At 37.4% G+C, this 60,389-nt stretch overlaps 2 protein-coding genes and 2 non-coding genes across 5 annotated transcripts; 1 reads left to right on the top strand and 3 right to left on the bottom strand.

Annotated features, from left to right (window-relative positions):
• Positions 1 to 2,043: 2,043 nt before the first annotated feature.
• On the top strand, positions 2,044 to 4,201 carry LOC141657447 (uncharacterized). The gene has a single exon (XM_074464696.1). It carries the CDS (start codon positions 2,358 to 2,360, stop codon positions 3,846 to 3,848), a length of 1,491 nt encoding a protein of 496 aa, XP_074320797.1. The 5' UTR covers positions 2,044 to 2,357; the 3' UTR covers positions 3,849 to 4,201.
• Positions 4,202 to 4,844: 643 nt separating this feature from the next.
• Positions 4,845 to 12,109, bottom strand: LOC141657446 (3-isopropylmalate dehydratase large subunit, chloroplastic-like). 2 transcript variants are annotated; one of them, XM_074464694.1, is made up of 14 exons: positions 11,821 to 12,109; positions 11,496 to 11,648; positions 10,179 to 10,349; positions 9,473 to 9,694; positions 9,276 to 9,392; positions 8,904 to 8,978; positions 8,731 to 8,808; positions 8,549 to 8,644; positions 8,025 to 8,074; positions 7,766 to 7,820; positions 7,546 to 7,677; positions 6,417 to 6,464; positions 6,184 to 6,342; positions 4,845 to 5,222 (listed from the first exon to the last, which is right to left on the bottom strand). In XM_074464694.1, the coding sequence occupies exons 1-14, from the start codon at positions 11,875 to 11,877 to the stop codon at positions 5,082 to 5,084; spliced, it is 1,554 nt and encodes a 517-aa protein (XP_074320795.1). In that variant the 5' UTR covers positions 11,878 to 12,109; the 3' UTR covers positions 4,845 to 5,081. The 2 variants fall into 2 exon arrangements, with proteins under 2 accessions (XP_074320795.1, XP_074320796.1); XM_074464695.1 differs by having other exon boundaries at positions 11,496 to 11,645; positions 11,821 to 12,048.
• A 20,931-nt stretch (positions 12,110 to 33,040) lies between these two features.
• On the bottom strand, positions 33,041 to 33,147 carry LOC141658318 (small nucleolar RNA R71). The gene has a single exon (XR_012549210.1). It is a non-coding gene; the product is annotated as a small nucleolar RNA R71 (small nucleolar RNA).
• Positions 33,148 to 59,632: 26,485 nt separating this feature from the next.
• Positions 59,633 to 59,739, bottom strand: LOC141658128 (small nucleolar RNA R71). Its single transcript, XR_012549032.1, has one exon. It is a non-coding gene; the product is annotated as a small nucleolar RNA R71 (small nucleolar RNA).
• Positions 59,740 to 60,389: the final 650 nt, after the last annotated feature.

The raw sequence follows: 60,389 nt of genomic DNA, 5'->3' as shown, positions 1-60,389 counted from the left end.
AGAAGCTCGACAAATGTCCAACATGGTCATGTTTGCTAAAAAAAAGATTTGAAAGATAAAGTTATTGATGACATGAAAACAAAGATGAAGATTTTGTCCAAGCTCTTGTATTTTAACGTAAAAGTAGCACTGATTATGTACATGTTGATGTTGAGTAAGAGTAAATCAAGATGACGCATAGAATGATAGCAAAATGATCTCCTTTTCAAGCTATTGCAATGCTCAAATCAAGAGTGCAGTGGGAAAAGTGTATCAATTCAAGGGTACCATAAGAAAATTATTCCATTTTAGGGATATCTAGGGATGAATGTATAAATCATAAGGGTACCGTGAAAATTGTGAAAAAATTTATTTTTTTCGTCAAATGATGAATATTAAATTAATTTTCTCTACGATGTTAATCAATGATTAATATTGTCACATAATCAAAACTTAACGTCCATTTAACGACCATTATATAGGGGGTACCATGGGCACAAAAATGAAAACTTAAGGGTATCATAGGCAGATTCTTAAAAGCAGGGTACCATAGAAAATTTGACAAAATTAAAGGGTACCATGGGAAATTTCTGTAATTAGTATAAAGATGTCAATTACTCCGTATTTAACATACACAAATATAATATACGGAAAATTCACGTGGTACCCCTAAACTTTGCCACTTAGCATTTGGTATCCAATAGTTTAAGTTTGTTTACATGTTACCTTCACGTTTGATTTTTATGCACAAAATGTCCTTTTTTGTCGCTCTAACAAACTTCAATTCAGCATAACTCATGCACCGAAATTCGGAATTGATCAAATTTTTGTTCTGCACATATTTTGTTGTCATAGGCTACGATTTGAGAAAAAAAAATTGCCGCCTGACATTTTGTAGGATTTTTTCTCATGAAAACCTAAAATCGAACATAACTTCGATCTTAAATTTTCAAATGACCATTTTTTGTTTTATAAAATTATAGATCTCGAAGAGGTAATCAATTTTAAAAAAAAAAATTGGCCAATTTCGATTTCCGGTCTACATTTTATGCTCAATTGAAGATTCGAAGAACGATGAAAAGAGCATGTCGTACTTGAAAATAAAAACTCAAGGTTATCAAGTGCACATACTTAAAAAGTTGGATACCATGTGCAAACTGACATAGCTTAGGGGTACCATGGGAAATTTCTGTAATTAGTATAACTCTTATATTTTGGAAACTATTAAAAAGATAATCAAATTAAGCTAGATTTCCAAAAAATATAATATTCCATAATTATTTCGATTTGATTCTAAAAGTAATTATGTTGGTAGTGAAAAGAGTTGTAGTAACATTGGATATAGTAATATGATAGTAATCGCTCATTTGAACAGTCAAAGTAACAATATTAGCAGCGAGCGGGAGTAGTGAAAGTAATAGAAGTAACAACGGCAGTAGTGAAATTATCAATATTAATGCGGTAATGGTGAAAGTAATAATAATTATGGCAGGAGTAGTAAAAGTTACAGTAGCAATAACGAATATAATTAAAGTAACAATACTAACAACAAACGAAAATTTATATCAACAATTAGCTGACCAATCGATTTAAGTAAAAAACATTTATAGCATGAGTAGTGAATTTGTCTCATAATTTATTTCAGCATAATTTTAAGATATGTTGTCATAGAAAAATATATTAATTATAAATTTATAAATTATGCAACTTTAAAATAGTTTTATTTAATTGAAAATAAGAACTATGTACTAATACTAGTGTTTATCTTATAATAGTAGCCTAACAAACGTATTAAGCTTCCCAAAACATCATTTCTTTAAAATAGGTGCACATTGTAGAGATTTGTTTCAATTTTATAAAATAAATCAATAGTTTTTATCCCCAAATATAGTGTTCCATTGTGAGACATGTTATATCTATATTTAGACAAGACAAATAAAATTGAGTGGAAAGAAAACACATATACCTGTTAAAAAAAAAAACATTCATGGCCAATGGAAAAAAGAAAAAACAATAATTAGCATTTACATTGGCCATCACACAATTGATTTTCTTGTAGAAGTCACCCTTCATTTTCTCTACCTCTCTCTCTATTTTCATTTTTGTGTTCTCTCTTTCATCTTCTTTTTCTCCCTTTTCATTTCCTTCTATGTCACCCCTCGCTCGTCGTTCTTTGACAGGACGACGAAGAGTGGGTTAAAATCATTAGGACGATCTCACGACATTCGTTGCCTAAAAAAACCGAGGAATAAGAAAGTACTTTACTACCTTCTTCTTTCTTTGTATATATTGCGAATTTAATTTGTGATCGTACATACAATTAATTACCTTCAATAAACAAGACATTAAAGAAGAAGAAGAAGAATATCAACGTCAAAATGTCGGGTTTGTCGCCTTTTCAACTCTTGGAAATAAATCTAATATCAGCGCAAGACATAGCAAAGGTGTCACGAAACATGCGCACGTATGCGATTGCATGGGTGCACCCAGATCGTAAGCTCACAACTCGGGTGGATACTAGTGGCGGAACCAATCCGACATGGAACGACAAGTTTGTTTTTCGTGTGGACGGTCAATTTCTGAAATCGGATACATCAGCCATAATGATTGAAATATACGCTCTTCATTGGTTTAAGGATGTACACGTGGGAACGGTACGTGTTCTTGTAGGTAATCTAATACCGCCACAAACACGTTCCCTTAATCAAAACCACATTGGTATGCGATTCGTTGCACTTCAAGTAAGACGTCCATCAGGGCGACCTCAAGGAATACTCAACGTTGGTGTGACGGTCCTTGATAGTACAATGCGTAGTATGCCATTGTACACCCAGCTTAGCGCCTCAGCCGTTGGGTATCAACAATTGATGGGTCAGTATAATCAAAAGCCAGGCGGAACTAGCACCAATAAAGAATCAACCATGGTGCAATTGCGTCGTACTAAAAGTGAGAAAAGCACCATTCTTGACCTTGGTGATGACAATGATAACGATTTTAACCTTCCAAAGCCAAGTAATTCAATCATCAATGGTGCCGATATGGGGTCTATAATCGGCAAAAAGGGTAATAAATTGATTTACTATGATAAACCATTATCCATAGTAGACGGTGGAGATGTAGCGTCCAATCTAAGCCTAGCCGTGAAATTAAAGGCACAAGAAGGAAAAGCAGTCTCAATGCTTAGCTATTCATCGTCAACAAAGCGTGGGGCAGCCAGAAAGGCTGCCAATACTCGGTCTGACATAGGTGTTCCGCCATTGTTAAGGAAAGATTACAACTCAACAAGGGCAAATGGTAAAAACAATGACAAAAATGGTACAAAACCAAAGCACAATTGGTTACCACCAATCGATAACAACAATAATAATAACAAGAAGAAACAGGCGGATTACAGAGGTTACCCGATAACAAAGGACTTTGCAGCAGGGTCAGTATGGTCTGAATCAGAAGTGGGGCCGTCCCCATCAGAAGTTGCTGCTGCCATTGCTGAGGACAACAGGTACAGACAGTATGACGAGGGTCGAAGCTCTATAATGATGGATGAAAAAAGGAGTAATAATGAAAGCGAAGGAGTAAGAACGAAACTGGAAAGATGGAGAACAGAGATGCCACCATTGTATGATTATGGGTATACAACAGATAGTAGTAGTACCATATTTCCTGCAAAAAAACACAGTCGAAGACATACTGATGGTGGAGGTAAATTCTCATGTTTTAGCAATATTTGTGGCTTGGAATGCACTATAGTTTGTGGTAAAGGGGACACTAGTAACACCAACAAAAACAAGAAGGGTAATAGTAATAATAATAATAATGGTAAATACGTCGCTCGAGCTCCATCATTGGATTCGGTTTCGACATACTTTTGATTCTCTTGTTACGGAGTTGAATGAACGGGCCGAGCCTCAGCATGTATTGCAACTTCATTCTCACGATCATGCAAAAATGATGAAACCAATATATATTTGTTGTAAATTTTGAATAAATATGAACTTACAGAAACCAAGATTAGATGCATAAAATATTAAAGGTGATAGGTGCTCCATGCAAGCTCGTGTTTCTCTCCTTTACCTATTTTCTCAATTTTCAACATTTTATCTGAGACAGATACATTTTCTATTTCCTTTTTTTTTTATTTTTAAATTTAAAAACTCTGTAATATATTGTCTTCTCGTTTATACAGTTTCATAAATTGTATTTAATGAGAATGTTAGATTTTTTTTTTTTTTTGTGTTGTAAAATATTCGAGTTATTTTCTATTGGTTGACTAAAACAGAATATTTAGTGTCGATATTCTGCAGCGTAAGCTTATGGGTTCCTCTGTTTCTGAGTGACTTACAAACTCAGAATTCAGTAATTTAGCATATGCAAATGCGAACAAAAAATGGCTTCCTTTTTTTTTGTGGGGGTATATATCATGTGGTTTAACAAGGAACAAACTGGGACACCAAAGGATAGATTTACAAGGTTATGTATAGATTAGGTGCATATAACTCCATAGTTACAGCAACAAAAGTAAAATTGCCAGGATTGTGCATCAAGTTCTTCAACTGTTCTCCATGGCTTGTTTTGGAGCTATTTTCCTTAATCTTCTTACCTTTGGCCTTGAATGAGCTTTCGGCAAAATATGATAAATCTTACCTTGGCTCAAAATTTCAGAAGTGAAAGATCCCTACACCAAGTTCTTACTGCAGTTACCTTAAAAGACTTCTAAAGGCGTAAAATCTACCTGTTTCTAACTCTGAGCTACAATTGTAAGGAGACTGCTTTCAGAGACAAAAACACACCTATATACACCAAGTCAAAAGAAGCAAAAGAACGATGGCAAATCTAAGGATAGACAATCCAAAGAAATAAAGAATCACTTGACACGAAGATAGAGTACTTTATTTAAATTTTGGTACAACACACTGGTCTTACAACCCTTAATTTCTAGAGTAGTCAATTTCAAGGTAGTATATAGTAATAAGGCGCGCCATACAACGATACAAATGGTCTTCAAACTAGGATAACAAACGGTTGTTCTACATGCGTGGAGCAACAGTACTATAGGTAGAGAAGGACTGATTTAGATGCACAAATACCAATGAATGCCGCCTACCTTAATGCAAGAACTCTCTTGGATCAGTAACAAAACCAGTCAAGGCTGAAGCGGCTGCTGTGTATGGAGAAGCTAGATATATCTGCCCTTCTTTATGTCCCATCCTCCCAGGGAAGTTCCTATTCGTAGTCGAGACACACACCTACATGGCGGTTTCACAGTATAACCAGCTTCAGACAATTAAACCAGTGTAATGCTTATTACTTGACTAGAGAACGATCGAGTACATAATATGATAAGAACAAGGATCCTCGGACAGTTAAGTGACGGAACTAGAAGCCATGATGGCAAACTGAACTACTCCCTCCCAATTCTCCCATTATTAGAAACCTTCTAAAATTCTACAAAGGCCAAGAAATCTTGGGTAGAATAACCCACATTTTCCTTTTCTCTGCCTCTAATCCTATCTGAGAGTGGCGTTAATCAGTATCTTGGTCATATAATTCATATTCATTGACAAAAGAACCTTAAAAAATAGTACAAAAATCAGGCTTGGAAGGTTTAAAAAAATAAGGGGTTATGCTTACGAAATACTTCCAAGAGATTTGGGAACCATAGTACTAATGACAATCTGTGTGGCGACATCACTTGCGACTGTTGTATAAAAATTTTGAAGGTTACAGTGAGACTATTTCAAAGCAATATAGGCCATATTTATGGCACAAAGACCATAAACAATACCCTAATGATCTACTCTGTGATTCATAACTAGAATTAAACTGTACTCTACTGTGATGGGATTGTTTGCATTTCCAATGGAACCAAAATACCAAATAGTCTTTCTTTGACACTGGATTATGATGGAATATAGTAAAATGAGTCGCTAAAATGTGCCACTAAACTGGTTGAGCTTTTCATTTGTGAAGTAGCAATCATTTGATGCAATTCTAGAAGTAATTTATAGTATGGGTCATCCGGAAACAGTCACCGTCTCCCTGTGTTCACAGAGGTAAAACACGTGCGTCAGTAGTAAGAACCCCCGCCATTTGCAGGAACCCTTCAGTGATTACAGTAGTTGCTGATGCAAGCATGTTATGATACAGAACACACAGCAATCATCTCAAAGCACAAAATACAAATACCAATTGCTGAACAATACTTACCTGTGCTTCATTCATTCGTGCATATGTATCTCTAGGGCCACCAAGGCAAGCTCCACAGCCTGGACTGCCAGGCGTATCACAACCAGCCTCTTCAAATATCTGAGCACAGGTCTTGCCACCAGATCCAGGCACCGGAAGGGTGTATAAGTCCACCCAGACCTAATAAGTTTGTCAATAAAAAATTCATTACTCCGTTCAAGTTTGGATTTAAAGTTCTTAGGAACATTACAAACCTTCTGTGTAGCTGGAACAAGGAATGTGGGAACTTTGACCTTTTTTCCCTGAACAACAGACGAATTACTTAGAATACAAGTAATGCAACAAATTCAGAAACTGAAAGGGAATCTTAGGAAGTATGTTGAGTAGTTATCATATCATAATAGGTAAAGCAAATCTGCCAAGTCATTAAGGTAATTCTCACAGTTAAGATTACGTAATGTTCATAATTGCAATTATTGCATTCCGAAAATGAAATACAATATACTACACAATACAATGAATTCCCTCAGAAAAGGACGGAAGTCTAGTCATAAGAAAAGTTGGAAAGGGGGAGTAGACAAATAAGTATTGCTAGAAGTACATGTACTACAGAACCTCGGCATCTTCATGAAGGGAAAGACCCGAAGCGGAGAACAGACAAAGAATGAAAGGATATTAAAATTGCAATAAGAGATTCGGATAATTCCCTTGGTATACCCCTGAGCTTTGCACTTTTCACCAAATACCCAACTTTTGTCAAAAAAAAGTTTGACTGGTCATATCTCTTAGTTACGAGATTGAAAAGCAGTGAATTGTTTTCCTAAGTTGATTGACTTTAGGAGCTCTTCACTTTGAAAAACAAAATCGCGTTTTTCAGACAGGAGTTGCGACCTGTCAAAGTTTATTCATTCCAGAAACTTTGATCAACTATAATTTTCGACCACACATGCAGAAAATGAAGTTTTTTTTTTTCAAAATGATTGTGTTTTCTAGATCTACAATTTTAGAAAATAAATCACGGCTTTATGAACTCCTAACTAAGAGATATGAGCAGTTAAAGTTATTTTTTGGAAAAATAGGGGTATTTGAAAAAGTACAAACTTAAGGGGTACCATGGGAATTATCCCTAAAAGATTAAACCACGCCAAAACGTGTCAGTGCAAAAAAAAAAAAAAAATATTGAAAAACGTAGTCACGGTCAACAGCAAGTGAGGCTCTCAAACTGATTCTGGAAGTACCAGATCTTTGACCCTCATATCATTCATAGGAGCAGCTCAGACTCACATAAATCAACCTCAGGTAAATGGGAACGAAGCACTATTGTACAACATTGTAAAATAATTAAATAATAGCAGTACAAGCAATAGAAAAAAAAATTCTTACAGAAGCTAAAAACACTTCGGCTACAGCCAGGAAATCTTCTGTTTTCCCTCCAGTACAAGATCCAATATATACTCTATCAATTTTGACATCTTTGCATTCTCTTGCTAACGCACGATTGTCCGGAGAGTGTGGCTGCAAAAAGTTCAGGAGACAAGTAGTCAGCATGATATTTGTCAATGTTTCAATTTCTGATTCATTTGATTTGATGTTAATTAATTACCTTTGCCACTAAAGGTTCCAGCTTTGAGACATCAAAACGATATTCGGAGAGAAATCTGAAAATCTTCAAACTTAGTAAAAATGACATTCTGAACGGAATGGAGGAACTAACGTCTGTGAAGCACTGACAGAATTTGTTTATTTTTACCAATTATTTTGTGCAAAATATATATTAAAAAAAATCCAATCACATTGCTTTGCTTATCAGGTAAATGATTAAAAAGAGCCAGATTCCAAGCAAGCACTTGTCAAATGAATACCTAGCATCTCCATCGCTATAAACAGGCTCATAAGGAACAGTTGTCTTGCCCTGCACAAAGCAAGAAGGTCCCAAACTGTAAACATCAATGTCAAGAAGATAATTAACTACTATATTTAATATGTTAATGATAGGTCAGCCAAAAACAATTTGTGGTCACTGAATTGACCAAATAATTGAATAAACTACTGCTGAAGATGCCTTAAAAGAGTAAATCAACATTTGAAGCTAGTCAGACCTTTAACAGCGTCAAGTACATCTAACAGTGGAAAGGAGAAAATGTGCTGAGAAAATCAATGGAAAAACCCAAAATAAAAAAGATAAAAAAATAAACTGAAACACCATGATCCAAGTAAATAGTTTCCGTCACCGATTGTCTACCCAAATGTATGCATCACTAACAAGTAGACAAGGTGAGTCCTGAAAAGATTATACTAGAAAAAAGAGTTACACAAATACAAGTATTTTGCAAATAAACCTTGGTAACTACAAAAATATAGAATAGTATGGGCACATTGCATAAACCTCGAGGTATTTGTATGTGGTAGAATCAGCAGGGACGACACCGTTCTTTCCACCAGCTTCAACAACCATATTGCAAAGTGTCATTCTTTCTTCCATCTAGAAACACATGTGGCAATCCTTTAAGCAAGTGATATTAAAAAGTAAATTATTTTGTAGACAGGGCATGGAATTAGTGAGCATACTGTCAAACTTTCCACAGTGGATCCAACAAATTCCATTGATTTATAGGTTGCACCAGCTACTGATATTTCACCAATAATCTGCAAGCCATTTAAGTTGGATAAGAAAATAATCAAATTATTATCACCAATGTAACATCATCATGATTCAGGCATGTACAACATGGCAGACTAACTTGTAGAATCAGATCCTTTGCAAGCAAATAATCAGGCATTTCACCGTCCATTACAAATCTTAAAGTTGGTGGAACCTGCGACAGCAAAAAAGATGCATTAGTGGAAATGGTAAAAAAAATTGGTTGTGTTTGTTTTTGTGAAAGGATTTGAATGCCAGTAGCATACAATACCAAGGATAAGCACCTTCATGATAAAATATGAATTAACATGACATAATCTATTTTACTAATTAGATAGAGGGCTATTATTTGAAGATTATTTACACAATAAGGGAATGGGACCTACACAAATGCAACGGGGATCATATAAATATATCGCTTGTTCTTCATAATAAACAAATGAACAAAAAATTCTTTAGCGAGACTACTAACCTTCAACAATATTTTTCCAGTGCCCAAGACGAAACCAGCATCTGTATTACCTATTCCAGTGGCAAATTGCCCAAACGCTCCAGCATTACAAGTATGAGAATCAGTTCCCAGCAATACCTAGGCCAAGCACCCTCATGAGATTCATGTCAAGGCAACTCTTCTATCTAACAGAATACATAGTTACAACGACCAAGCACCTCTCCAGGTCTACAGTGACCCTCTTGGGCAAGAGCAACATGGCAAACTCCCTTGTAGTCAGGATTAACCTTGAAATCAGAGAGATCTGTTATATCATAAAAGTATTTGATATCTTGCTCCTTTGCATAATCCCTAAGGATATCAACATTTTGGTTTGCGCGTTCATCACTCGTAAAAATATAGTGATCAGGTATAATAACAATCTTTTCACGGTCCCACACCTACAATCATAAACAAGGAAATGCTTAGATTTTAAGACATGTGAAAGTACAAGTGCAACACAATCTACAATCTAGTACATGTGAAAAATTAAGAAAAGATTGAATGTCAAGACAATGCAAAGCTTCAATCAGACAAAGAGCCGTGCTTTTAAGGTGGTGGTAGTAGTAGTAGTAGGATATATTTTGAGCATCACAACCTTTCTCGAACAAAATATATTCAATAAGCTTGTGCCCTTGTGTTCTTGAGATCAAAGATTACTTAAATTCCATAAGAATCAAAGAACGGGATATTAGAAAGATATAAAGACAAACAACATTCCAAATATAAAAAGAGAATTCAGTGGACATTATAAGGGACATCTCCATATTCAAGAGAAGTACTCCGTAGCATACAATACAGAAATCTACTTTGTTCATGTAAATCAACCTTGAAAGACTCAATCCTTAGAATAATTAAGCAAGCACCCCTTCCACTGAAGATTACCTTAGCATTCTGCCCAAATTCCTTTTTGAAGATGCCGAAAGCACCAGGTCCACAAACATCATGGGTCATCAAGACATCAACATTTACCCACACATTATCGCCCGGGTTTAACTGCGTTTTTTCGGATGCCCGAGCCAATATCTTCTCTGTCATTGTCATTGCATTTTTCACCTATTACAAATATTTTGCCGAACCCACATCACAAAGTTAGTCAATCGGCAAATGAGGATGTCTTAAAAGCTCATGAAAAATAAAAATAATACTCTGTAATAATGTACAAGTATAATAAAACATGGCGAAAGCGAGAACACATATAAGTAAATGAGAAGAAGATTGTGAAATAATGGGAATAATAAATTGGGATTGCCGCATGTTATGTTTTATGACTAACTGCCTAAAGCTTGTTTGGATGAGGGGATTTGGAGAGAAAGGAAGGGAAGGGGGAGGGAGGGATACAAAATTCCTTGTTTGGATAGCAAATGGGGTAGGAGGGAAATAGAGGGGGAAGGATATGGAGGAATCCATTTTCCCTCCTTCAAGCCTAATCAAAATCCTTCCACCATAGGAAATATTTGGAGGGAAAACTCCACCTCTCCATTCCCCCCTTCCATTCCCTTCCCTTCACGTTTGCTCTCCAGACACACCCGCCCTGAGGTGTCTCAATTCATAAATGTGGATTAAACCCTATCTGACTATGACATCAAGATTATCAATGATTGGTATTTCACCATAAAAACAAGGCGCAGCCAATTTAGGGTGTGTTTGGAGGGAAAAGAAAGGAAGGGAGAGCAGGGGATTTAAAATCCCTTGTTTTGATAGCAAATGAGGGTTGAGGGAAATGGAGGGGAAGAGATTTGGAGGGATCCAATTTCCCTCCTCCAAGCCTAATCAAAATCTCTCCACAATAGGCAAGATTTGGAGGGAAATTGTATCCAAACAACCACACTCCATTCCCCCTCCCCTTCCCTTCTCTCCCTTTCCCTTCCCTCCTTCCCCCTCTCCTCCCTTTCCCTCCACTTTTGCTATCCAAACACACCCTTAGTGAATCATTAAGCTCTATTACAGTGTAATCCAAAACCAAATAGTAATTAGTGTTTGCCATAAGAAACACGTTCGGAAACCAAAAAGATGGAGGTGTAGGAGCACAAGTAATCATAAAACAGGTAGAAGAAGAAAGAAAATGGAGTGATTTGATCTAGTAAATCCCAAATTCTCTAATCAAATAGGGAGTACAAAATAGCTTGTAAAGCCACAAAAAATTCGAAAAAGAAAGAATGAAATAATAGATAGTGTAAATAAAAAGGAGGAAAGACAAACGGAGCCAGTAGCAGAAGGCGAGCGCTGAGATTGTTGTGGGGCCATCACAGAAACAATCCTCGTATATTTAGTAGTACTAATTTCCTTGGTACAATTTGATGAAGCTAGGAATTGGGGCAAATTGGATGAAAATGCAGAGATACCCACATCCTTCTGTTCATTAAAAATACAGATATACTACAAGTTATAGACATAATGTTTCGAGCTAAATGTACGTACTCCCTTCGTCCCAATCAACTAGTCCTCGTAGTAGTTAATAATTGGGATGGAGGGAGTATGAGATAATGTAAATTTCAGGATGATGAGTTAGAAGGAGAAAACAGACCTTTTGAAAGAAAGATGAAGATGGTAGATTAATAGCAGAAGATGTTGCCATTGTCATAGTTGTGCAGATGAAAAAACTTGAAAGTCGTCAAATTTTGAAGCGATTTTGGTTTGATCAAAACCACTGCAAACCTGGGTTTATGTATGAGACGAACACTTGAATGAATGAAGAGTAGGGCACTCTGCTACATAAGCTGGCGGCGAACAACGAGGGGTTAACTACTAGTCTAATGGTACAAAGGAAAAATGTCTTTTGTTTTCCAGAACCTACTCTATACACTATTACGGATGCGGACACGCACAACATTCCATAAGATTTATAGTGAAAATTGTTACTTACCACCTAGTATTTACCGTATTTTACAAATTATCACCTTATATTTCGTTTATTACAAATAACCATTTATATTACACTGTATATATCCAAACTCCAAACATATTTCATTCCCCGATTTATTCAAGTCCCAACTCGTTAAGTTAATATACTACAGAAAGACCAAGTTACCCTTATTTTAATTCACTAAAAGCCAAAACACACATTAACATCTAAAACTAAAAGACTAAACAACATCATTCATCACCAACACTCGAATAATTCATCCTCCTCCTCATCCTCCTCCTCATCAAATTGTCAATCAACAAAAAAAATGTCCATAATGAATTTGCCAGATTGTTTTTCCCCACCACCACCACCAACAACAACAAACTCAAAGCATCCCATGCCACCGCCACTGCACCACATCTACTCACCACCGCCACCCTTTGCACTGTCAACTCAGACCCACCATTTCATCGCGCCCCTAGATCTGCCATCCTCACTAGGGCTGAGAAAAATTATACGATACGGTTTTATATACGTATCTGATACGCTAAACGAATTAAATTATACGGATTTTCGGGTATCCGATACGGTTCTTTAAAAACCGTATCGGATAAGGATCGTCAAAATATGAAACCGGATATACGGTATCCATACGGTTGCCTTTTTTGTAGAATAAAATATTAAAATAGATACACAAATCACAAAATATCCAATACGTTGGTGATTAAACCTTACTAGTTTTAAACCCGTGAATTTCACGGGCTGTTTTATTGTCAAATGAACAAATACAGCAAATATATGTTATGAATCAAAGGAAAATTGAGTACAATTCGTATGCCAAGTGACTTTAACAAAATGATAAAGAGTAAACAACCATTTGATACTTTCATCGTATACCCTCACAAAGAATTAAAACGGCAAATAAATGATTGGACAAATGGAGTATAAAGTAAGAAGGTCACTCGTCTATCCTTATATTAGTCTTATAGTGTAAAAATTCATCGAAAAACAAACAACATGTGAAGCAGGGAAAATAGATCTTCACAAATCATAGAGTAAGATGGTTTGAACCGGGAGAAGGTCTATTTTTATAAAAACAACATTCATATTTTGATAATTAAAACTTTTGTATTTATTTAAGACCATCTGATATTACCATTTCATTAATTAGTCAGTCTAGTAATTATTATCATTATCATTATAATTCAAATAAAAAGACCATCTCACAGTATAACATTGTGTCATATCACCCTATAATTAGGTCAGTTTTAGTATTAGCTTATCTATTTGGAATAACAAATCGAGCAACAAAAAAGGCCTTATCCGGATAGTATTAGGACATCCTAATCATATTTCATCTTTGTCCTTCTCATCATCTCTCTTCCCTCTACCTAATCAACACAATCATCGATTCATCTCTATCTGAAATTTGATTTCCATCTTTCGATACAGAGTAGCCAATTTCTGTAATCATATTTCCTTTCTAGCAATAGCATTTCAATGCTTCCATGTTGGTTAGGGGCACGATAGTCACGGCGATACCATTTTCGGATAACCCTAGCATGTAGAGATTGGTTCTTAGTTTTGTCTTTCAATTGGGTTATTATGGATGCCACAAATGTGTTTTATCGGTTCATGCAAGTCACTTGTGAGTTCTTTTGAGCCATTTTTGCGAGTAGAGAAGTTGAACTTTTTTGCGCGAAAGTGGTAATTAAACCCCTTAACTTTGTTCAATTATGAAATTAGACTCCATAAGTTTCATTTGGAATAATCAAACCCCTTAAGTTTCACCAAAAGTGAAATTCAATCCCATTTTTAAAATTTTAAAAAGAATTTAAATAAAAATATTTTATATTGTTATTAAACAATTTATTAAATACTCAAAATTACTAATTTTAACTTTGCGAATTTCAACATAATTTATTAATCATTGACGAATACTTTTACATACATATTAAGTAAATTGTTTGTAATTTAAATAGTATTCATACATATATAATAAATTGTCTATATACTTTAAAATTCAAATAAAAAATAATTCTCAATATTTAATATAAATATAAAAGTTCTAAAATTATAAAAAAAATATTTTATATTTGATATTTTGTATTATAAGTGATTTTAATATAAGAATTTGGTGAAAATTAAGAAAATGGAGTTGAATTTCACTTTTGGTGAAACTTAAGGTGCTTGATTGCTCCAAATGAAACTTATGGAACCTAATTTCACAATTGAACAAAGTTAAGGGCTTAATTACCATTTTTGCGATTTTTTTTCTATGTTATTTTTGTATGATTTACTTAGTATTGTGGTGCTGACATGAAGTTTCTGATACGTTGTATTTACATGGTCTTTCAAAAACATGCATCACAATAAAATGATACGTATTGGTTAAAAATGTAAAATTATTATTAGTATTTAGTATATTTAGCATATGGTTTTATTTTTTATCATTGTAGAGAAGTAATTGTAAGAACAGTAAAGTTATAAAATAATATTGTAGAGATATTTGTATGAGTATTATTTGATTATTCTTACCGTGAATAGAAGTATTATACGGAGTACATATTATTTGATTATTGATTATTCTTAACGTGAATAGGAGTATTATACAAATATAACCACATTATACAAATATTTGTATGAGTTTTATCTTTACATTATTTGATTGACCAAACACTGAATGTTTGTAATTTGAAACAAACATTGGATACCATAATCGTACACTGGATCTTTATTATTTTAGTATTCTTACCGTAAATAGCAGTGAGGCAGTAAATATTTAGATAATTTGATATTGATATTTCATATTTTGATATTGATATTTTTATGAGTATTATTTACCGTGACTTTTTATTCCATATTTCATACTCCGTATTTCATAATTTGTTTCCTTGTTTATGTTGCAGCACAAAATGAATGGTCAATGGTCAATATGAAAAATAATGAAAAAGGAAGGAATATTTATGATTTAGGAATTTACAAAATTCAGAGCTACTGATTTGTGAGCACATTAGGAAAGAATATTTTGTGAGATATTCATAGACATTATAAACTGAACTTTTTTTTTTTTCAAAAACTAAAGGTTGTTCTCTAAGGAGTTGCCAAGTCATCTTTAGTGTGATATTATGATGTCATGTCAACATTGATGTTAGAGGATTAATATATAGATTGATTAGTATTAAACTTTATAAGTTATTTACTCTTATAAATTTTTAAAACGTTTTTAAGTTATATAGAAATATATTCCGAGTTATGTGAGATATACTCGGAATATATTATCACAAAATATATTGTAAATAGTTTGTTTCTCTTTTGTATTTATCTTTTCCTAATTCATAGGATTTAACCTAGGACTAGTTGACTAGTATAGTTGTATAAGTAGCTTGCTTTGTATCACCTTCCTATCATCAATTAATCACGGCTCTTAAGCCAATTCTTCCATCTTGTTCTTCAAAGTTTATCATGGTATCATCGGAGCAGGTTTAATTCCTAGCATCCGTCAATATTTTTCAATACACAAAATAATCAATTACAATGACAAAGATCGGAAGCAAATCCGATTACGAGTTTTCCGAAAACAAAACGATTTCATCTTCTTCCCCGATATTTTTACATCCTTCGTAGAGTCCGAGTCTCAAGTTAACCTCAATCATTTTCAATGGCGAGAAATATGATCTCTGGGCTGATGCAGTTAAGAGCGGGCTCGAAGCAAAAAACAAATTAGGGCTTGTTAATGGGACTGTACCGAAACCTGAAGGACGGAGGAAGAGAATTGTGAAGTCGTGGCTTGGCGTCAATGCAACGCCATGATAAAAGCTTGGTTTCGAAGTGTAATAGATGAGAAATTGCATCCAAGCATCGCTTTTTCTGGGACCGTTGTCAAAATTTGGAAAGAACTCAATGAGAGATATGCCGCAGGGAATGCAGCACGCATTCATCAACTCAAGAGCGATATCACAGCGTGCAGGCAAGGTAAGCGATATCTTTTGTTTCTCGTGATGTGCAATTTTATGAAAATATTTTCCCTTATGAGCTTGAAACCAGCAGCGAGTCACCAATCAATTCCACATCCGACCTCATCGATTACCTTCCATTTATTGATGAAATACCACATAACCCTTCAGTTTTCAAAAACCCCATTGATCCGATCACTATTGTTACCCAAACAAACACCGAACAGGACAGGGGCCATGCTACTGATGACAGAGATGCCTCGGGACCCGCGAGTAACAATGGGGAACCCGAGAGTGTTGGTGTTGAGGGGGAGCATTCAGAGAGTGTTGGTGTTGAGGGTGAGCATTCAGGAGTCGAGGGAGAGGAGCGTCTAGGGCGTGGTGAACGACAGAGATTTGAACCCGCATGGAATAAGGACTATATTTGTCAATCCACTCGTGTCATCTCACCGAAAGCAGCTCACTCGTCTCAAACTCCGTCATCTGTGAAAGGTACTCATTATCCAATAATTGATTATTCCACTAGTAGTTGTTTTTTCTTGTGTCACATAAATTTTCTTGGAGTTGTGGATGCTATTCGGGAACCTAGAAATTATTTTGAGGCGGTAAAACAACCCAAATAGAGAGAAGCTATGGGGAAAGAAATTGAAGCCCTCAAGAAAAATGGCACATGGAAAATTGTTGATCTTCCTGATGGAAAGAAGCTGATCGGTTGCAAATGGGTATACAAAATCAAGCTCAAAGCAAATGGAACGATCGAAAGGTACAAAGCTCGGTTAGTGGCTTAAGGATTTACCCAAATAGAGGGTGTTGATTATCATGAGACGTTTGCACCAGTGGCTAAGATGACCAGTGTTCGCCTATTATTAGCAGTTGCATTGGCCAGGAAATGGAATATTGCTCAATTAGACATCAACAACGCTTTCCTTCATGGCGATTTAGACGAAGAAGTTTACATGAGATTGCCACAAGGTTTTGAAGTCACCAAGAAAGGTAAAGTATGTCGACTATTAAAATCCTTATATGGTTTAAAACAAGCTTCGAGAAATTGGTTTGCAAAGTTGACTGATGCATTGAAAGGGTATGGGTTCACTCAATCTCTCACGGATTACTCGTTGTTTACGATGAACAAAGCTGGCATTTTCCTTGGTTTATTGGTTTACGTGGATGACATGATCATTGTGAGTAACAACACCAAAGCGAGTGATGATTTGAAGTTTTTTCTCGATGCAAAATTTGGCATAAAAGACCTAGGTCGATTGAAGTTTTTCTTCGGGATAGAAATGGCTCATGGAGCATCGGGTTTATTTCTTTACCAACGAAAATATGCAATGGAGATTGTCAAAGAAGCAAAGTTGGAAGGTGCGAAACCCGTGCAAACTCCTATCGTTCAAAATCACGAACTGGCACTATCTACTAGTGCTTTGTTAAAATATCCTCTCATGTATAGGCGACTGATAGGAAGGCTTATTTATTTTACCATTACGAGGCCAGATTTGTTGTATGTTGTCCACACTTTATCCCAATTTGTGCAAGCACCGAGGAGAGAGCACCTGGATGCGGCCCTTCGAGTAGTTCGTTATCTTAAAGTAGATCCAGGGAAGGGGATAGTGATGAGTAAGGACACGACAATGCAGCTCAATGGGTATTCAGACTCGGATTATGCGTGATGTCCCTTGACCCGGAGGTCAGTAACTGGCTATTTCGTGGCTCTTGGTCCAACTTCTATTTCTTGGAAAGTTCGAAAACAACCAACGGTTGCTAAGTCCACTGCAGAAGCGGAATACCGAGCTATGGCGGCGGTCACAAGTGAGTTAATTTGGCCGAAATCTTTCCTTTCCTCACTTGGTATTAATCATATGCATCCTATGCGTGTTTTATGTGATAACAAGTCGGCATTACACATTGCAAAAAACCCGGTCTTTCACGATCGTACGAAACACATTGAAGTCGACTGTCATTTCATTAGACAACATTTGGTAAGCAAAAACATTGAAGCAAGCCATGTTCAAAGCAAAGAGCAAATAGCGGATATTTTCACCAAAGACCTTGTATGAGAAGCATTCGAGTATTTGAGTCGTAAGTTGGGCATTCGAGCTCCTACTGCTCCAACGTAAGGGGGAGTATGGAAATATATTTCGAGTTATGTGGGATATACTCGGAATATATTATCACAAAATAGTTTGTAAATAATTTGTTGCTCTTTTGTATTTATCTTTTCCTAATTCATAGGATTTAACCTAGTACGAGTTGACTAGTATAGTTGTATAAGTAGCTTGCTTTGTATCACCTTCCTATCATCAATTAATCACGACTCTTAAGCTAATTCTTCCATCTTGTTCTTCAAAGTTTATCACGAAAACACCAACAATCACACATAGAAAAGAAAAAAAATATATTAAATTACATAAGTGATGCTGAAAACCGAATACCGGATATACGGAAAAAACGGATATACGGTTTCCGTATATACGGAAAACCGTATCGGATAAGGATACTAAAAAAGAGATTTAAAAAACCGGATATCCAATACGATTTCCAAAATCGTATCGGATATCCGATTTTGCTCACCCCTCACCGCTGCGTCAATCCTTTCGCCATTATCGACCACCACCAACACAAACTCTAATATCTTGTTAGTCAACCACCTAACTCCATCAGTCGATACTCGGCCGCCGCATCAAAACCCTACCCTTATCTTCAAAACTTCAACTAAACCTCACGAAAACCACAACCCCGACCTATAAAACCATCTTCACCACCCACAAAAATTCTAAATCATGAAATTTCGTGGGTGGGAGAGGGGATTTCGTGGGTTCGAGGTGATGATGGTGACAAGTTGGAAATCGACTAGTGGTGAGGAAGTTGGCAAATATGGATGTGTAAATATCGTTGTGCAATAAGACAGTAGGCATAGTTGTAAATGTGGAAAGATGATAACATTTTAGGGTAAATTACTCAATTTAAGATTGTGTAAAATTTATGATGAATTGATTGTCGGTTCTCTTGGTAGATGAATGTCATAATTTTGATTGTTGGATTTTGATTTTTCAAATATAATTTTGATTGAGATTGTATTTTTGGGTTTGTGAGGTTTGATTTTGTTTGTCTTTTAATTAGATGGTAATGAGTGTTTGGAGTGAATAAAATTAAGGGCATTATGGTCACTTCATAGTTTATTCACTTAATAAGTCAGAAATTATGCTAAATGACGATCATGAATGAAATACGGTGGTAGTTCGGAATATACAGTGTAATGTATGTGGTTATTTGTAATAAACGAAATACAAGGCGGTAGTTTGTAAAATACAGTAAATACTACTCCCTCCATACCAGACTAATGGTAACACTTACCTAATACGATCGTACCACACCAATGGTAACATTCCTTATTTGGCCCACAACATTACCAAGTTATCCTTATACCTTTTTTATATTTACACAAAATGTCATTACATACCCCACCTATCAAACCACAATTAAACCCACAATTACATATCCCACCTATTTTTTCCCCTCTTTACCCCTGCCTTTACCCTCTTTTCTTAAAAACCCAATTTTTTACCACGTTACCATTTGTCTGGTATGGAGGGAGTAGGTGGTAAATAACAATTTTCACTAAAATTTAAATAAACGAAGGTAAAACTTCATATTATTATAACTCATTTTCATTTCTCACACAAATCTATATAACATTATTAAAAAGCTAGTCTAAAAAAAGACACGTAGACAATGCCACATGGGATGAAAAAAAGCCACGTATGCAATAACAATGTGACTTGGCAAATTAATATGACATGGATTATCAATTTATTATTATATTGCATTAATTTAATTCACTTATTTCCTTTACAAATCCATCCATATTCCATTAGCTTTAAACTTAATTAACTAAAAAAAACTACAATAAAAAAATACGCATTTATTATAAGTTAATAATTTCAAGATATTTCATATGGAGTAGTATTATATGTATTTGAAATAAAAACGAATACATGAAATTAAGAACGAAGAAAAATAAATGAAGTTGAAAACAAAAAAAAAATTGTACCTATACAATATAGTTAAAAGGCTACTAAAAACATTTAATTTTAATTCACATGCCGATTTTTTATTGGTAAATACTAATTCATCTATATTGATTACTTGATTATTTATTTATACAATATTATAAAAGTCTGGATTATGTATTAAAAAGTTATCTTTAAAACTGTCACATGCTTATAAGTAAAAAAAATTAAAAAAAATATTAATTGCAAACACAAAAAATATATTAATACAAACTCTTTATTTTCCTCTCATAAATTTGGTTATTAATCTACTTATTTATTTAAACTTTAATTTCTTTTATTTAATAGGATGGTTTTCTGGTTTTCTCTCACCATCATTTTAATTTGTAGTTATCATAATTTTTTTTATCTCCCTTTTAATTCACAAAATCGTTCCTCTTCCTTCGAATAAATTGAATAAATTGTTGAATTTAATCAATAATTAATAACAAAAAGTTTCCTATATAACAATCCTAATTTTCATTTTTATTCAAAAAGTTGGAAGGTAAAGTATACATACATAGATAATTAAATGAATTCTTTTGCTTTTTATCCTTATTATGTTTTAAATTTATTAATAGTAAGAATGTTATTTAGTTATTGTTTTTGTGTTTGTATTGAAATTTCAGGAAGATGACATACTCAATTATCAATAACATTGCATGAAATTTATACTATCTAATTAAAAGGGTAGTTTAGAACATTCAATTTCATTTCTGATAAGAGTGTCGTCGGGGCTCTTAATCAAACACAATTTGTAATACTCAACATACAACTAGTTAGTGATAAGTCGAGGTCGATCCATGGGACGGTGTGCTTTGGGTTCTAAGTCTATCTATCTCAATTTATGCTAGTGTCACGATTTGTTTGGGTTTGTAGTTGTGTCTATACTAATGCAAACAATAAGGTAAAACAAGCAATAAAAGGAAAGATGTAAACAATAGATTAAAAGTGCTAGGATATCATGGGGTCATGGGGGATTCATGGTGTCGATCATACAAACATGTTTACAAGGTAGCAAGCAATTAGTGTTGTGGAGGAACCGAGTTGGGTTATGTCTTACGGTTCTTAGGAAGAGTTGGGTCCCGGAGCCGAATCGATTAGATTGTACAACACCTACAAGTCGACTTACTTTCCTCCTAATCAACTTCTATGCATGGTCTAACAAGACTCGAGTTGGGTTATATCTTACAAGTCAAGTTGAGTAGATAAGAGATGGTTGTAAATGCAAGGATTCATAGGCTTAGCATTTCATCAAACACAACATGTGCATAAAGTTGACATCACAACAAGCAAGCAATTTAATCATGTGAACATATTAGATTAAGCATGAATCAATCCCATGTTGGTTTCCCCCAATTACCCACTAATCCTAGCTAAAAAGACTACTCACTCATCATCATGGAGAACATGTCATTAATGGTGTCAAACACAACAACAAGTGTAAACATGATAATAGAATGAGGAAATAAACAATAAAGATTAAAGAGTAAAGGAATTATACCAAACTTGAGGTGATCCAAATAATAATGCAAAGAATAATAGAAGAAACTTGATGATTGATGGAAGGTTGTCAATCTCCCAATAATAACCCAATAATCTTCAATTACCCAATAATAAACTTGAATAATAAACTTGAACAATAATTAAGGAGAGATTAATGTGTAATTTGTGGAAAGATTAAAGAGTAATCTATTCTAATCTACTCCTAATCTAATCTAAGGAAGGATTTTCTACCCTAAAAACCACCTAAAAGAGCCCCCTTCAAACTTCATGGTTTGATTATTACAAATGAGGTATTTATAGTGGAAATTAGGTGGGATGCATTAGGTTAACTAAGGGCTAAACTAGTAATTACACTTTTGAGATTTGAGCAGGGAGACTCCGGGATTGTCCGAGAGAAGGGCTTCTCTTATCGTTGCTAGAAGAATGAAAACGTGCTGTGCTACAATCCGTGCGGATGGGAGTCGGGACGGCCGGATTCTGGTAAGGGAATCCGAGCGGATTCAGGGGAATCCGGACGGATTCTAGTGGGGCAGTCCGAGCGGATTAGAGAGCAGGACGCTCGGATTGTGGTGATGGGACGGGCGGATTCTTGACAATCCGCTCGGATTGTTCTTCAGCAATGGTTCTTCTTCGTTTCTTCCCTTTTTGCTCATTTCCATTTTATTCTTTCGAGATTGGTCTTTAGTCCTTGCTTCCTCTTCATACTAGTCCATCTATTATCGTCAAGTAGCTTCCAAATATGCATGAAAGACGGGGATTTCCGCCTTATTCTCTCCTTTTCTAGAAAACATATGAAATGCGACAGAAAAGCAAATAGGAAGGTTTTGACGGATAAAATGGCCATAAAATGTTATAATAGTATGCAAAATAGGCTCAATTAGGGGACTAAATGTGTGCTAATTATGGTCACATCAAATATCCCCAAACCGAACCTTTACTCGTCCCGAGTAAAGAGGTGACTAAAACTAGACCTTTATTTAAACTAACCTAATAACATAGCCGATATGAGACAATTAGCGGGTCTCACTCCGCCCCTTCAACTCACAACAAGACAACCATGAGGTAGGATGCCTTCTCGCAAGGCAAGGTGGGTCTTGCCAAAATGGCGATACATCCAAACATTAAAGCACACAAAACAAGTAATGGATGCATCTACAAAAGAATAGCCACTTTCCTCATCTAAGTGGCGGAAATTATCTACAAGGGAAGCAATTCAAGAGTACACACTCCTTCATAGATGCAATTTCTTCAAACTACTAAGCCTAGAAGGATACCAATAAATCACCTCCAAGTTGTGTCAAGCTAGGGTACCTTTGTCCTCAATCGTTAAACGCTTTTGTCAAGAATAGACTCCTATGGTGTTAGAAACACTGGAGGATCGTGGAATTCCCCCTCTTGCCTAGACAAGAAGAAGGGTCGTCCCCTCTCTACCATGCACAAAAATGGATACGGTGGATAAAGGGATCGATAGTATTTGAGTTTCATTTTGGGAGTTTGCTTTCATTGTTGTTTTTCCCCCAATTTCTTGTGGCATATAACATTTGAGAACACTTTCTTTTTGCCATTTCTTTTTGATTTTTGGCATTTCAACACTTGACAACTTTCAACTTTTCTTTGCATTTCTTTTTGAACATTTTCAAAGTCACCCCAATTAGTAACGAGGGTGCCTTGTATTTGAAGCTTTAGGAGTTCTATTTTTGCTCCTCTTTTCTTTTGATGCATTTTTGCAAACTTTCTTTCATTTTTCATTTCATTGAACTCAAATTGATTTCTTTTTGTGCCCATTCCCTTTGATGACAAAATGTGGTAGAACATGGATGAATGATGGAAGTATGCATGGTTTCAAGGGTCACCTTGGAATAAACGGTAGCCAAGGAGTTATCACACCACAAGGTACTCTTGACTAGGCCTTAAACCATGGGTCAAAGGATACTAGCATGACACATCCTAGGGTGTTTTACAAGTATTCTAACAAGCAAAGTCTTAAGAATAAAAAGCATCTACTAGGGCCTATATACACTTGTCAAGCTTCCCAAGTAGACGGTTTCGCAAAATTTTTCTAACATGCAACTACATGCCATGATGCAACTAGCATATAAACATCCTAATGCAAATGATTCTACCAACTAATATGACATATAAACTAAATGCAAGTCCTAAGTTCACATTGTTTTTACCGCATCAATCAAAATAAAGCCACATAGTCATTAACATAAAGAGGAAAAAGGAGATTGGAAAGATCATACCATGCGGTCTTCAATATCCTCATGTCTCGGATGTGGCGTAGTCAATCAATGTGAAAAAGGATGAACAAACACAATATATACAAAACAATATATACAAGTCTACACTACAAAGGAAATGAACTTGTTTTTGGTTTTTCAAAATTTTCAATTTTTATGGTTTTTGATTTTATGAAATTAAAAGACATATTTTTGGGATTTTTCAAAATTTTTCAATTTTTATCATTTTTGGAATATAAATTCCCATCCCCCACTTTATTTTGGACATTGTCCTCAATGTACATGTAGGAGTAGGAATAAAAAGGAAATACATGTTTTTGGAATTTTGATTTTTTGAAATAAAGTACAAATGCAATAATATGATATGAATGAATGCATGCTCTAGCTAAATGCAATTCTATATGACATATATAACAAATGAATGTAATCTAAACTATACTATATGATGCATGATTAGTGCTTGAGTCACCTATGATCAAACCTCCCCAAACCGATTTAAACACTATTTCTAGTGTAGAAATGAATAGGTTTGGCCACTAGTAACTATGCATGAATTCTAGTCTATATGCAACTATCTACATGAATCATGCGAGATATATACAATGCAAACTAATTTAAATGAACTAACTAATGCAAATGCAATATATAATACAAATGCATGCAAAAGCTACACTAAATGCAATGCAAATAAAAGAGAGAGGGGGAGATGGGTATCATACAAGTGGAAGTGGTGAAGTAGGCCTCTTTCACTCGTCATCCTCATCGTGGTCATAGCCATAACCATGAGAGCTTCCGGCTTGATCATGTCCGGGTGCTTGGCCCCAATATCCTCCTTGGTCAAAAGCTCCTTCTTGACCCGAGTACCCTCCACCTTGGCTAGAATGCCCTCCATCACCGCGATTCCAAGCTTGGTCCCCATGATTTGGGAACAAGAGCTCCGGTTGTGCCCAAGAGGGTTTAAGACCATTGGGGTCAATATACCCTTGTTGAGCCATGTTATAATATTGGGGGTAGAGGGCTAGGTAGTTGTCTTCCCTCCCTTTATGCACCCCAAGGTCCACTCTAGAAGCTCGACGAAATTTTCGCGTTGGTCGTCGGATATGAAGATCACTTCTTGGAAGTTGTTGAGTTGTTCAATACCTCCCCTCATTATCACATTTCGTGGTGTTGAAGAGGATGACCCCTTGCGCTTCTTTCCGATCGAATCAAACAATTTCTTGGCCTTTCCCTTGGAACTCATGTTGGTGATGGGGGTGATGTGGGTGTTTTTGAGGATATGAAGGGGATTTTGAGGATTGAAGAGAGTGTTAGGGTTTGGTAGGATGAGGAAATGAGGGAGAAAGGGGGTGTTTATATAGAAGAAGAAGGGAATCCGAACGGATAGGGTTGGACTTGACCCGATTTTTCTCGCGTGAACAGTACAATCCGAGCGGATCGCAGTTGGGACGGACGGATTCTCGATGGGCAAGACGGGCGTCTTCTGTAGAATCCGCACGGATTCTAGAACAGAGAAATCTGTCGGTTGAGAAGCAGGAACAAGACGGGCGGATTTCGCATGGGACGGACGTCTTTATCAGGACGGACGGATTCCTGATAATCCGCACGGATTTTGGCGTAGATTAAAATCTTGCTTTTGGACGCCATACGGGACGGGCGTCCCGTGGAGAAGACGGACGGATTTGGTGGGACGGGCGGATTCTCTTGAATCCGCACGGATTCTTTAGCAGTTTCAGCTTTTTCTCTTCCGTGGGCCCTGGACGGGCGGAATTGCTTGAATCCGAGCGTCTCTGCTTCTTTCTCTTTTTTCTTTCTTCTTTCGTGAAATGATAAACCCCTTTTCACTGATTTTCTCTTTTTCCTTATCCTTTTCTGAAATTTGCTTAGGAAACATGTAAGATGACTCTCTCTCTTCTCTCTCATGCAAGGATTTAAATGCAAAAATATGTACAATATTATACAAAATAAAGGGTTCAAGAAATATCTTACAAACGGTGGTTTGAGGTAGGACTCCACCAAACTAGTTCAATTTGAAGGAATTCTTATCCATAGAGCTCAAGGCTCTCAATAGTTGATCAAAGGTTTGTGAATGGTCCTCAAGTAAGCATGAATAAGTCTTGAACCATTGCCAAATAGAGTAGGGCCAATCCATGAGGGACCTCCCTTTGAACTCCTTCCCCTTCTCTTTTGCTTTGTGATGGTGGCCTTCCCGGCTCTTAAAACTAGCAAACTTGAGATTCTTGTCATGGGGGCTTTTCCGGTAGCTCCTATTTCTTCCAAATTTGATGACACAAATGCTTGGACTAGTCAATTCTCCAAGGGTAGAAGGCGAACTTTCATGGCATTGATGATGGGATGTCTTAGGAGTTGGGATAGTGGATGCCAAATTTCCACATAAAGACTCCTTCTTAACCTTTTCTTTGAGCTTCACCACTAAGTAATTCTTGTATGACGATTTGACCTTCGTGAGAAGGTCCATAATGTCATCTCCAACTATCATGGGCTCCATAGTGGGTGCGAAAAGGTTCTCATGAAGGCATTCCTCCTCTTCATCGAAGCAATCTTCAAACTTCTCAAGGATGGGTTCCTCAAGAAAGCTAATCCCATAACTCCCTTCATCATTTGAGTCCATATTTCCCTCATCATCTTCTTCCATAGATGCATCATCATCACTTTCTCCATATGAATCATAAATAGGGGCTTCACTCTTCTTCACCAACTCATTCTCCAACACCTCAACATCTACTTCAAATGACACACCCTCATACACACAAAGGCTAAGAGTATTTGGCTTACTCAACCTCATGTCTTCATCATCAAATACCACACTTTCATACTCACAAGAGCCCAAAGAGGTTGGCTCTTCCCACTTCTCATCAAAGGTAACTCCTTCAAACTCACATTCATGGTCAATGTCTAAGGAGTGGTGGGGGGTGGTTTCTTGGGATTCTTTCACTTGGGCAATTTGAATCTCCAACTCCTCACATTGGGCAACAATGCCTTGAAAAACATTGTCCCTTTTTTGGCTCTCCTCTAGCATTTGTTTTATGAAGTTTTGTTGATCTCCCATCATTTGGAGAATCACATTTTCAATGGGTTCATCTTCTTGTTGTGGGTAGGTGTGAAAGTGGTTGTATTGTGGCATTTGGAATTCATTGTGAAGTGGGTATTGGGTGGATGGTTGTTGTTGGTATTGGATGTGGTGATTTTGGTGGGAGAAGTTGGGGTAGTAGTTAGGATTTTCATTGTACGAATAATAAGGTAGGTTTGTGTTGACTTGCTCCTCAAACTCCCCATACCCATAGTCATACTCAAAAGATCTACCACATACTCCATAACTCATGTCTTGAGTCATCATAACTTAAGACAAAGAGATAACTACAAACAATGGAAACTACACAAAAATGGTAAGAACAATCCTTGAGGAACAAGTTCCTCAAGGTGAAAGCAAAATCAAAATAGACAAACAAGTAAGAACTTAATCACATAGCACCATCCCCGGCAACGGCGCCATTTTGATAAGAGTGTCGTCGGGGCTCTTAATCAAACACAATTTGTAATACTCAACATACAACTAGTTAGTGATAAGTCGAGGTCGATCCATGGGACGGTGTGCTTTGGGTTCTAAGTCTATCTATCTCAATTTATGCTAGTGTCACGATTTGTTTGGGTTTGTAGTTGTGTCTATACTAATGCAAACAATAAGGTAAAACAAGCAATAAAAGGAAAGATGTAAACAATAGATTAAAAGTGCTAGGATATCATGGGGTCATGGGGGATTCATGGTGTCGATCATACAAACATGTTTACAAGGTTGCAAGCAATTAGTGTTGTGGAGGAACCGAGTTGGGTTATGTCTTACGGTTCTTAGGAAGAGTTGGGTCCCGGAGCCGAATCGATTAGATTGTACAATACCTACAAGTCGACTTACTTTCCTCCTAATCAACTTCTATGCATGGTCTAACAAGACTCGAGTTGGGTTATATCTTACAAGTCAAGTTGAGTAGATAAGAGATGGTTGTAAATGCAAGGATTCATAGGCTTAGCATTTCATCAAACACAACATGTGCATAAAGTTGACATCACAACAAGCAAGCAATTTAATCATGTGAACATATTAGATTAAGCATGAATCAATCCCATGTTGGTTTCCCCCAATTACCCACTAATCCTAGCTAAAAAGACTACTCACTCATCATCATGGAGAACATGTCATTAATGGTGTCAAACACAACAACAAGTGTAAACATGATAATAGAATGAGGAAATAAACAATAAAGATTAAAGAGTAAAGGAATTATACCAAACTTGAGGTGATCCAAATAATAATGCAAAGAATAATAGAAGAAACTTGATGATTGATGGAAGGTTGTCAATCTCCCAATAATAACCCAATAATCTTCAATTACCCAATAATAAACTTGAATAATAAACTTGAACAATAATTAAGGAGAGATTAATGTGTAATTTGTGGAAAGATTAAAGAGTAATCTATTCTAATCTACTCCTAATCTAATCTAAGGAAGGATTTTCTACCCTAAAAACCACCTAAAAGAGCCCCCTTCAAACTTCATGGTTTGATTATTACAAATGGGGTATTTATAGTGGAAATTAGGTGGGATGCATTAGGTTAACTAAGGGCTAAACTAGTAATTACACTTTTGAGATTTGAGCAGGGAGACTCCGGGATTGTCCGAGAGAAGGGCTTCTCTTATCGTTGCTAGAAGAATGAAAACGTGCTGTGCTACAATCCGTGCGGATGGGAGTCGGGACGGCCGGATTCTGGTAAGGGAATCCGAGCGGATTCAGGGGAATCCGGACGGATTCTAGTGGGGCAGTCCGAGCGGATTAGAGAGCAGGACGCTCGGATTGTGGTGATGGGACGGGCGGATTCTTGACAATCCGCTCGGATTGTTCTTCAGCAATGGTTCTTCTTCGTTTCTTCCCTTTTTGCTCATTTCCATTTTATTCTTTCGAGATTGGTCTTTAGTCCTTGCTTCCTCTTCATACTAGTCCATCTATTATCGTCAAGTAGCTTCCAAATATGCATGAAAGACGGGGATTTCCGCCTTATTCTCTCCTTTTCTAGAAAACATATGAAATGCGACAGAAAAGCAAATAGGAAGGTTTTGACGGATAAAATGGCCATAAAATGTTATAATAGTATGCAAAATAGGCTCAATTAGGGGACTAAATGTGTGCTAATTATGGTCACATCAATTTCACATGACATTTTCACACCCCATTAATTCTTATTCATTTTTATTGATTATTTAATTATATTGACAATATAACATGCATGAAATAATATTTGAATTTATAAAACTATAATCTATAATTAAAAAGTAAGCCAAAATATCTACCATCATCTGAATGTCATATTTTAAATTTCATAAGATAGTTTCTAAACCACTCTTATGCAAAGTAGATTTTGTAAAAAAAAATAAAATAAGAATATGAATAAAGCAAATCTTTTACATTCCATTTCTCCTTTCCTCCATATTTATGTCTATATTAAATTTCATAATAATGAGACAAATCTATAACTCAATAATCTAAATATAAAATATATAAATCTAATTAAAAGGCAAGCGAAACTAACTACCATCATTTACATGTCATATTTTAATTACATAATAAGACAACATCTTAAATAATTCTCATTAAAGTGGATCTTGTAAAAAAATAAATTATAATAATAATAATAATCAAGCAAAACTTATACATTTCATTTCGCTTTATTCCTTATTAATGTTTATATTAAATTTCATAATAATGAAAAATGATGCTCAAAAGTCGTGAACCTTGATTGATATTTATGCCTATATTAATTTTGATAATAATGAAAAAAGGATGCTCAAAAGTCATAAAACGCATCCTCAATTCTTTATATATTTTTGATGGAAGACAAAATTTATAAGCCAAAATTTTTCTTATCTCTATCGTCAGTAGAACTAAATGTATCATTAAACTTTCCTATTATTCCATTAACATCAAGCCAAGTGTATTAAGGTTTTAAAATTATTAACTAATTTATTTATTTTTTATGTAAGTTCCATTGGATTATGAAATGTTCATCACATTTTCAATTTCATCGTTTGTGTTTGTTTTGTTCTCATTTAGGGGATATCAAGATTTGTGGTGTTGAGCTATTCAAAGGTAATACTCATTCTCTACGACTTCATTCCCATTCCCTTTTTCTTTCACTATTAAAGAGGAAACTTAAATTAACAACGATAATATTGTATAAAACAAATTTCACAATTTTGTTGGTTAATTCAGACTAATTATTGAGTTACATTATAGGGTCGATTCGTTGGAAAAAGAAGACTATATGAAGAAGTAAAATACTATGATAGCTTAAATAACTATATATTGGAGACTAACTACAAGATTGACGACATCAACGTGAATGACTAATAGTTTTTTTTTTCTTTTTTTTTTTCAAATGTATATTTTTATTTTGGTATTTGTTTGTTTTTTTTCCATCATTTTACCTTCGAAAAAATAGCAATATTCACCTCCTTTGGCTTATTTAATTTATCGATTTTGATCTTTATGTTAACATGTAAATGCCCGTAATCTTAGTACGCAATCAATGATGAATTATTCATAAGGTGAGCTTACTATATGTTTTGATATTTTATAAAATTTCAATTAATAAAAACACCAGAAACATCACACTCAAAACAAAACATCCCGTGAATTTCACGGGCCACAAAACTAGTTCATCCCTTTATTTATAGACTAAAACATTAACAAGTCTATGGTAATAACGATCATTTTTCCCGCTCAACTACTTCCTTGAAGGTAAAACATTCCATGAAATTTATGAGAGTAATAGCAAAAAAATACAACTTAAGGGAGCAATTTTATAAAATAATTTCAAAAGTGAGTAATTTTAAAAAATGTTGATTTCAAAAGGGAGTAAAATCTAATTTACTCTTATAGTAACCCCGCTCATTTTTCCCGCTCAACTACTTTCTTGCGCAAAAATATCCTCTTCTATTTTCACCAATAATGCGCTATCACATTTTTTTCCTTAATAAATAGGGTTATTTCATGGGGATAATCCATCCTATGCCCCTTCTTCTCATATTAATCTATCCTCGTATTTAACTGAGAATAATCTCATCTTTGACGTCATTTAACTTGTAGAAGACTCAGACCATTATTTACCTCTTATGACCGGTTTCTCAACAGGTCATTGTTATTTTTTTTATTCCTGGTTTTTATATTTTTTCTCTCTCTTTCATTTCATCATTCTTCATTCTCGCCTAATATTCATTTTTTCCTAATCATTCTCTCCTAAGTCTTCATTCAATTTGTTGAACTCTCAATCCATCACTCATTTTTTCCCCTTTTCTTCATCTCTCTTCTAACCCTAATTTGATAATTCCCCTTTTTTTCTCTTTCACACACCCTTTCTTCACTTAATTATACCACCCAAATCCCCAATTTTTCAGCTTGTTTTATAGTTTTCTGGGTTTTTTCCCATTAATTTATTTGTGTCGGAGCTGGCAATTGCGATTCTTTGCTGAAATGCTAAAGTAAAAACATATTGCCTTTACTTTTTTTGCAATACTGCATTAATTAAGGTTCCTTTGTACTTGGTACTATGGTTGTAGTCACCAATGTGGTCTTTACTTGTTGGCGAGACATAATTGATAATTACTTGCTTTATGTTTATTATTAATTTGGGGGCGGTTACAATTGATTTGAGATTTTATGGGCAGATTTTGGAAGAAGAACAAAAAGGAGAGAGGAATGAGAGAAAGGAGGGAGTAAGGCATCGGTGTTGTCGGGTAGAGGGAGTGTACGGTTGGTGTTGTTGTCGTTGATGGGTGTTGTCAGTGGTGGATGTTGTAGTCGGTGATGGGAGAGTATGGTGGTGGAGTTGGGTTTTTGTTTTATGAATAAAATGAAGGGAGTTGAAAGGTTAATTAGGTTTATACATAAGGGAAACCGATTGTCTAGGTAACCGGTTTATTGGTCTACTACAAGTTAATGACGTGAAAGATGAGATTATTCTCAGTTAAACACAAGGATAAATTAGTATGAGAAGAGGAGGCATAGGATGGATTATTCCCATGAAATAACCCTAGTAAATATCCTTTTCTATTTTTAGTAATAATATATTGTAGTCAATCAATTTTGAGGAAAAAAAACTACACTAATTAGAATTAAACGTCTTCTATTTTAAGCAAAAATATATTGTATCGTCCCTTGGGTTCGACCCTCACATCTACAACGATCACTCGTTATACTTGCGAGGTTACAAATATAAAACATATCAAGTTTTTGGCACCGTTGCCGGGGATGGCAAGTATTGGATAAGATAATTTATTTGATTCTAAGCTTAGTTCATTTGTATTTGTATGTTTTCTCCTTTGTCCTAGTGCAAACTTTACATTAGGACCATTTGATCTTTTGTTAAGTGCATGAATCGGTGCTATATCGGACCTCTCTTGCCTCTTGATCACGAGATCAAGAAAATATTCCGGGCAAGAAGACGACAAGCTCTATCGGCTATACGAAGATCACCAACTTTTGTTAATCCGTCAATTCCCCCAATTTCCACAATTGAGCCTCCAAATACAACATCCTCTTCCTCCCGTCTTCACCAACTCAACATCCCACCACATAATTCACCAAGTCCATCTCCTGAAAACTCACCCACCTACTCACAACACTCATAACACCAAGTCACCAAGGTCACCAAATACCCTAAATTCACCCATTTCACCAAGATACAACCTTGTCAACGATAATATGGCGGACCAACCAATATGCAACTACAATATGCCGGACCCTAACCGGTCTTGCTCGGCAATTAACTATGGTGCCATTGTTCCCAACACCTTTGAGCTAAGGCACCATGTTATCTCTTTCATTCAACAAGGCGTCTTCCATATGATAAATAATGAGGATGCACATGGGCATCTAGTTATGTTCAAAGAGAAAGATCAAGGGCACAATCAAGCATAATGGTGTCACCGAAGACCAAATTCTTCTCATCCTCTTCCCTTTCTCCTTGAAAGACAATGCAAGAAAATGGTTGAATTCACATAAACCAGGTACATTCACAACTTGGACTAGCCTCTCCAAGGCTTTCATCAACATATTCTATCCACTTTCAAAAACCGCAAAGATAAGACATGAAATTCAAACCTTCAAACAAAAAAACCTTGAGACCCTAAGTGAAGCTTGAGAGCTATTTCGGGACCTTATTACCTCTTGCTCACACCATGGAATCCCCAAATAGATGACCACCCAAACATTTTTCCAAATCCTTGAGCCGAGATTTAGGGAAATGATTGTGGCGGCCTCCGACGGAAAATTTGATGTAATGAATAGCGCGACTATTACGGAGATGATTCATAACTTTTCCGAGATGGAAAATAACTATGGTACAAGAGATAGTGAGGGAAAAGGTGAAGGGCCTACTAGACTTGAGTTGGAAACAAAGCTCAAGTTGGATGAATTGTCAAAGAATTTTGATAACTTGGGATTGGATAAGGGTAAGGGACAAGTTCATCAAGTCCAACAAGTCCAAGAGGAGAGACCAAGTAGGGTGTACTATGTGCAAGAGCCAAGATCTCCTCCAAGAAACTACATCCAACAACTAATATGTGACAATTGTGGTAGAGTAGGCCACACATATGACACATGCTCCTCTATACATCTTCAACAAGATGACCAATACCCACAAGAATGTTTTCTTGTGCAAGGTCAACAACCAAGGTACCAATATCAACGACAAGAGACTTTTTACCGTGCTTTCCCGAATCAAGATCTGAGGCTTTCATATAAGGGCCAACCTTTGGACCCTAAATATCAACAACCTCAATATCAACCACCTCCGAAGCCGGTTCGCTCAAGGCAATACAACCAAAATGAAGGTCAAGGTTTCAATTTCCGGATATTTCCACAAAACAACAACCAACCTTATGTTCTTCCACCCTTAAGGAACAACAACCGAAACGGCAACTAAAATTTCCAAGGCAACTTCCAAGGAAATCAAAATTACCAACCTCAAAATCAACCACCCCCTCTCATTGAACCACCAAACCCAAATGCTTCTATTGAACAAATGCTGAAAAACATAGAGTCCAAGACATTACAAACAGAAGCCAATGCAGAGCAACAATTCAAGCTTCTAAGGTCCGACATTTCTAATGTCCAAGCACACCAAACAATACTTGATTCTTACATGTCCAACTCTAACCAAGGATCATCTAATCCTCCAAGGGGATCTCAATCTCTACCAATGCAAGGTTCCCACCCTAAGGATGTACCACCTCATCACCAACAAACTCATGCGGTGACTTTGAGGGGTGGGAAAGAGTTAGAAGACCCTTATAAGGATTATGATTAGGATTCAAAGAGAAAACGAGATATTATGAGAGGGGGAGTTGAGAGCCCACCTTTATCACCAAGTAGAGGTGAGAACTCCAAGAAAGGGAAATTAAGTGATCACCCGATGATGAACACTTTGTCTTGGAAGAAATTGAGGTTGACAAGGTGGTTAGTGAAGGGAAAGAAAAATAACCCAAAAAGATCGATGACACCAAGCAAGCCTCACCTCCTAGCAAGGTTCATGTCCCTCCAATGCCTTTTTCCTAATAGAGGTAGAGTAATGAACGAGGAGAATAAATTCTCTAAGTTCTTGGAAATGTTAAATAAACTTGAAGTTTCATTGCCTTTCACCGAGGTAGTGACACAAATGCCACTCTACACCAAATTTCTCAAAGATGTTTTGACAAAGAGAAGAGGAATAGGAGGAGATTGATTAGTTGCCTTAACGGACGAATGTAGTGCGGTATTGCTTAATCCCATGCCTAAGAAATTACAAGACCCGGGTAGTTTCTCAATCCTGTGTATGGTAGGCAATGTGAACATTGAAAGAGATCTATGCGATTTGGGTGCAAGTGTTAGTATCCTACCTCTTCCCATTGCTAAGAAGCTTGGTCTCCAAGATATGATTCCCACTTCCATGGCTTTTCAACTTGCCGATCGATCGATACAATATCCTAAGGGCGTTCTTGAAGATGTCCCGGTAAAAGTGGGGGAATTTCTATATACCGACAGACTTTGTGGTATTAGATATTCTGGAAGACCAACAAACTCCAATTATTCTTGGTAGGCCATTCATCGGAGGGGTAATGATCGATGTGAAAAATGGAAAGCTCTCTTTCAATGGGGGAGGGAATGTAGTTGAATTCTCTCTCACGGGGGCTATGTCTAAGCCAATGTTTGAGAGGGCTTACTCGGTTGACATTCTAGATGAGGTGATTGAAGAAACAAGAGATGAAAACTCGGGGAAAGACAAAGAAGAAGATTATGAAGCTCTATCACCGCTTTCATGTGAAGATGAGAGTAAGAACCCTCCCAAGGTAGACCTTAAACCCTTACCTCCCTCTTTTGAATATGCTTTTCTTGATGATGCAAAGACCTTCCTCGTGATTATCAATGATAACCTACAAGTGGAACAAAAAGCAAAAACTTTTAAGTGTCCTTAGAACCAACAAAAAGGCACTCGGGTATAGCATTGGCGATCTTGTGGGTATCGATCTTAGAGTGTGCATGCATCGCATTACACTAGAGGATGGATACACCCCTTCGCTCAACCAATGACAAGATTGAATGAGAAGTTGAAGGAGATGCTAAGGAAGGAAGTTGATAAATTTTTTGAGGCCGATATTATATACTACATCTCGGGAAGCGATTGGGTAAGTCCGGTTCAAATTGTCCCCAAAAAGAGCGGTATGACCGTGGTTGAGAATAAGGATGGTGAACTCATCTCCACCCGACCGGTCACGGGATGGAGAATGTGTATTGATTACCGAAAGTTAAATTTTGTCTTAATCAAAGATCACTTCCCTTTGCCTTTTATTGATCAAATGCTCGAGAGATTGGCAAATCATGAGTATCTTTTCTTTCTTGACGGTTACTCCGGGTTTTTCCAAATTCCTATTCACTCGGATGACCAAGCAAAAACTACTTTTACTTGTCCCTATGGTGTCGTCGCATATCGAAGAATGCCATTTGGACTTTGCAATGCACCAGGGACATTTCAAAGAACTATGATGTCAATCTTTTCGGACTATATTGAGAAGTTCAAGGAAGTGTTTATGGATGACTTTAGTGTCCAATGGCACCTCCTTTGATGATTGTTTAAAGAACCTCTCCAAAGTGCTCCGAACTTGCATCCAATACAACCTCTAGTTGAATTGAGAAAAATGCTAGGAGTGGTTCTTGGTCATGTCATTTCCAAAAGAGGGATCCAAGTGGATAAGGCTGAAGTTGAGGTGATTGAGAAACTTCCCCACCCACTAATGTCAAGGGTGTGAGGAGTTTCTTGGGTCATGCGGGTTTTTATAGGAGATTCATAAAAGATTTTGCAAAAAATTGTTAAACCCCTCACCTCACTTCTTGCTAAGGACACTCCCTTTATATTTGATGATTCTTGTCGTGAGAGTTTTTGTAGGCTCAAGCAAGTTTTAGTGACGGCTCCAATTATGCAGCCACCAAATTGGGAACTCCCCTTTGAACTAATGTGCGATGCGAGCGACTTTTCACTAGGGGCGGTTCTAGGTCAAAGGCACGATAAGAAACTTCATGTGATAGTTTATGTGAGCAAGACTTTGGATAACACTCAATGCAACTACACCACCACAGAAAATGAGATGTTGGCGGTGGTGTATGCCTTTGAGAAATTCCGGTCTTACCTTTTTTGCTCTAAGGTGATCGTCTACACGGATCACGCTGCCCTCAAACAACTTATGATAAAGAAGGACTCCAAGCCAAGGTTTATACGTTGGGTGCTATTGCTACAAAAATTTGTCCTCACAATCAAGGATAAAACGGGTGCCAAAAATGTCGTTGTAGAAGATTTATCTAGGTTAACACAAGAAATAAGAGGGGATATTGATGATGGTATGCCCATTAATGAATGGCTACCCGCTGACACCATCTTGGCTATTATGACTTCCAACCCTTGGTATGAGGACATTGCAAATTACTTGTCTTCTAGCTTTATCCCGGAAGAATTTTATAGCCAAGCTAGGAAGAAATTGAAATATGAAGCGAGGAGATATGTGTGGGAAGACCCCTTGTTGTATAGAAGGCGCAATGACGGTATTTACCGAAGATGTGTTACTCATGAAGAAGGTAAGACAATCCTCAATCTTGTCATGCAACAACTTATGGAGGTCATCTTCCCACTTTAAGGACTCAAGCTAGAGTTTTCCATTGTGGGTTCTATTGGCCATCTTTGTTCAAGGATGCCCGTGCCTTTGTTCATTCTTGTGACTCTTGTCAAAGAAGAAGAAATATCGCAAGGAGATATGAGATGCCTCTTAATAACATTCTAGAGGTGGAACTATTTGATGTATGGGGCGAGGATTTCATGGGACTGTTTCCATCCTCCTTTGACAACCAATACATATTGGTTGCGGTGGATTATGTGTCCAAATAGATTGAAGCTATTGGCGCACCCACTATTGACTCAAGATTCGTTACCAAGCTTTTCAAAGATTATATTTTTCCACGCTTTGGAGTGCCTAGGATCGTGATAAGTGATGGTGGCTCACATTTCATCAACTGCACCATTTATAGCGTGCTTAAGAAGTATGGTGTTCGACACAAGGTTTCCCTTGCTTACCACCCCCAAACAAATGGGCAAGTGGAAGTGTTAAACCATCAAATTAAGGCCATCCTTGAGCGTGTGGTGAACAAGTCACGAAAGGATTAGAGTGCCAAGCTAAATGATTTACTTTGGGCATTGAGAACCGCTTACAAAACTCCGAGAGGCACCACTCCTTATCGATTGGTTTTTGGTAAGTCGTGCCATCTTCCTCTTGAATTGGAACACCGTGCTAGATAGGCTTTGAAGGAGCTCAATTATGATTTGGACATTGCGGGGAATAAGCGCATTCTTCAACTAAATGAGCTCGATGAGCTTAGAATGGATGCATATGAGAACGCCAAGCTCTACAAGGAGAGAACCAAGCAATGTCATGATTCCAAAATCACGAGGAAGGAGATAAGTGTGGGGGAAAAAGTCCTCCTTTTCAATACAAGGTTCTAATTGTTCCCCGAAAAATTGAAGTCTAGATGGTCGGGACCCTTTGAAATGGTAACCATTTACCCATATGGTTCATTCGAGTTAAAGAACAAGAAAGGTGAATGTTTCAAAGTCGATGGTCAACGTGTGAAGTACTACTATGAAGGGCAACCGATTTAGGCCCATGGTGAAATAGAACTTGAAGATCGCCCTCTTTTGGGGGATGAATGATCTCTACAACAATGAAGTTTGGGTTTGGTGGAGTTCCCCAAGAACTACCAATTTTTGTAAATATTGCATTCATGGTAGTATAGTTGCATAGTAGATACATGGATTGCTCGGGATTATCGTCGCTTGGAGTTGGGTATGAGCAAAAAGTTAGAGTTCCGGAGGAGTTCTTGTTGGTTAATTGTGTTTGGGAGAGTCGATTTTTGAGTGGAACGTACTTGGTAAAAGTTAGGTGCTTGAAATGGAAGGTATGTAGAAAAGAGTTTTGAGCCTGTGGACAGGCGGCCTGTCTAGGACAGGCTCAGAAACCGCTGGTACTTTGTGCATTTATCAAGAAGTTAAGAAATGAGGAAAAGGACTCCCAGCCGGTCGACCGGCAGACGGTCAATAACCAGTTAGGGACCTGTTGTAAGTTCGTTGGAAATTTCTCGAAAAATATTGAAGGAGGACTCCCAGCCGGTCCGCCGGCTGAGAGTCCCACCAAACACTTAGAAATTTTTCGAAAAAAAATTATGAGGAGTGAGAGCCGGTCCACTGACGGCCGGTCATTGACCGGCGCAGAACCCGCTGAAACTTTGGCAAAAAAATCGAAAAAAAAACTCAAAATAAGGAAGGACTTTGGGCTGGTCCCAAAACGGCTCAGAGTTACTTAGACGGTAGTTATATGTTGTCTTTTCCTCTCATTTTCTCACCACTCTCTAAAATTCTCTCTCTCTCTCTCTCTCTCTCTCTCTCTAAAACATTCAAACACAAAATACCATCTCCTATTCACCAACTCCATTTCAAATCATCAAATACATCACCAAACCATCAATTTTAAGGCCTAAAATTACCTGTAAACCATATAACTTCATTCCAAAGCCATTTTTCCGCATCAAAACTCCAAAAAGCAACACTTCCAAATCTAGGGTTAGCAAAATCCGAAAATACAACATCATTTTTCGGGCTATATTCCGACTCTAGTACTGTTTATTTAAGGCTTATTTGTCCTTTTAAGCCTTTTGGTGAAAAAAATTGGGTTTTAAATTGGGTTTAAAACGTAAGACTACAACTTTATAAAGATGACACCAAGTAAAAGAGCTAGGGCCAATGCTAGTGGAAGCGGAAGCCCCGTTGAGGTGACCCAACTTTTTGGGAAGTAATATTCATCAACGAAACGCATAAGGTAAGGTTCAAGCACCTTAAATTTAGTGTAATTACTCCTACTAGATTCATATGTCGTAATACTTTGAGGAGGTTTGGTTGGGACACCGATTGTGAAAAATTGTTTAAGGGGGTCGGGATGGGAGCAATGTATAACATGCACCACCAAACTTTCGCCTGGATAACACTTAAATTTCTTTGCTCTCTTGAGGTTGAAAAGAATAAGAATACTAGCAAAAAAACCGGTATATCTTTCCGGTTAATGAACAAGACTGTGGAAATGACCCTAGACAGATTTGGTAAAAATTTTGGGTTCTTATATGAAAAATCATTTGGCCCCGGAGAGATTTAATCAAAAGGAATTGTGGAGGGAAATTTCGGGGGAAGATACCGATGATGAGCCGAAAATGAAGGAGAACCACATTCATAGCCCAATTATCCGAACGTGGCATCGTTCAATGGGGTTGACCGTATTTGGGAGGTATGAGCCTCATAATATATGCTCCGACGAGCTCTATATCCTTGGGAGCTATTTAAGATTGAAACCCACCCCATACCAAATTAATATTGCTCAGTTGATGGTTCTTCACATGCAAAAAATTGGAAACAATATCCGAAACAATTCGCCCATTGTGATAGGGGGTTTGATCACCCAAATTGCTCGGGAAACGGTGGGGTTTGTTGATTCAAGACACCGGCCATTTGATCGGTTCACTACCATTAGCAACAAACACATAACCTCACTTGACGGGATAAGGTACGATTGGGATGATCGGAAAACCTACCTTTTGATTAAGAAGAAGATAACCTCCATCGCTCTCCCAAATGCCGACTTTATTACTCTTGAACTGGATCAAGAGTATTACCTCCTTCCCGTTGCCAAAGAGCCCACTTCAACAACTTAAGCCCAACCACCTCTTCCTCTCACATATGGGAGAAACTGTCAGGGGCCAACCCCATCCTACTTCACATATGATGCCCCTTCTTTTGCCGGTACCTTTACATCCGGCCAACCACCTCTATACCAATCCGTGCATAAAAGTGAAAACTACCCTTGATGATTTCCGCACCCCATGTCGACTCTCACTTTGAGCAAGTCGACGAAACGCCGTGTACACCAAAAGATTGATAGAATCTATGTAGACCACGCCCTAGGCAACTACCCGGTTTATGAAGATTATGCTTGCCGGAACATGGTATCCCCCAATGGCCCTTTCCCTTCATACTTAAACTTACCAAACGGAGGGTATGGCCATCCGGGAGTTCATGATGACCTAAACTTGCGACCTGACTACTATTGTGCCCCCTCCTTCCAAACTAGTGGAGGACATGATTACAATCAAAGAGGAGGATGGTATGGTGAGTCGGGAGCGGGGTACCAAGACCAATGAGGTTTGGGTTCGACAGGTCGTGACACCGCCAACGATTGCATCGATGTTGATGCTTTATTTGGTGGTGGTCAAGGTAGTCAAGGTGGTTATGTTGATCAAGGCGGGTATGGTGGATGAGGTAGTTATGGTGGATGAGGTGGCTATGTTGACCAAGGAGGCTACGGTGATAGTATCTATGGCGGGAGAAGTAGCTTTGGAGAGTATGGAGATAGTGGGTACCAAGGAAGTGGAAGCTATGATGATGGAGGCCGTGGCAAAGGAAAAATGGATGATGATGATCAATGATACCCGTCGTTGTGAGTACCAAAAATAAGATTTATAATTTCCTATTAAGACTAACCTAGGCTAGTGGTAACAGGGTCGAACCACAAGGAGGCAGACGTAATTTCTAGCTGTCTAATTCTAGTCTAAGGTAACGAGTGTATGGGTTGAGTTGAATTGGTCTATAGCTAAGAATAAATAAAGACAATAAACTAAAAAGACGGATTAAACAGATAAAGAAGGGGTACTAGGATGGTCGGTTCATTACAGCTTTGGCGGCAGCATACTAAGTCGGTCTGAATCAAACACAAGTGAGGCGGGAAAACAAGAGGTCCTCTCGGTCCACTCTTAACAGATAGCATCTTTCGATCTCGCTATAAGTCCCTAATATCACTAATACTGACTCTCGTCCTGAAAAGTGACTAACGGTCTAAACTATACCTATCTTTCGATCTCAGCACAGTTTAGTCATTTTAATTGGTGGTCTAACAACTGTCCCTAACTTTCGATCTAATGGGTCAGTTATAAATTAAGCATCTAACTGGTCGCATGCATTCGATTCGTTAAATACAACATTAAAATCAATTAAAACGAAAGGTAACCTCACGTGGTCAGTCGATCGACCAGGTATGGCGGTCGATCGACTGACACGCGAATTTAGTCCAAAACAATACTACGCCGCCTACGCTATAATTCGCCTACATCCTAGCACAATTGATTTAGCTACTCATACTAACGTTGATAACAACAATGAAATTAACGAAATAGGCAGAAAGTTTCATGCTTAAAACGAATGAACAAACAATTAACAATAAAGATAATACGGTTTCGGGAGACTAACTAACAATTCCTATACTATCAATGCAATAAAGATGAACTTAAAATAGAGCAAGTGAATACCGAAATTGCAGAAGGATCGTAACGGAATGATTGAAATCACAACGAAAATCCAATGCAAAATAGTTTCCCAAACCCTAATTATTTCTAAGAACCGTATGTAAAACTTAATGTAAAAACTTCATGTCAAAACTGATGTTTCTAGGTTATGTTATATAGCAACTAACGTAACTTTATTTCCTAAACCTAACATAACTTTGGGCTTCAAGATTCACGGTCTTTTAATTCTCGTCTGGAATAGCAGTTTGGTCGATCGACTGATGGTAGTGGTCGATCGACTGATCCTCAGTGTACAGTAGCCTCTGGAACCCGCATATTGGTCGATCGACTGAAGGTAGTGGTCGATCGACCGCTCGAGCTGCTATTAGCTTCTAAAATCTCGTGGATTTATCTTTTGGGCCTTGAAATGCGCACCAAGCTCGTTCCTCGGGTGAATACTTCACGTCAAATGCAATGCAAGATACTCGGGGATGGATTTAGCTCGAACTCCGCTGGATTCTTCACATTTCTGCAATAATGTACAAAAATACGGAAGTAGACGGAAATAGGGAGAAATGGCAGCTTAAACTACACAAATGAGCTCTGAAATGCGTGTAAAATGGGATGTAAAACATCATATAAAAGACACGCATCAAACTTCCCCAAACCAAACCCTTGCTTGTCCCCAAGCAAGAACTAGACTCGATCTAATGACCTAATGGAACGAGTTCAATCTCAGAGCGAAATGCAACATGTAAAGCCTAAACCAATTTAATGCACAACCAACAATCAATTAGCAAATGAATCATGAAAACGAGTTATGGAGCCGTTAAAACTACTGAACCGTCAATTGTAGAGACTCATCAAATTGGACTCTCACGGGTCGCTCATATCACTCAAACAAGCACAGGTTAATAACGTAAAGATAGAAAGAATTGGTTTTGTAAAGACTCTCACCTAACTACGACCTATAAGAACATGCCTGCAGTCTAATATGAAAGCAATCTCTACAACCGTACATACGCATTCCAACCAACAAGAGACCATGACACATGCCGAGGTATATATGTGGATATGTGAGGTATGGGTAAGAAGAGGCAAAACATTTATGGAAAAGTGGAGGTACAGGTGATCAAGATAGTACCAAAACGGAACCATATGGCAACATCCAACTTCTTGCTCAAAAACAAATGAAACGGTGCTATAACAAGCACAAATCTCACAATCTCCAGGTATAAAAGTAATCAACTAACTCCCCACAAAATATGAATAATACATGGGAGCAAAAATCGCCAAAAGATAAGGATTTTGAATTATGCGAATTGATTCTCTCTTTTTCTCGAACCTCAGTCGATCGACCAAAAGGGGCAGTCGATCGACCGCATGAACAGTACGGAACTCTTTTTTTTTTCTTTTCGAATCATTTTTTCATCTTTTTTCATCTTTTTTATTTCTTTATTTTCTCCTTTTCATCTTTCCAACAATATCTCAAACATGAGCATATGCTACCAAAAACTAAGTAACAATCCCAAGAACACATAGTACTAGCTTGACAAGGGCAGGCTAAATGTAGGATGTAGTAATGGGAGAAAAAGGCTGTTTTTGGCAGTGTGGGGTTCATGGGCAAAACGAAAAAGGGGAAACCTCTACCACATGTGTCAACTAACCATAGACCGAATGCGTACAGGTATTAAGCAGATTAAGTTCATATTTATGCACATTTATGTGACATGTCTCATAAGGAGTACTACTCACATTCCTAGATGAACTGGTCATAGATGTCACCAGTTATAGGCTCTAAATCTCAGAATATATAAGTAGTTTGCCAATTTTCAAAGTCAAGTCTCAAGTTCAGCAAATGATTAACGAAAACTCGTAGATATGCATTTATACGATTCTACTAATAACATGTTAATCAAGCAAGGCTCAGGCAAAACAGGTGCAAAATGCAATATCATCCTTGAAATACTACCGTTCCGACTCGACCTATATGCTAAAATAAACGTGCATTTTATTGAAATTTTTGAAATTTTTCAATTTTTTTGAATTTCGTATAAAATGAAATGAACAATGCAAAACAGAATGTAAACGTGAATGCAAGCAATTGATATGCGACGCAAAACCCTTCCCCAAACCAAATCGCACAATGTCCCCATTGTGCAAAATCATGTAATGAAGAAAAGAGAAATGGGATTTTGCGGGAAAATAAATAAAAATGGCATGAAGTGGAAATCGGGAACTTACAAGACTTTAAACGCAGCAAAGGAAACCTCCCCAAACCAGCGTGAGCTAGGAGGTTTCAAAGAGAGCAGTTGATGCTACTAAAAAGTACCTGAAAGACAAATAAAACCCACGCATAAAATCGAGAAGACAATTTTGAAGCGGTAAATATGTGCACAAATGAGAAAATTAGAAGAAATAAATAATTGGACGGAAAATAAAGTGGAGTAGAAAACTCCCTTAAGTCCGCATATCGACCAAACACAGCAGGGGAGAGGTCGTGAATAGGTACAGCAGCGTCCTTGGTCGATCGACTAAGAACGGCAGTCGATCGACCAATGTGTCAGGAACAGTAGCTCCTGGAAAGTGCAACTCAGTCGATCGACCAATATAGCCAGTCGATCGACTGGAAATACTGCTGTACTCCTTATTTCTTCGTATTTGCTCAATTACGTGAGCTAAAGAGGTCTAAAAAACCTGCAAATGCACAATAATACGCGTCCAAAATTGCGCAAGAACCCAAAGCAAAGTCTCAAACGCATAAAATCCTAAGCAAGCAAAATAAAATGCGAAGTTTCGCGCACACAAAAGCAATAAAAAGTGTCTAACAAAAGCAAATAAAATGTTTGGAAAACATGTGATCAACTAGTAGTTGATCAAGAACGGCCACGGAATGACCCACTTCATCGGCTTATGGCTACTAGAGGTAGCCTCAACGGTGCTTATCTTAGCAGCTGCACCCTTCTTAGCTTCCACGTCCGTATGGCTCAACGGATCAACACTTTCATCATCTCCCCAGTCAATGACCTCTTCTTGCTCATCAAAGTCCAAGTCGGACTTTCGTGCCTTGATCGGTTCATCATCAACTTCCTCATCAGTGGCATAGCTAAGGCAACCAAGACCTCCTCGTGAAATGATTGGCTTCTTTGCAGCTAGAGTGACTTGCAGCTCTTCCTTCCCCAAACCAGCTCCTGCAATATCAGAAATAGATAAATCTTCCTCCAATTTGCTCCCAATCTGGGGTGGAGGGGGTTACAACAGGAATAGAGATAGGTGAATCAGGAAGCACAAAGTACGATTTCTTGTCAGAAACCGTGTTACAAGTCACAGGCCACATGGGGTCCTTTTTCTTAGATGGCTGAGCAAAAACAATAGAATGCTTGCCCACTTTAAAAGTCAGGGTTCCTAGACCGACATCTATGATTGCACCAGCAGTGTGCAGAAATGGCCTACCCAAAATAATGGGAATATGGGCATCCTCAGGCATGTCAAGTACCACGAAGTCGACGGGGAAGAAGAACTTCCCTATTTGGACAGGGATGTCCTCTAAGACTCCTATTGGCTGGACCGTAGATCGGTCAGCCATCTGTACTGTCATATCTATCACTGTGAACCTAGTCAATTTGAGCTTCCTTGCTAGACTCAAAGGCATGACGCTTATACTAGCTCCTAAGTCACATAATGCCTTCTCAATAGAGAAGGTACCTATATTGCAAGAAACAGAAAAGCTACCCGGGTCCTCTAGCTTATGGGGTGCAGTATGAGACAAATAAGATCATGACTCTTTGGTTAGTACGACAGTATGCACATTTTCAAGTGACTTTTTCTTAGACAGGAGTTGTTTCATGAATTTAGTGTAGGCAGGCACTTGATTGACCAACTCAAGGAAAGGAACTTGTACATTCAAACTACGAATAACCTTTTCAAATTTGTTGAAAGATACCTGTTCCTTTGTCGGCACTAATCGCTCTGGATATGGGGCTGAGAGAAGTACCTTAGCCCTCTCCTCTAAATCGCGCGTGCCGGTATCCGTGGACTTAGGCTGAAAGTCCACCTCCTTCTCCTTATTGAAGCTTGAACCCTCCTCAGACCGTCTCAAATGTGAGCTATTAACCGTCATCGGATCGAACTTCGGAATCGGGACGGACCCATCAGCACTCGGGTCTTTCCCCAATACTTTCGGAGTTGTCGAACCCCGGAACAAATGGTCTCTCAAATTATCGGGCATTGAAGGACGAAATTTCTCAATATCAGCAGGAGTCTCAGTCGATCGACCACCATGCTCAATCGATCGACTGAGATGTACAGTTCCAGAAGCTCCTGTAACCCGCATATCAGTCGATCGACCGGGTATATCAATCGATCGACTGATATACCTGGTAGACGCCTTTTTCTTTGAATTATTCGTTACAGCTTTGTTTTGACTCGGTTCCGCCTCATTCTTTTCAGGGGCATCCTCGACCATAGCAGGCCCCTCCAGGGTAGACCCACTCCTCAAAGTAATGGCATTTAGGGTCTCTTTCTTGTCAGTTTGAGTCGGTAAGTGTCCGGGAGCTCGAGTGGTACTCTTACTAGCCAACTGAGCAATTTGGCTCTCTAGTAGCTTCATCCCGGCCTCTCTAGCTTGGGACTCCTTCAGCAGCAAGTTCTTAAACTCAGCAAAATCAGAACCATGGGATTGTTGTTGCTGTTGCGGCACATAAGAGGGTTTTTGGTATTGTTGTTGCTTATGATGAGGGGGCACATAAGCTTGCTGCTGCTGCTGTTGTGGGGGTTGAGTCGGATTTAGGACGTTCTGGCTACTCCACCTCATGTTGGGGTGGACATTCGACTCATAGTACGTGTTTGTCTACCTATAGTGTTGAAAGGCAGCACAAGACTCGAAAGGACTGGGACAATTCTCTGAGATATGTCCCTCATCTCCACATCTTCTACAGAGGAAAGGACCGTCTGAAACAGCATTTACTTAGTACATCCCACCTTTAGAAGCTCCTCCTAATTCATATTTGTCAAACCTTGCAGTGAGGGCTTCTAGTGCAGCAACAGAGGAAGATTCCGCAGCTCTCCTCTGATTTCCTCTCGAATTCCCATATTCGGCCTTATGAGTGGCCAGATCATCGATGATCTTCCACCCCTTGGTCTCTCCCATGTTCTCAGCAAATCGGCCATTGGCTGCAGCATCCAATATGGCCCTCTGATCATCGTACAAACTATTATAGAACTGATTGCACAAGCTCCATTTTTCGAACCCATGGTGCGGTATGGTTCGCACCGGTTTCTTGAAACGGACCCATGCTTCATGAAAGTTCTCATCTGGCCCTTGTTTAAAGCTTGTGATCTGAGCTCTAATGGCATTCGTCTTCGAGGCAGAGAAGTACTTTTTGTAGAATGCCAGGGCTAAGGAATTCCAGTCAATGATCCCATAAGCGGCTCGGTCCAGATCTCTATACCACTCTCTTGCAGCATCACGAAGAGAGAAAATGAACATGGTCTCCTTGATCTGATCTTGGGTCACACCGGCCGGCGGGGGTATAGAGCAACAATAATCAATAAAAATCTCCATGTGCTTGGCTGCATCTTCATTTAGCTCCCCGAATCGGTTTCTCTCAACCAGGTTAATATAGGAAGGCTTTGGCTCGAATTTTCTCGCCTCCCGAGGTAGTTCGAATCCTTTGTAGAGATTCGCACCGTTGGCTGACGAGTGACTAAAAATGGTTGCTTCTTCACCATAATCGGGATTTCGGAGAAGTAACTGTCTCGATTGAAGAAGTAGAGGCGGGAGATGTAGGTGGATCTCCTTGAACGGAGCGTTCTCGTAGTGGCTTGAATGAGTACTCGGCTCTTCCTCTCGTCGGTAATACCCTTTGTGATCGTCTCAACTCGCGCAAGGATTTCTCGATCTCAGGATTTAATGGTACTAGTTCACCACCCTTTGACCTGCGCATAAGAAGAAACTACAAAAAGAATATAAGAAAAGTTTAAGGAATGGATGTCCCTTAAACTAAGAAAGACTAAAAATAAAACAACTAAAAATTAGAACTATTGCCTCCCCGGCAACGGCGCCAAAATTTGATACCCGTCGTTGTGTGTACCAAAAATAAGATTTATAATTTCCTATTAAGACTAACCTAGGCTAGTGGTAACAGGGTCGAACCACAAGGAGGCAGACGTAATTTCTAGCTGTCTAATTCTAGTCTAAGGTAACGAGTGTATGGGTTGAGTTGAATTGGTCTATAGCTAAGAATAAATAAAGACAATAAACTAAAAAGATGGATTAAACAGATAAAGAAGGGGTACTAGGATGGTCGGTTCATTACCGCTTTGGCGGCAGCATACTAAGTCGGTCTGAATCAAACACAAGTGAGGCGGGAAAACAAGAGGTCCTCTCGGTCCACTCTTAACAGATATCATCTTTCGATCTCGCTATAAGTCCCTAATATCACTAATACTGACTCTCGTCCTGAAAAGTGACTAACGGTCTAAACTATACCTATCTTTCGATCTCAGCACAGTTTAGTCATTTTAATTGGTGGTCTAACAACTGTCCCTATCTTTCGATCTAATGGGTCAGTTATAAATTAAGCATCTAACTGGTCGCATGCATTCGATTCGTTAAATACAACATTAAAATCAATTAAAACGAAAGGTAACCTCACGTGGTCAGTCGATCGACCAGGTATGGCGGTCGATCGACTGACACGCGAATTCAGTCCAAAACAATACTACGCCGCCTACGCTATAATTCGCCTACATCCTAGCACAATTGATTTAGCTACTCATACTAACGTTGATAACAACAATGAAATTAATGAAATAGGCAGAAAGTTTCATGCTTAAAACGAATGAACAAACAATTAACAATAAAGATAATACGGTTTCGGGAGACTAACTAACAATTCCTATACTATCAATGCAATAAAGATGAACTGAAAATAGAGCAAGTGAATACCGAAATTGCAGAAGGATCGTAACGGAATGATTGAAATCACAACGAAAATCCAATGCGAAATAGTTTCCCAAACCCTAATTATTTCTAAGAACCGTATGTAAAACTTAATGTAAAAACTTCATGTCAAAACTGATGTTTCTAGGTTACGTTATATAGCAACTAACGTAACTTTATTTCCTAAACCTAACATAACTTTGGGCTTCAAGATTCACGGTCTTTTAATTCTCGTCTGGAATAGCAGTTTGGTCGATCGACTGATGGTAGTGGTCGATCGACTGATCCTCAGTGTACAGTAGCCTCTGGAACCCGCATATTGGTCGATTGACTGAAGGTAGTGGTCGATCGACCGCTCGAGCTGCTATTAGCTTCTAAAATCTCGTGGATTTATCTTTTGGGCCTTGAAATGCGCACCAAGCTCGTTCCTCGGGTGAATACTTCACGTCAAATGCAATGCAAGATACTCGGGGATGGATTTAGCTCGAATTCCGCTGGATTCTTCACATTTCTGCAATAATGTACAAAAATACGGAAGTAGACGGAAATAGGGAGAAATGGCAGCTTAAACTACACAAATGAGCTCTGAAATGCGTGTAAAATGCGATGTAAAACATCATATAAAAGACACGCATCAATCAACAACAAGTGGACTATGGAACGGATGCTGATCGATCCTTTCCTTTTGCCCCCCCTTGAAAATCCAAAGTACAAGTATGTTCCCTTAATCCAAATTTCTCATGCATAATTAGCATAGTTTGCATTTAATTCACTTGTAATATATTAGACATAATTTCATATAATTGCATTCATATAGGATTACACTAGAATTTAAATTCATGTAATATATTGTCACATATAGGATTGCATTCATGTCGTATATTTTGCATTGTATTTCAATTTTTGCATTTAGATAGAATCATGCATTGCTTCCTTATTTAAAAATACAAAAAAATTTAAAAATTTAAAATTCTCATAAACATGCATTTACATTCCGAAATTCCTCCACACATCTATTTCTTTTGGAAATTATGTAAATAAATAAGTGTGGGGAGGAAATTCAATTAGTTAAAAATACAAAAACATGTTATTTATTTTCAAAAATCCAAAAATAAGTTCCTTTATTTCAAAAATTGCCTCTTAACCACGCTTCATCCGTCATTGGATGCTGTACATGTCAAGTGTGGGGAGGAGGCCCAAAAAAACAAGTTTTTCATTTCAAGAAAATTTCAAAAATACAAAAACATGTCTTATATTTTTCTTATTTCTTCCCTACATTTCGTTCCATCGGGGACAATATAATTTTAAGTATGGGGAGGAAAAAATACACTTTGTATATATTTACTTGTAAATTTGAGAAAATTTCAAAAAATGCCTAAAAATTCAAAATTTTCAAATTCCAAAAAATATGCTGTGTGTGTGTGTGTGTGTGTGTGTTTTGTTTAATAAGTGGCACATGCACTTGGAACATTTGAAGCAAAAGGAGACTAGAAGACGCTTGATATAACCGCTCCTATCTCTTTCTCTTTTACAACCCTTTTCCTTTATTTTGTTAAATATATATATGGAGGAGGGTGGGATTTTGTGCTTTGGATGTTCCTTTGGGGAACTTGTGGTCTCTGTTGTTGATGTGCTACTAGGATTTAGACAAATTTGTTGCACGTTTTAATTTCATGTCATTTACATTTCCGCATGCATTTATAACATGTAAATATGTGTAGTATTTCCTTATATTTTGCATTAAGTTTGTATATAAATGTTTGGCTAAAATGTGGTCTAGGGGGGGGAGTATGACACCCCTTTGATGAGATACGTCCCAATTGTGCCTTCCGCCTCCCCGTGGCTCGCACCCGTGTCCATATGGTTAGTATTTGAGAAAAAGGGCATGTCTAATACGTCTTGACCGCCCTGTGAGATCGAGAGGACCGTAGGCTAGACTTAACCTTCGACCTAACTACTTAAATGCGAGGATTAAAGCCTCCTTTGGGGTCTGTTTATCCATATCCGACCCCCGTTTAGGATTGTGAGTAGGTCTCCTCGCGTGACGTGTCATGTTAATACGCATAAATGTGTCATTCATTCTTTAGACAGTGAGTTGTCCTATTTTTGTGCACATTTTCTGAAACAAACTCGTTGCTCATATTGTTTTAGCCTCACATTGCCAAACTAACCCTTGCTTCGACCTTTTAGATTAGGACCCACCTTTTGTTTAACCCCCTTGAGTCTTAAGCCTTCCATTTGGCATAACTACTAAACAAAACACATTCCAAAAACGACCGTCCTTGATCAAGAAGTTGTCAAGTGTTTGTGATTGTAAGAGGACAGGTTATGGAGTCCTATTTGGTGAACTATAACTAAGTTCACTTAAGTCAAAATTTCAGTTTCATTTTGGCAAATTGTATATAAATAAAAGGTTTTGAAAAACAAAAACAAAATAGAAAAGAGAAAAATTGAGAAAATAACAAAAAAGTGTTAGCATGTGTATCTATAGGATTATACATATTAGTTGAGACGAGAAAAAGTCAAAGCAACACCCCAACTCATCATAAAAGGGGTAGAACAAAGACGTTGCTAAATAAAGAAGGCATATGATGTTTTTCCAAATGAATCGGATTTTAAATATGATTTTTGGTAACTAATTTCATGACTTTTGCTGAATTCATTTGTTGTAATAAAGTCGGGAAGAAGGAATTTGGACAACTCCTTGATATGAACTTCACATTATCCAAACGGTGTTTGCACCAATCCCGTTCTGACCTATCCCTAAGCCCCGTTACAACCATTTGTTTCATTTTGTGTGCATTCTTCCTTTTGCATCTCACATGGACATAGGATAAGATTACACATTAAATTGTGGGCACGTTTCACGAGCCATAGTATAAGAGTGTTTTGGTTACTTTTTGCACAAGAAAGCACCTGCTCTTCAAATGTGTGACGAGTGAAACCGCGAGGAAGTGGTAGTCTAGGTCCCCTTAGTCATGGATCTCTCTTGGTTGAATCTTGAGTCGTGTCATGTAATTCTTGTAGGACTAGCCTTGCTTCCCCTTTCCTGCCTTAGAATGTGTTTCTTTGGCTTTTGTGGTCACATTTGGGTTGCTTGGGCCACCCTTAAGAGGTTGACACCTCATTGAGATTTTAAGACGGTATCTCCCGACCTAGGCCTTTCATTTTTGAAACAAAACAGCCGCTTAAGTGAGAAAAGCGGTTTGACGTTTTGTGATGCATCTTATATGTTGATTCGTGCCTAAATTTTGGATTTGTCAAAAATTTTCCGCAAGCCCCCACTTGCCTTGCAAGGGAGCACATACCTCATTGTATTTCGTTGTGAGTTGAAGGGACGGAGAAGGCCTGTTAATTGCCTTTCATCGGATATCATTAGCTTACGTTAGGTAGATGGGTGAATAAGAGTCAAACATTTTGCTCACTCACTCGGGGACGAGTAAGGTTTAAGTGTGGGGAAGTTTGATGCGCGCTTATTTTGTTCTAATTTCCCCCTTCTTCCCTATGCATTTTGTCCCTAATCTAGGCGATTTTGACCTCTTTAGCTTGCATTTTATACCCTTAGTCCCATTCTATGAGTCTTCGTCTCTCCTTGCAGGATTTGAGCCTAAGAGGACTAAGGAAGCAACCAAAGAGCCTCACGAAGCTAGCATGGGGAAGAAGGATGGAAGAAAGCAGAGAAGAACTCCTGTCCGGTCGGCCGGTACACCGGGTGAAAGTCCCCTTAGGTGATTTATGTAGCAAAGATACAGTTGTTTCTGAGCCGGTCCATGGCCGACGGGAGGTCAACCGGTCCAAAACCACTGCTACTCAAGGAAAATCCAAATTTTGCTGAAGAATTTCCAGCGGGGTCTGAGCTGGTCCACCACCGGCGGCCGGTCCACCGACCTAGACTCCCTTCTCCGCATTTTCAAGTCCTTGTAAGTTTTGACCTAATTTGTGTGAAACCTATAAATACTCCCTCCCTAATTTCATTTGACACATTACCCTAGATCTGAATTTACTCCTAGTTTATGCAATCTTTCCTTAATCAAAGCATTAATCTTTCCTTAATTATAGTCTAATTACTCTTTAGTTTATGTTAGATCTACTCTTTCCAATAGTTTACATCTAGTTATTAGGTTGTAATTTGGAGATTTGAAGAGACTCATCATCCTTATATCAATCCAAGTTTCCTCATTATTGGTATAATTCTCATCTTTGTTTCATTTCCTTTCAATTGTTTACCTGTTTATATTTGTTTAATTTCCTATTTGTTAAACATGTTTTTTCTGTGTATGTCTCATGCTAAAGTCTTCACTTTTTATGTTTATTGTTACAATTATGTGTGAGTAGTACCATGCTAGGGTATAGGGGGGCTTGTGTAGGTTCTTTATGGCTTGATTCTTGGTTTTGATACAAAGCGGAGTCTTTGAGTAAATGCTTTGTTTTTGTGCACACCAAGTGCTTGTTGGAAGGTTTGAATGAGAATTTAAGTTCCTTCGTCTTCTATTGCATGCTTAGGTGAGAGCTTAGGCTTGTGTTGAGTTTGGGTGTGGCAATACCATGTTTAGGGAGGGTTAGAGCGAGAGTTTGACCCGACCTAGCTTAGAGGATCGTCTTACACCGAGGGGTGTAGACCTTCCTTGACCTTGCCCTTAGATTACCCTAGTTGTAACCATAAGTCTACCATACCGTACACTAGTGAACCCAAACACCCTAGTCTCTTAATATCTTGAGTTAATATTGTCTTTTACTTACCTGTTTTTGTTTTCCTTGCCTTAGTCGTAATTCATGTTTAGATACCAACCAACTTGCTTTTGGCTAGAATTAAACTAGAATTAACTCAACCGTCTTAGAACCATAACTTATTGTCCCTTGGATTCGACCCTCACATCTACAACGATCACTCGTTATACTTGCGAGGTTACAAATATAAAGCATATCACCTACAAATGGTGGTACGAAGGTACAATTTTAGTGTTCGCACACCAGATGTCTGCCGAATAACATAAATTCATTTGAAGCAAAAAATCGGTTAACAATAATCTCGACGAATAACATAACTTATTTAAAGAAACAGACCAATTAATAAGAACTGTTGATCCTAATGTCTTATATTAAAAACCGTTGGAACTACAAGTTAGTGCAAATTCAGCTATTGAGCAAAATGGTTTCATGTCTTGCGAAGAAGATCAGTATCAAACCTCAGCAAATGTAAAGAAATATTAAAATTTTCTTCTGAAAAGGTTTTCCCAAGTGACAAGGAAATGTACGAGTGTGCTAGATGGAGAGGACCAAATGTAAAGAAATTTCATGTGAATTCCGACATCAGGTTTTTATACAAATTTAACCAAGATTTCAATGAACATATATATTCCAATAAGAGCCAGCTTCAAATCACACATTCCGCCATTGATGAGCCGATATTGTGTTTCATAACCCAATGATTTTGTTATCTAGCAAAGGATAGAATGAGATAGTAATAACTAATGACTAATAAAGATGACAACGATTTGTGTGTGTTGATTATACAAACAAACAAATTCATACAAACATTTTAATATCGTATATTCCAGTTTGTTTGTCCCCCCCAACCCCCCAAATGTTTAATGTTAACGGAAAATTAACGGTGTTAGGTTAGAGTTCCTTAATTGTAAACTTTGAATATTGAGGTCCTTACCTAGAAAAAAATTGAAAGTATAGGTCCTTTTCTTTAAGTTAACTTGGACTTTATCGGTGTCTGACACGTTTTAGCGCATATCCCACGAGTATTGGTGATTCGACTCTGGATTTGCAATGTAAGTAGGATTAGAATTAGTTAGCTGATTGATTAAGTTAGAATTAATTATTGTTGTTGAGTTTGTTTAGGAGTCTTATTTGGAATATGTGTTAGAGTAAGATATTTTTTTAATAGCTATAAATAGCATTAGCTTGTACCTTAATGATTCAGTCAAGTTATAATAAAAAAACGCAGGTTTGCGTGCAATTTTGCGGCTCGGATTCGACGAGTTTCGATCTAATCTTTGTTACAGTTTGACGCGTCTTCAAATAATAACTCGAATTATAGTCAATAAGTCTAGACTATAATTCACCATTGTTCGGATTATATGTCTAACCGAGCAAATATCCCCTTCTTTTGTTCGTTAATTTCTGTTGTTTGTCATGCCAAACACGTGACATCTTAAAGTTCGTTAAGCTCCGCTATTCGTATCATACCCCTTCTTGCCCAGCCAAGGCAATGAGAGGATGTTACCATCTCGGTTTTCTGAGGCGGTGAATCAGAGTTGCAATTAAGAAACAACAAACATAAATAAAGTATTTGATGAATTACATAACCATGAATGAATAAATGAAAGAAATGATACAACTCATGACTACTATACTCTTCTAACAAAGCTATGCTCGACTCGAATGTCACCAAGGCTCGTGGCTCGTCCCGTCTCCCACGTGATATCAAATACAACCTGTAAATGTCTGCTCTTCGTATGATCGAAAATATCATATGGATCGACACATGCCACCCCGGAAATAGGTGACAATTTACACACAACTCAAACACGCTAGTTTCAATAAATAAACATAAGACACGACACAATATGTAAATATGCAACTTGCCAAAGAAATGCGTAATTCAACTTGACAAACAGTTATTCGGGACACGCCAGTGGTACCGTGTCCAGAAGCCAAACAGATCCCCTGCCAAACATCGTGCCTCAATCACACGAGTCCCTCCGTACTCAAGTCATTAATGTGCACATCTCTCTTGGAGTGGCAAGCTCTAAGAGCCGACTCAAGCGTAAGACGGTCTCCCAACCGTCTTACGTCTCCTCAACAACAACCACAACCTCAACATATACGACAAAACAATGATATAATACACAACACAACATATCAAAAAAAGACTAGTTATGAGACACACATCACAAACATGCCGTGAATATTCATTCCTCAAATATCCCGACACCTCGCGTTGTCATAAACGAACATCATGTTATAATGCATTTTCCGACCACATGTGAGACTCACCAAGATCCTCAAATACCAACGAGATATGCAATACGACTCGTATGATGCAATAGCAATAAAAGACACACAAATATGTACACACATTATTGAAACCCAATAGGATAAACCTACTTTTTAGCAATCGTCACAAGATACTTGAATCCGACCCGATTCCGACTCATGAAACCGTCTCATCCTATATAAATCACATAATACTATCCCCATACACTACAAGGCTAAGACTCTTTAGCTACTTGATATCGTCCTAATTTAGGATGATTTAGCCGCGTCTTATTCTCTTATTTTAACTCGATTTTGTGCGTTTCATTGGTTAAATAGCTCATTTTACTATTTATTAGAAATAATTAATTTAATTACGTTTATCGTCAATAATCATTATCATTGGAGAATAGATACTTCTTTTGGCCATTGATGTTGTAGGTACCGAGGTGGAGATGAAAGTCGGAAAGCAAGCGAGTGAAAGAAGTGAGACGGGTCAAAGACAAGTCAAATGAATCGAGTTGAGAAGGGTTAAGGAGGAGTTAATGGAAGAAAATGAAATGAATTGTACAAAGCAAAGTCAAGGTTGGCAGTTGACTTCAACAAAAATCACACACACCCTGCTACTTGAGTTCTTCGCTATTTCTATTACAGAGAACTAATGTCGCCTTAACAACCAAGCTGCTCTTTCAACCCGTCTTCAGTCGCGTGCTCCATCAGTCCCTCAATCCAGAATCATCACCATTTTAATCAATGTTGAACTCGGCACCGAAAATTGAAGCTTAACCCGTTGCATACGAAGGGAACTGAAACTCCACTTTCGAAGAGACCTGTACCACCATTCGACAACAACCACGACAACAGCAACATCACCAGCAATTCAAACCCGAAAACCCGAATCCATCACCTGCATCGTCAATGCTCATCAATGCTCATCAAGCACATTCGACATTCAAAGATCGTCATTTCGACAACTCACCTCGATTCACTCACCTTTGTAACCACCACGAGCAAGGCCATACATCAACCCATCACCTTTGCAATTTGGGGAAGAAAAGATTCATCCTCCTAAAAGGCAACCACTTCGCGTCCCCTTCCCAATCAAACTCGTATCACCCAGCATGTCCTTCATACCGGTTTGCCGGCAGCCGACCTGCCCTACCGGTAGCTGCACACTCAAATTTTTCCTTTTGCTCGAAATCTCGCTACCGGTTCCTCTACCGGGCCATTATCTCGCACATACAACGACAACCCAAACACGAGACCGCTCCATTATCTCGCATCAATCCTGGCTATCCTCTACCGGCCGCCCTTCTGCCGGCTCAACGACACCCAACACGCAACACCAGCTTGTTTCCGTTTCTTGATTTTTTTATTACGGCATTATTAATTATTATAAGATTATTATTGCGGTTGATTATTATTAGACCCCTCGCCTCGTTGTCTTTTTTTTGTCGTGTCTCCCCTCTCCCCTTTTCATTTGTTTGAAGAGTCATGTGTTTTGTTTTAGGGGGAGTATATTAATATTATTATTATTATTATTATTATTATTATTATTATTATTATTATTATTATTATTATTATTATTATTATTATTATTATTATTATTATTATTATTATTATTATTATTATTATTATTATTATTATTATTATTATTATTATTATTATTATTATTATTATTATTATTATTATTATTATTATTATTATTATTATTATTATTATTATTATTATTATTATTATTATTATTATTATTATTATTATTATTATTATTATTATTATTATTATTATTATTATTATTATTATTATTATTATTATTATTATTATTATTATTATTATTATTATTATTATTATTATTATTATTATTATTATTATTATTATTATTATTATTATTATTATTATTATTATTATTATTATTATTATTATTATTATTATTATCATTATTATTATTATCATTATTATTATTATTATTATTATTATTATTATTATTATTATTATTATTATTATTATTATTATTATTATTATTATTATTATTATTATTATTATTAGTAGTAGTAGTAGTAGTAGTAGTAGTAGTAGTAGTAGTAGACTAGTATAAAGACACCTTCCTACACCTTAGTTTAATTCTACTTTCTCACAATTAGATTAGTCTCTCTATAATTGTAACGAGAACCCTAATATTTCTCTCTTTAATTTCCTTTAATCAAAGTTGTAATCTTTCTTCCATATTAATTTAATTCCTCTTTAGTTTATTCAAGTTCTACAATTCTCATTAGTTTACATTTAGATTAGTGGGTTGCAATTTGGAGGAAGAAAAGATTCATCCTCCTTATTTCAATCAAAGTTTGCTCCTTTAATTATTGTTGGTATAATCCTTCTCTTAATTTCACTTCCTTTCATTTGTTTACATGTTTATAGTTTGTCTTTATATTATGCTTGTCCTTCCTATTTACATTATAAAGTTCTCATCTTTTATTCTCAATTTCATAATCATGTTTGAGTAGTGTATTGCTAGGGTGGAGAGGGATCTTGTGTAGTTAATATGGGTAGATTATTGGCTTGAAAAAACAAGTAATTCATGGTTAATGTGTCCTCTAATTGTCATTCATGCAAGGTGTTTGTGAAAATGTCTCAATGAGAATTCGAGCCAATTTCACTCTTTTATAACTAGTTGGGTGAGAGCTTGACTTGTAAGTAGATATTCATGACGATTAGTGGGTTATGGGTAATTAGAGCGAGAGTTCGATTACTCTTAACCTTGGGTTAGTCTCACATCAAGGAGTGGGGATTTACCTTTGAAATCTCCTTAATTACTTGTTAACTATGCCTTTACTTGAACCCTTGTCTACACAAGTGAACCCGACCACCCTTAATTCCTTAATTAGCATCTTAATCAATTTACCATTGCTTGCTTTAGTTGTAGTCTTATTAATTAGTTTATCAATCATTCAATTGCATTTGCAAGAACTAAACTAGGAATAAAATAATCAATCTAAGAGCCAAACATCGTCTCTGTGGACCGACCTCCTTACCCTACTACATTCATTAGTTTGGTATTGAGTTTACAAATATTGTTTGTATACTGAGGAGGATGACAAACTTCGGTATCAAAATGTCGCCGTTGTCGGGGACGGTGATATTGGATTAGATTAATTGTTTGTTTCTAGGCTTAGTTTGTTTATTTGTTTGTTTTCCATCCTTGTCCTAGTGCATTATTTGCATTAGGACCATTTGATCTCTTTTTGAGTGTATGTATAGGTGCAACACCGGTTCTGATCTTTTCCGTCTTGATCGAGAGATTGAGAAGTCTTTCCAGGTAAGAAGATGGTTAGCACTATCGGCTCTAAGGAGATCTCCACCCTTCAACCAAACCATTCACCAAACCACTATCCAAATCACTCACCCACCCATTCACAACATTCAAACTCACCTAGCCCACCAAATACACCAAGAACCAACTTCATTGACAAAGAGATGACGGACCAACCAATGGGTTACTACCATAGTCCGGATCCTAATCGATCTTACTCGGTAATTAATTATGGAGTTCTTGCTCCTAATATTTTTGAGCTCCGTCATCATACAATCTCCTTTATTCAACAAGATATTTTTCATGGCTTGAAGAGTGAAGATGCTCATGAACATCTTGTCTTATTCAAAGATAAAGCGGGTATGATCAAGTATGATGGCATCACGGAAGAGCAAATTCTCCTTATGCTCTTTCCTCTTTCCTTGAAGGATAATGCTAGAAAATGGTTGAATTCACATGAACCGGGTACTTTTACTTCTTGGGAAAGCTTGTCAAAGCCTTTTATCAACATATTTTACCCTCCTTAAAAAACCGCTAGAATAAGACATGAAATCCAAACCTTCAAGCAAAAGCATCGTGAAACTTTAAGTGAAGCATGGGAAAGATTTAGAGACCTTATTACCTCTTGCCCACATCATGGAATCCCCAAGTGGATGACAACCCAAATATTCTTCAAAACCCTTGAGCAAAGGTTTAGGGATATGATTGTGGCGGCCTCCGGTGGCAACTTTGACAAGATGAAAAATGCCCAAATCACGGAGATGATCCAAAACATTTCCGACATGGAAATTAGATACGGAGGTAGAGAAGGTGACTATGGAAGAGAAAATGAGTCCAAGAGTGAAGGACCTTCAAAGCTAGAATTGGAAAACAAAGCCAAGTTGGATGAATTGTCAAAGAAATTTGATAACTTTTTGGTGGGGAGGAAGCATGAAAATGCTTATCATGAAGAAAGACCAAATAACCCCAAGGTCTACTATGTTCAAGAGCCTAGGTCACCACCAAGGACCTACTATCAACCACGTCCTCCTTCTAGAAACTATCAACAATATGCTCCTACTTGTGAGAATTGTGGTGGTATTGGGCATTCTTATGACACTTGTTCATCCTTCCCACAACTAAACAACCAAACATACATTCTACCTCACGAAAATTTCCAACAACAAATTCCATATCCACCTTCACAAGAGCAATTTCAAGAACCTTACCAACCTCCACTCATTGAACCTCCAAATGCAAACTCTCTCATTGAGAATATGTTGAAGAAATAGATACTAGAACCCAATAAAGAGA

Source organism: Silene latifolia, chromosome 5, assembly GCF_048544455.1.
Source record: "Silene latifolia isolate original U9 population chromosome 5, ASM4854445v1, whole genome shotgun sequence".
NCBI lineage: Eukaryota > Viridiplantae > Streptophyta > Magnoliopsida > Caryophyllales > Caryophyllaceae > Silene > Silene latifolia.
Note: the sequence above shows the minus strand (reverse complement) of the source record. Positions and strands in the feature narration are given on the sequence as shown.

Coding starts and splice junctions, on each gene's coding strand:
- LOC141657446 (XM_074464694.1), bottom strand. CDS start 11,877: ATGACAATGGCAACATCTTCTGCTATTAATCTACCATCTTCATCTTTC. Junction 10,350..11,495: donor CGCCTTCTGCTACTGGCTCC/GTTTGTCTTTCC, acceptor TATTTGTAATAG/GTGAAAAATGCAATGACAAT. Junction 8,645..8,730: donor CCACTGTGGAAAGTTTGACA/GTATGCTCACTA, acceptor ATGTGTTTCTAG/ATGGAAGAAAGAATGACACT.
- LOC141657447 (XM_074464696.1), top strand. CDS start 2,358: ATGTCGGGTTTGTCGCCTTTTCAACTCTTGGAAATAAATCTAATATCA.